The following is a 72,089-nucleotide window of genomic DNA, read 5'->3' as shown; positions in this document are numbered from 1 at the left end:
CTTTTATGTGCTATGGAAAGAAATTGGACAAAAGTGGTCAAGCAAACATTAATTAATTGTATAAATGTAATCTGGTTGTCAGGCTAATTCATACAGGCAGGGGATACAGTTTTCAGAATGGTGGACATGCATCAATTGCAAATTTCAGTGACATGCTTAACCCACCCCCAGTTCCATGCCATACACTATCAAAAGCCCAGGAGTCAAATATTAACATCTCAAGAACTATTTTTCTAGTTTGTATTGACAACCTTGTGGAAAGGAGTAGATGGTTTCAGTCCATTTCTCTTCACACTCCTCTTTGGCATGAGGAACTGAAACTAACTGACCTCTCCCCTCCACCTCCTGCTTTTTAACCCCTCACTCTGTACCATTCATAACAAAGTAGGAAGCCTAAACTATTTCACAGGGCAATTCCTCTGATCCTTGTATCGGTCATATTTGGAGTTTCAGTAGACAATAAAAGAAGCAGACATGAAAATAGTCCATATTTCCTTAATACATTTAAATCATTAAATATCCAAGATTTTTTCCTGGCTATATAATTCCCCAGCATGTAATACATATAAATATTCTGCTTATTTAACTCAGAAAATCCCAGGTTTCCTTGTGCCTATTTTGATCCTATGTTGCTTCAGAAGGACCCTTTCTGCCTCTTAGAATGATTTTGAAATGTATTACCCTAACATCCTATTTTATTTCTTCTCTGTGGTCTCTTTATGAGTGTGAAATAGTGATACTACTCTATGAGCACAAAGGCAAAGAATCACATTGAATTACCTGAGACTTGGCAGTGAAAAAAACAGAAGCATCACTTTCTCATCACATCTACCAACTTTTTGAATATGAATCAGGAGTGAAGAGGTGTTATTCTTTATTTAGGATTCTACTGAAAATAAAAAAGAAGGTTTATGGTTATATAATTACAGAGACTAGATGAGATATAGGGCAAATGCATGCATCAAGATTAAAACCAGTAAATTCCCCTTAAAATGGTTGAATTTAAAGAATATAAAAACAGTAATAAGGTAATAAGGGTGCTAGATATATTTTAACTTTTGGACTGGATTTTGAAATGCAGGTATTCTCAGTTTGTGAAAATTTACTAGGCTTGTGATATGTATTCATAATTTGTATTCTTTGAGAAAAGATACTTAAAAATAAAATTTTAAAACATCCAAATTGTTTTAGTAAGTAAAGCCTCTGACATGCCAACCTTGATATCCAGAAATATAGAAAAAATATAATTTTTCCTAATTTTTGAAATTCCATAATATCCCTCTAAATATATAGCCTGACTTCTAGCAAATTTTAAATGTTATTAATAATCACCAATGGTTAAGTTTTTTAATGTATTTTGTTTTAAACAAACATGCTTCATTGATTTAGTCATTTTATAAAATAATATTTTATTTCTTAAAAACAAAATTACTATTTTCTATAAAGTGAACATAAATTGTCACAGTATTCCTCTTCTATTTTGTATAATTTTGGTACTGCCAATGAAAAATATGACATAATATAGGTACGATCTATATAGTCTGTAACTTATACAACATACCTTCTCAATATTTCTTTTAAGTAAAAACTCTGAAGCAATTATACAGCCACTTTATAAGACCTTAGACACATGTAATTATAGATGAGAAGTGCATTTGCAACACTGAATTCAACCACAATCTCTTAAACTTGATCTTTGCATGTCCATAGCAGTAATAAAACCATCATTTGCCCAGCGAATGATCTTTGAAATTAATTTTCCTTTCCATTTTTAATTATAACACATTTTGCATTTGAAAGAATAAGTAGAAGTCTAAATTAGAAGAAAACTCAATTAACTGGGACATATAATTCATTCTAAACATATCACAAAAAATCTTTGCCTTTTCATAATTCTTTTCTCATTTCCAATGGGACTAAAATTAATTCTTCATATTTGAGGGCTTAATCCTATAATGATTTTGAAACCCCACAATAAGAGCATGTATAGCATGTATCATTATGAGATTAAACTTTTAAAATCATGGCTAGTTAATGATCTTTCCATATACCCATCAATAATTTCCATATACCCATCAATTTAATTATGAAAAATTGGGAAGCAACATATATACATTATACATATACATATATACATATATCCAGGACCAGAGCAACAGTACAATTGGTAGGGTACTTGCCTTGCACTCAGCCAACCTAAACCAATCCCTGGTACCCCATGTTGTCCCCCAAGATCCTCTAGGAGTGATCTCTGAGTGCAGAGCCAGGAATAAGCCCTGAGCACCACTAAATATGGCCCAAAACCAAAGAAAATAAATGTTTAAAAATGTATCCAAATTGCAGTTATATACCTACAAAGATATGTATATAATTTTAAATAAATCTGAGAAAAGTAAAATACGGATTATCAATTAGATTGTATTTTGAATTGTTACTCTTTTTGTATGTAGTAATGATACCTTGGTTGTATGGTAAGATATCATTATTCTTAGGGGGCATATGCTGAAGTACTTATGAGTAAAATATCCTGATGTATATAATTTTCTTAAAATAACATCTATGTACACAAGCACACAAATGTGTGCAAATATGAAAAAATGTTAATGATTGATGAATCCAGGTGAAAGGTACACAGACTTTCCCAGCACTATGTTTTTCTAATTTTCTATTGGTTTGGATTCTTTTTTTTTCAAAATAAAAAGTTGAGGAGAGCATGCCTAAATGCATAGTGAATCTTTTATTCTTTCCCTCCATATTTGTTGTTGATTTTAATATGTGTTTCTTTGATTCTACAACAAAACAATTCTGGAAGAATATTAGGTCAGCACACTTTTGTTTAAAAGTTTATTAAATGGCAACCTAATTTCAGTGACAACAGAAAATGTAGCATAGCCCTGTTTTAAAGCAGTGACAGTCAGCTCACATGGTCAATATGTCAAGCAGGGAACACTTCATTAAGAAGTGAATTACTTCGCTTGTAATCTGAGCTAAATGAACGTCAATGTCAGGTTGCATAAATCATAGATTAAAATGTATCACTATGGGCAATCAGATGGCAGCATCACACTTTGCCCTATGAAGCAACCCAATTTAGGACTTATTTTATACAAATATACCAAGTGACAAATAGAAAATCTTGTGTCACAGAGAAGCAATTTTCCAGCCACTGAGAAGACTTCAAGGGTTAAGTATAATGTTTACATGTAATATCTTGTCACAATTTAATCTCTAGTGAGATCAAAAACTAAAACTACTATATCCAAGCATTCATCAGCTAAAATAGCAAACTCTCTGGGCTCATACCCCATGTGATGATAAGAGAAATGAGTAAAAAATTTCCTGCATAGAGTAAATAGTTGAAAGTATATTACTTTGGCAAAATCTCTCTCAGATTACTTGCTTCAGAGAAAAGGAAAGTTCCTTTCCAAATTCTCTCTGGTAAAAGCCAATTTACACAGAAGCTACTTATTGCAATGACTTTCTTCTCTCTGTTCCCATTGTTGTAAATAAGGCAAACAGATTCATCAGCCACCTTAATCTAACCAAGTACCTACTGCCCATATCAATATCTTCAAAAGAAGTTTGATAAAAGAGACAAAGAAAGGTCCAGCATCAGAAAATAAATGGATTTCCACTCCATTGTTGCTACTTTCTGGCTATGTATGTTTAGCCAGTCAGTTTACATTTTCCAGCCTGGGTTTCTTCATTTATAGAAATGGTATGACGATGCTACTGTCTCTAACTTATTATAATAGTTAGCACGTATTTATAGAAACCAACTTGTAAGGAAACCTGATATAATTAAATACTAAAGATGGAGTATTATATAGTGTATCAAAGAAGTTATTTTAATTTTTTAAAAAATATAAGTGACTTCTGAGCAGACCATTCTAGTGTGGTCTCAATAGAAAATTAACATATGATGGATAATAAATGGTTCAGTATAGAGATAAGTGAGTCTAAAATATTCAAAAAGCACCTTATGTGCAATGCTGAGTGAGGTTGAAATCTGGCTTATTACTATGTTATTTCATCACTATGAATATCCCAAAATGACTTAATAATTTTCAGCTTGGAGAGATGACAGGTAATGGCCAAATACCTATTTGTTTTTGTATCATGTGCAAAATCCCAACTGGGAAAAGGAACAGTAACTGCATGTCCTATAAATCCAGAGTGGGAAAGGAACTCCTGCAGACAAGGTGGAGTTCAATCCGGCAAGAGAGGAGGTGAGAAGAAATCCAATCTTCCTTCCCCATTCAGAATGCTTCCTGATGGACTTAGAAATTCACTACATGAGGTTTTTTGTTCTTTTAAGTTTATAGACCTATTCTACTACTTTGTAATTTCATTTTTTTTATTCTATGTGTGCATGTATGTTATATGTGTTTGTATATAGTTCATGCATCACTTCATCACAAGAATACATCCTGGGAAATGCTTCCTTAGACAATTTTATCCTTGTGCAAATGTCAAAGGGTGCACTTACACAAGCTGAGATGATCAAGCTTGTATTATATACTTACACTCTAAAGAAAAGTCTATTGGAACCTCTGCTTTGTGTGTGGTTAGTTCATCATTCATTAAAACCTAAGAGGTAGATGAATATATGTACTAGGTGGAAGAAATATTAGTGTTATAATGTTATCTGTATTTTCCTTTCAAATTAATCTCATATGTATATTTGCACAGTTGTTGTACTTTATTTATTTATTTTTTAAAATTTTATTTATCTTTTATTGAATCACCATGTGGAAAGTTACAAAGTTCTCAGGTTTATGTATCAGTTATACAATGCTCAAACACCCATCCCTTCACCTGTGCCCATATTCCACCACCAAAGACCCCAGTATACCTCCCACCCCCCGCCCCCCACCCCCCATCTCTGCCTGCTTAGTTGATAAATTTCACTTCATTTTCACTTTACCTTGATTACATTCCATATTTCAACACAACCTTCACTCTTGTTGGAGTTTTCCCCCAAGAACGACAGCCCTACTGCCCATGCAGCATTTGATAATTAGTTTTCCATTGCTGAAACTGGAGAGATATGAAGTCCCGTTGTTTCAAGTACATAAATTTCCCCCCCCCTCCTTCCCGTGCCACCAAGTTCATGCCTGCTTAATGAATAGTCCTCATATTATGGCTGACACCACGCCGCCCTACAAGAAAAAAGGATATTTCCAGTCCTCTGCCGGCGTGGGGCTATGGCTTAGTTCAGTCTAGAGACATGGTTACAAGTAGTTTCTGGAACAGCACGAGCTCGACCCTGGAGGCAATTGAACTCCTTTGGACACGAGCAGCACCCCAAAAATGCCTCCAAACTGTGTGATCGGAGCTACTGGCCCCTGGGCCTCCAGCGGGGCACAGTCTTTTCTCTCTCAACTCTCTCTTATTGACTGCAGCGAGGTGATTGCCGGTTTTTAGGGTATGCAGATACCCGCGGAAGTCCGGGAAAGCCGAGGGGGCGGGATTTCCGGATCTGCCCTGCGCCGATTTAAGCACAGCGCCATGCGGGTACGTTCTTTTCCGCTGCCGTGCGAGCTCGACCCCAGAGGCAACTGAACTCCTTTGGACATTAGCAGTGCCCCAAAAATGCCTCCAAACTGTGTGATCAGAGCTACTGGCCCATGGGCCTCCAGCGGGGCACGGTTCTTCTCTCCAGGCTTCTCCATCATATGAGCACCACGAAAGGGAAGTAAAAGATTGCAGTGATGCAATTACCAAAAGAATTTTCCCTGGACTTCATATGGAAATCCCAAACCGCGCGGCTGCGACCTAATATCTCCTGATTGTCAGCAACGTGAAAAGGTTCCTTTTTAGCAGATCTTACTGTGGGGGGAAACTCCAAATAATAGTACCGAGTTTTTTGTTGAAATATTGAAGGTAATCAAAGTAGCAGCTATTTCTTTAGACTGTGAACTAAGCCAAAGCCCCACACTGGTTGAGGTGAGGAAATATTCTTCTTTCTCGGTTCTTTTCCCTTTTCTGGGAGAAACGTGGTGTGGTGTCCACCATATTATGAAGTCTGTTAAGCAGGCACGAACTTAGAGGCGCAGGAATGGGAGGGGAAAAAAAAACTATATACTTGGAACAGCGGGACGCTTGGGAAGTCTCGGGCCGACACCAGCACATGCTCCGCCGAGACTCGACCTGGATGGCCACACATTTGAGTGGCCGAGATGTTGCTGATCAACCAGAATCCGGAGCCTAACTGTAATTTCATTCTTTATCCAGGCCATTTTACTATGAAATTGCTTTTCCTAAGGAAAGTATCAGCAAAAGGACAACAACTTGAATATTCTAGACTATCAGGACCAAAGTTACTTAGCATTGTCAAATTCTTCCCCAATATCTCATTTCTTCTTTTTTGTAAATATGTGAGAGAACATTTTCATCTCTGGACAGAGGGGTAGGATTAGGTAAGAAAGAAAGAATACAGGGGTAGGCTCTATTGGTGAATGTGTTATAGCACCTTGTTCTGACACAAAATCTAAAGAGATAATGGTTATTATCATCCAACAAATAAAAAAAACAATCTGAAAGCATCATTTAGGAAAGTATTCTGACCACACAAATTTCTAATTGCAGCGTTAACCAAAACAAGCCTTAAGTTGGCTAGAAAGTTAGGACAGCAACCAATAAGATCACCACTGGAATCAGGGGTTAAAGTAAAGAAAGTTTTCTTTTTTAAAATACTGCAATGGAATTTTTTAGCTTGCCTTTTCCTTGGATCACAACCTGCATGAGAATTTTGTTAAATATTTTAGAAATGGAAGTTGGAGTAAATAAGATGTGAATATTGGAGGCTGAGATCTGCTAGATATGTTTTTTAAACAGCTCTTTAGATGGGTGAATACGGCAGCTTGATTAAGAGATATGTACCTTCATCATCTGTCATCCACATGTCTTTAAGCCCTGAGGGGTAGTTTGTGCCAGATCAGGAAAGAAGTATGCCCCCAGAGACCGAGGACAGCACTACCTGGTAATCAAAAAAGAGAAATGAACATGGCATTGAAGAGGCTTAAAGAGGCGGGCACAAAACTCATTTGTTTATCCCCTAATATAAATTTCCTCACAGATCTCGTTCATTTCTGCTATCCTTCTCCTTAGCTGGAAAAGAAATTGCATCATTTCTCTTCTTCTGTCTTTATATCTTCATTCTCAGAGTGCTACTTGCATCCTCAAGCATGCTGGGTGTCAGCATTGCCCTTAGCTCTGGTCTAGTTCAGCAGGGACCCTCTCTCAGAGTTGTTTGTGTAGATTTTCATGGGGAAAAGGACTCATCTCACCATATGTAAGCCACAGTTGCCTGGGGAATCAGAAAATAAGGATACAGATGACCTTAGAGAATTAGAGAGATAGTACAGGGGCTAAGGTGATTGATTTCCTTGCACCAGGCCAATCCCTATTCAATCTTGGGAACTATATTTGATCCTGGAACACCACTAGAGAGTAATCCCTGTACACTGAGACATAAGTAAGCCTTGAGCACAGTTGGGTGTGGTGGAAGGAAGGGAGGGAGGAAGGAAGGAAGGAAGGAAGGAAGGAAGGAAGGAAGGAAGGAAGGAAGGAAGGAAGGAAGGAAGGAAGGAAGGAGGAAAGAAAGAAAGAAAGAAAGAAAGAAAGAAAGAAAGAAAGAAAGAAAGAAAGAAAGAAAGAAAGAAAGAAAGAAAGAAAGAAAGAAAGAAAGAAAGAAAGAAAGAAAGAGAAAGAAAGAAAGAAAAAAAGAAAGAAAGAAAAAAAGAAAGAAAGAAAGAAAGAAAGAAAGAAAGAAAGAAAGAAAGAAAGAAAGAAAGAAAGAAAGAAAGAAAGAAAGAAAGAAAGAAAGAAAGAAAGAGAAAGGAAAAGGAAGACCACAGAATGTATTTTAGAGATGTACTCTCAACAGCAGAAGCCCCTCACACAAATTCACCTCCTGCTCTCCAGTTGAAACAGGGACAATACTCAAATTACTCAACAGATCTCACCCATACAGGGTTTATATTCACTGCACTCAGATGCATTCCTCTTTGAAAACTGGCTTAGAACTGTGCATTTCATCTATCACATTTTGAAAAGTGAATTTTTTTCTCCCTAAAACATATGATCTTGATCCAAAGCAATTGTCATGGCAATCTCAAAATATAACTTCCAATGAATATATTAATTATAGAAATTTAGAAGAAAAGGGGTTGGTTGCAGCAGCATTTATTTAAAATCCTATGCTCTGTATCATTAACTAGGTTGAAAGAATGCTATGCATTTTCTTCAAAGGGTAAAAATTCATTTAAATAACCATTCATTAATATTTAGAAATTTGCAATCAAATGGATGAGAGAGAGAGAGAGAGAGAGAGAGAGAGAGAGAGAGAGTAAAAAGTAAGTTGCTTGCTTTGAATGCAGTTGACTCTGATTAAATTCCTGTCACTGTGGAATAACTCCAGGAGAAATCCTTGAATGCAGAGCCAGGAGTAAGTCCTGAGCACCACCCGATGTAACCCAAACTCTACCCTCTAAAAATTAAAATCAAAGAATACCCAAAATTTCATTTCTTTGCCAACCATGTCAATGGTTGAAAATAAATGAATACTAAACCTTTATAAGTTTTGGATCTGGAGAGAAAGTACAACCAGTTAGGGTGCTTGCCTTGCACACAGCCAACCCAGGTTCAACCCCCAGCATATATATGGTCCCTGTGCATAACCAGAATTCTTGTGTGCAAGAACAGGAGCAACCACTGAGCATTTCCAGCTGCGGCCCCAAAACAAAAACAAAAAAATTTACAACTTTAAAGATTCAGAGAACAAAATACAATAATAATCTAACTGTGGTTAATTCTGATTTACTTAATGCAAAATAATTTCAAGTATTAAAAAATGTATAGGTAACAATATAGAATACCTTTAACACACTGCTACCCAGTTTTAAAACATTAAATTTTAAAAATATAGCTGTGGTAGCTATTTCCTACTGAAAAATGCATTTCACTTCTAGTTACCCACCAGACTTCACCCTGATTCTGAAGGGGTTGTCAATCTAAAACAAATCATTGTACCTTTTTATCTAAATTTTCCTAAGCAACACATATTTGAATAAAAACAAGTTTTATATAATGTATTGTACATGTTATTTGTTATTTTTATTCCATATTGTTTTAGATATGTCCACTCTGATACTTGTCCTAACTTATATATTTATTGTGTGTTTGAATTTTTCATAGTTTAATCTAACTTAATCCCTGCCCCACCTGATGGTCAGTCTCTTATCACTACCTCAGGGATACAAAGTGACAACTGCAACTGCCAGAAGCCAGGAAATCAGCAGACACTAATTCACCCTTCACAGTGCAACTTGTTACTATAGGAAAATAATTTATTACATTGTTAACGTTGCATACCTGGAGCTGGAGTAATAGTATAGTGGGTAGGGCATTTGCTTTGCACTCAGCCGAGCCTGGTTTGATCCCCAGATTCCCTTTTGGTCCCTGGAGCACTACCAGGAGTAATTCCTGAATGCAAAGCCAGGAATAACCCCTGTGCGTCACCAGATGTGACCCAACAGGCCAAAAAACAACAACAAAATGTATATAGACCTGGTTTGTGCCTTCCTAAAAACCTATGCAGTCTTGTCTTTTTGTTGTTGTTGTTCTAGTTTACTTGTCAAAATCACCTTCCTGAATCATCCAGGTTTGCCCCGTTCAGTAACTGATCAAATGAAATACCAGTTGCTAATCAAGGACTAGCACCAAATGAGCTCTTGCCCTGCCCTGTCCGCCTCAGCTGCATTGCTCTGCCTATCATGACACTCAAACCAACAAGTGACAGGAAAGGGAAGAATAGCGAGTGCCAACTGGACTTATTTGGGGGGAATCTCTTCAAATTGACTCATATAAAAAGCAATCCCTGCCAGGCACCTTCCGTTGAGAAAATGGGCTTTTGCTCTATTTTGCAGTTCTTAGAGGAGGCCAGGCCAAGGATCTGGCTGGCCAACAGGACATCTAAGAAACTGAGCTCTTATTCGAGCCAGATATCCACAAATGGGAGCCTGGAACAGATAGCCAAGTGTCTGGAGGGCAAAGCCAAGATACAGTTCATGTAGGCTTCCTGATGACACACAGGAGGAGGAAGGAGCGCATGACTCTACTAAAAGGCACATCACTGAAAGGAGAGAAATAAAAAAAACAGCTAGTCATGAGACTGCAGAAAAAAATTTCCCTTCTTCCATTCTGTATTCTTCCATTCTATTTCGGGAGCAACATTCCAACCCATTTTTGGCAAAAATCTATGGAGACATAGTAGGGTTTTTATTTTTCTATTTGTTTAGTTTGTTTATTTGTTTTGGGGATACACCAGCCAGTCCTTAGGGTTTATTCCTGGCTTTGCACTCAGGGATGACTCCTGGCAGGCTCAGGGGACTATATGAGGTGCAGGGGATGGAACGTGGGTCAGCCTCATTCAAAGCAAGCACTCTATAGCCTGTATTATTGCTCTGTCCCTCAATAATGTTTTTAAATAAATTATTTTTTAAAATTATTAACCTTCCTATCAGGAAAGATATGTAGGGGTTAAAGTGCATGTATTGTATACTCTTGACCCAGGTTTAAATCCCAGCACAAGGAATAGTCATGGGGGCTTCCATCACCATAGGAGTGACCTGGCTAACGTCCAGCACTGCAGGGACCAAGCAGTACCACATCCTGACCACTGCCAGGCTGGTCAGCAATCTCCAAGAGGGATCTCCAAGCCTCCTGAGCTCCAGGTGGGAATCTCTCCCTCTCTTCAATTGCTAATTACTTGAATTTAGAGATTATCTGGTCCAAATCTGTCATTTTGCAGATGAGGATGCCAGAGCCCTGCCCGAGAGGCTTAAACTGCTTTCTCTGTGAGAATGTGGTAACACTGTCTGTCAGAACAGAGCACACCCCAAATCCTGCTTCTCTCTCTGGAACAAGGTAACAAATAACTCCTTGTTCTTCCTTCATCTTAACTTTCTTCCCAGACATGTTTATAATTGTTCAAATTTAATGAGTTGTCAAGCTTAAGGAACAGGACAAAATAAACCAGCTCTTCCTATCTACCTTGACTCTTACTTCCAAGGTAAGTAATATAACATTGTTACTAATGTTCATTTTAAATCCAGTTTGGAATGACATCACTTGAAACCATTCCACATAAGAATATTTCAAGTTTCTGAATGTCGGCTTTGTACAGAAGCACTGTTGCTTAGTTCAAAGAGGACAATGAGGTTTTCTTAGAAAAACAAGGCACTCTGCATATCACTCTGTTATTAGGCCAAAGCAAATGCTGGAACCCAAGTGACCAGAGGTTTTTTGCTGTACTATAAATATGATGAAATCTTGAGCTATGGAAATAGAGATATATATTTAAGATTCCAGGCACCAATTAGTATAGTCTTCAAATTGCATTTTTGCTCTCCAAGAGCTTCCTTTATTAGTTTTCAAGTTCAATTTACAGAGATAGAACCAATTACCTACAGAGAGAACAACAGATCAGACAACTCCAGATCAAGGTCTATAAAGCATGACCAAGAAAAGGAAGAAAAATAATTAAATTAAGAAGTCATGTTTGGGAAATTTTGGCAAAGTTGGGAAGTGGTTATTCTAAGGCAACATCCTTTGTGATACTCAAGACCGATGTTCTAATAACCTCTGCTCCTCCGCAAGGATACTTGAATAACCAATCATTATCTTATACATCCAATAATAAATTACTTAAAAGAGATAGCCTCCTTTCAACATGCTATATATACCAGAGTCGAATCATTTGCACAAAATTCCTGCCTCTCCATTCTGCTCCATTCCACATTCCACTCCTTCCTCTTGAAGCAACTTCTTTCATTACCTGAAGTTACCAAGTTAACATCCTAATTCTCCTCCTAATATTTCTCTCTTTCTTTCTCTCTCTTTCTCTCTCTCTCTCTCTCTCAGACGCACACACATACACATGCAAATACAAATATTTGGACTTAAAAACTTAAGGTCTGCTATCCCAAATGACTCTTTATTAATGGGATTTCAGAAAGATCACTGTGTCACTGTATCACTGTCATCATTTTGCTCATCGATTTGCTCAAGAGGACACCAGTAATGTCTCCATTGTGATACTTGTTGTTACTGTTTTGGGTGTATCAAATACGCCACGGGTAGCTTGCCAGGCTCTACAATGCAGGCGAGATACTCTCGGTAGCTTGCCGGGATCTCTGAGAGGGAGATAACAGAAAAATAATCAGAAAGATAACAAAATAAAATGAAAATGTTGGATATTAGAGGCAGTGGCAAAAAAGAGTGAGGTATCTATGAGTTGGCCCTTGGGCTTAGCACTCAGCCTCTCAGGTCTAAAGAATATCTCACTTCTGATATTCATCTGAATTCACCATTTAAGACAAAATCGGGGCAAAGAGTGCATACTGGGAGTTTGGCTCAAGGACAAAAAAGCACATACTTTTCAAGGATGAGATTGAATCCTCCCCATGATGCCCACATTCATCAAGCATTGTCTGGACTGTTCAAGAACTTTCAATGCCACAATGACATATGTGATCTTCAGTGCACTGAATCAGATAGGTGTAGACACCACACCTAAAGTGTCTAATCCCTGGAGGGCACTACAGAGAGTGTGATCTTCGGTGACCACCCCTCACCCAACCTACCATCACAACTAAGTGCTCAAACTGTACAAACAAGCATGTAAAACCCCTGGTCACTGTAACAACAACAATAAAATAGATAAATATGTTTTAAAAATAAATATGCAGGAGCTTAATGTGTGAGTAATGAGAGTGAGAATGAAGCTAAGGAGGTTCTACCCGGTACAAGATGGAGGTGTAAATGGTGGGTGTTTGTGTGTCATCATTTTTAGTTAAAAGATCTTTAGATGGTCTAAAGACAAATTTTGTAAACTTCGATTTTCTAGATAATTATTGGAAGCTGAATATATAGCAAAAAATTTAACATCACTGGCTAAACACTGAATAGTTATGCCTCTCCCCCACTTCTCAAATTCAATTGTGGACACTCTAACACCAAAAGTGATGTAGTCTTTAGGGGTTTTTTTTGTTTGTTTTGTTTTAAATACTGTAGGAGCACTGCTATTAATTCAGCCACTGATAAACTGATTGAATTGGGCATGAACTCCACATTAATTCTTTTTTTTAAATTCTATTCTGAATGTTAACTATATTTTATTGTGTTTTATTATTATTTCCCCCCTCTTTTTTTTGATTCACCTTGAGATACAGCTACAAAGCTTTCATGTTTGAGCTTCGGTCATATAATCATCAAACACCCATCCCTTCACCCATTCATCCCAAACACCCATTGCAGGGTTTTCATCACCAAAATCCCTAGTATTCCCCACCCCACCCCACCCCATTCCAACCCTTCCCCTGCTTGCAGGGCACACAATTTCCCCCATACTCTCTCATAACTTTGATTACATTCAATATTTAAATACCAGTCTCACCACCACTCAAACCTGCCAAAAAGGCAATGCCAGACTATTTGTTTTGTATTGCTTGTTATGAATAGAATATAATGTCCAGGAAATTCTGTGTCATTCTCTTCCAGGAGCTTTAATTTAAGACTCTGGGTCTTGGCCATTGATGAGATTACATGGCACCAGGGGCAGTTTGTGGGCATGACTGACAAGCTACTGGAAAACTGGGGACCTAAGGGGTGGAGGCCCAGTCCTGATCCAAGGGGCCTTGGAGATCTCAGTCACAGGTTCCTGCATATCTGGATTTTCCTGCCAGTTCTCTTTCTAGTGAGGTTCATCCCGTTTTGGGTGAGGCTCGTGACCTCTTGGATGAGGTTTGTCCAAGCATGTGCAGAGTGGCTTTGGGCATGGTGGTGGTTGGGTTCTGGAGGTTTTCAGCTGCCAGGTTCTGCTTGGGGCATGGAAGGAAATGCAACCCGACCCCTTCCGAGGTGCCCCGGTGAAGACAGCCTGACATGGAGCCAGGGCATTCTGTGGCACTCTCTTCTGGGAGCTTTAGTTTATAGTCTCTGGGTCTTGGCCATTGATAAGATTACATGGTGCTCCGGGCAGTTTGTGGATGTGACTGCCAAGCTACTGGAAAACTGGGGTCCTGGGGGAAGAGGATGCGTCCTGATCCTGGTGAACCTGGGACTCTCAGTCATGGGTTCCCACCTACCTCTGTGCTACAGCTCTTAACTGCATCTTTTGATCTCTTTCGAGATTTATGGATCTCTGAAATAAGGCCAATAAATGAGCTTATATAGCTGAGCCAGAGGTGGTTTGTGGGTATGTCTCCCACATACCTAACTTTTGGCCATTTAATTCTTGGTAAACTTGGCCCCAGGGACACCCCAGAGAGGGGGCAGGTGAGAGCCCTCCCTGCCCCAAGGGACACAGACCCAAGGGATCCAGCCTCGGCAGCCGACCTCCACTATTCAACCACTGAAAGCTCCAGGTTGCTTTCCACGGCTTTCCATGGCAGCTTACCTCCACTACTCAACCACTGAAAGCTCCAGGTTGCTTTCCACGCACTCCGGCCGAGCCTCACGCATGAGCAAAGTCCCATAGAACCCAAGTAATGTGAAACTTTGTGATCTTGGACTCTGGGCTCAATTGGACCGGAAGCAGAGATCTTCTGCCTACTTCCCCCAATCTCCATTGACCCAGGGGTCACACCCATAAACTACCTCCTGCTGGAGTCAGATAATCTCCTCATTGGCCACCCTCCAGAACTCAAGGCTGCTTTTCCCAGAGGAAGCGTAAAATGAAGCCCCCATAGCCATGCCACCAGACTGCATCAGGGCCACCACAAAGGGGGGTGGGTGAGAGTTCTCGTCCCAAAGGACCGAGCCCCGGCAGCCTACCTCCACTACCCAATCGCCATCACTCTCCAGGCCGCCTTCCACATGCTCAGGCCTAGACTCACGTATGAATGAACATATTTCTGGACACATCACCATAAAGAGAAATATATATATATATATATATACATATATAGGTATATATGTGTGTGTGTCTTGGAGAGCCCAGCAAGCTACCGAGAGTATCCCACCCACACAGAAGAGCCTGGTGACCTCCCCATGGCGTATTAGATATGCCAAATACAGTAACAATAACAGTCTCATTCCCCTGACCCTGAAAGAGCCTCCAATCTTTGGGAAAGATGAGTAAGGAGAGGCTGCTAAAATCTCAGGGCTGGGACAAATGGAGACATTACTGGCACCCGCTCAAGTAAATCGATGAACAACGATAGTGATACAGTGATACAGTGAAACTGGCCCTAAATTGTTGGGATCTGGCCAAAGGCACAGCAGCAATTTGGGGGTATCTGGAAGTCTGAAGGCACCATCAGGCTGCTGATGCACTCTCCCCACAGGTATAGGTTGATCTACTGGCAGCACTATACCCCCGTTTTTAGGTTTTGAATGAATAAGGATGCACAGTAAACACCAGCGCATCTTTAATACTACCCTACACACACACACACACACACACACACACACACACACACACACACACTTTCTTTTCTCTGATTTAGAATTCACTAGAACTATTCAAGCCCACCCCAGTAGTTTGGCTGCTTCAGTGGGGTTTATTTTTCCTGCAGAGCTCCAAGCATGGTGATGACTATCTCACAGTGAGATCCCTGGCAAGCTGTTGCCTGAGTGCTGAGCCAAATTGAGTGGCCTGAGCAGAAAGTTCATACATTTAGGAACTGAACTGGTTTATCTCCCACAGCAACCTCCCCACTGCCCCACAACCAACTACTGAACTCATCAAAACTGAGTGCTGCCAATGCCACTGTCTCCTCCTGGGTTTGTCAACACCTCCGCAGTCAGAGTCACGTGCTTTTCAAGCTAGTATGCTCATGATTAGTTCAAACTGCTAAAATCCTCAGATTTCTCACCACAGGCAATAGTCATGCAACATATGGGGTTTTAAAAGTTGCAACTGAAAACAAGGAAGCAAATAGTCATGATTCCATCATTTTCATTTCTCAGGAGCTACAGACTTCTAAATAGAGCAATAATATTCAATATATTTTATTTCTAACTACTTAAAGAAGGTGTGCTAAAATATATAGTCAAGCAACTTCTTTACTTACATAGAAATTTAGGTGTTTAAAGGAGTTCTGAAAAAGCTAATGCAAAAGGCCTGCTACAATAACATAATTAAGAATGTCTATGTTTTTATTCCATTCAGGGGTAACTCCTGGCTCTTCACTCAGGGATCACTCCTTGAAGTATTCAGGGAATATATGGGTTGCTAGGTATTGAACCCAGATCAGCTGCATGCAAGACAAGTACATTTTCCTCTATACTATCTCTCCAGCCCCCTTATATATGTATGTTTTAGTGATGTACCTTATTATATTGAAAATATCTTTGTCTTAGTTTCTTGAAAGTTCGATCACATAAAGGTGTTGAATTTTGTCAAATACTACTTCTGTTGTTATGATCCTGTATGCTTTACTTTCTATAACATTGATATATTTGTTACCTTGTTCGGTTTTGATTTGGTTTGGTTTTTTGCCATACCTAGTGTGCACAGGACTTACTCTTGAATCTATTCTCAGTGATTAAAGTCTCAGGCTTTTGGGGCAACATATGGTGCCAGGGATTGAACCTGGGTCTGCTGCATGCAAGTGCCCTTACTGATCATACTATCATTCTGGCCCCTTGTTACATTGACTTTTTTATTTATTTATTTTTATTTTTTATTTATTTATTTATTTATTTATTTATTTATTTATTTATTTATTTGCTTTTTGGGTCACACCTGGTGATGCACAGGGGTTGCTCCTGGCTCTGGACTCAGGAATCACTACTGGCGGTGCTCAGGGGACCATATGGGATGCTGGGAATCGAACCCGGGTCGGCCGTGTGCAAGGCAAACGCCCTACCCGCTGTGCTATTGCTCCAGCCCCACATTGACTTTTTTAAAGGAGATATTTTTAATTTTTAGGAAGAATTCATAACTGTATTTACAGAAAATAATTTGGAAGTTGTGTGTCATCTTCTACCCCTTATATATTCTTACATTGATCAGCATAAGCTAGATTATGTTGTGGTAACAAATAATAACAAAATATCAGTAGTTTTAGCACAACTACTTTTATTCATCACTGACTATAGGTCAAACAAAGTTATATACTGCTCCGTCTAAATGTAACATATGCCTCTTAGTGTCAGATTTTATAGTCCATAGTCATACAATCTCACTTTACAGTTAGTTATACAATATCACTAGACTATAAGAGAAATGGGAAACAAAAGTTGCATTGTTCCCAAGATAAGAGCATTTTAAAAAAGTGGAAATAACATAAAATCTTCTACACCAGAACCTTTGTTAGCTGTTATGAATTTAACTATACCGATAGAAAATAAAAACATACTAAAGACCTAACAGTACATCAGATCATGACTTGTTTGGATAAGGTTAATGTGGAAGTAATTAATTAGGATAATGGAGTATGGTGGTCCCTTGTTCAATTTAACTAGTGTCCTTTATAAGAAGACACAGAACATGCCAAGTAAGACAGAGAACACCCTATGACTAGAGAAGCAAAAATTAGAATGATGTTACAAGCTACAAGCCAAGAAATTCCAAGAATTGATAGTAGCCATCAAAAAACAAGAAGGAAAGGAAGAATTCAGCCAGAGTTGAGGAGATAACAAATCCCAGCATGTGCTCAGCCTGCCAAAGGACTCTGATTGGATTCCATCCAATAATGGAAGTACTTGGGCTTTGAGGACACGCAGACCTCCTGAGCACCTACAAGCTCCTTTAAAGGTGAAAAATGGATCCATACAGGTACCTAAGAGAAGAGCTGTTGCTAGACCAATATCCCAGTGATTTTGGCAGATATGGGATGTCAGGAAAAGCCCCCACACCCCATATCATAAAAAAATAAAAACACTTTCTGAATTAGGTCTCTACAGCTGACAGAGCATCAGACTTCAAAATCCTGACCTAAAGTCTGCAAAATCTTTCCTAGCAGAGAGCAAAACTGGAATAAGTTCAAAGGCTAAGACCCCACACTGCTTCATTGCAGATTCAGGTAAGTTTATCTTCACCTGTGGCAGCGAATATTTGTGGTTGGGTCTGAAAGAAGAATCTAAACTAACAGTCATTGTTCCCAGAGATAGAATATGTCTGATCAGAAGAGAAGAGAAGGACTAAGCTGGTCCTCCCTTTCCTGGGCATCGACTGGAAGAACACCCCAAATGACTGGCTCCTCTCCCCAACATTCCTGCCGTCCTGAGAAAGAACTTCAGATCAAAAGACATAGAACTTCCAACTGAAAATTATTTGAAAAAACTCAAAAAAGATTAAATCTGCCAGGGGCTGGAGCGATACCATAGTGGGTAGGGCGTTTGCCTTGCACGCGGCCAACCCAGGTTTGATTCCCAGCATCCCATATGGTCCCCTGAGCACCGTCAGGAGTAATTCCTGAGTGCAAAGCCAGGAGTAACCCCTGTGCATCGTCAGGTGTGACCCCCCCCCAAAAAAAAGATTAAATCTGCCAATAGACTAAATGAGCAAAAAAACATATCCCTCAGAAATCAATCTATTTTGCTTGTTTGTTTTCTTGTTTCTGGGCTGCAACCAGGTAGTGCTTAGGACTTGCCTCTGTGATAACTTTTACTGACACTGAAATGGAATCTACCAATGAATTTTAAATAACTGTATTCTTTTCATTTCACCCCATAAAGCTACTCGATGTTTACTCAATAAGAGAACTCAGCATAAAAAAATTTAATCAGTCTGTGAGCATCTAAGAAAAAAAATTACTATCAATTAAACTAGGATTCTGCCTTAATGACAATCCTGTGTGGTACAAATTATTCACAACATTCTGAAAATGCTGTGCAATATCTATTCTGTCCCACAAGATTTGACAAATTCTTGTGACTTAAAGTAAATTTCTTAGCAGATTCCAGGCATTCATTTTGTATATTTCTCAGTAATAATGCTAATATTGTCATATCCAGTTGTGTGTTTATTTTCATCTTATGTTCCATAAAAATCATTTAAAATGTATAAAAGTGAAAATAATTAATTCTATTTATCATTTATTTTATTTTTCTAATGTTAAATTTGTTCCCCACTAGTTTGTATTATCCTTTTCTCTGTATGTAGTAGTTATTTATTACAACAACAAATTATACTATAATTCTGGAAGAAAAAAAACCAAAATAGAAATTAAACCCAACATATAAAGTCAATGTTGCTCATAATTCAGCCAAAATGTTGACAATGAGAATGATTCTGATCAAGTTTGTGTCTATCAGCCAATGACATCCATGTCACAACTATAAGTACAATGATAGTGATTAGAAGACACTACTAGTGTGAGACATAATTAAATGCAAAGAGTGAGTCTCTTAGAACCAATAAACTTTAGCAATGAAATAACAATAACAGCAAAATCAAATCAGCCTTGACCAAGATTAAGCTTTTGTCATATAATGATAGCTATAAAAACAAGATCTGGAAATTTCTGGTAGTTACCTAAGATTTTTTTCAAGAAGCCAATGAATTTAAAACCATTTCAAAAATAATGCTAAAATGGTTTTCTTGTTAATTCTGATTGTCTCAACAGAATACAGTAGAGTTTTCAACAGAATACAGTAGAGCTTTCAACATAATACATAGTTTTCCAGAGATAATATGAAAATGCACAAATTGAAAGCAGAATTCTGAAGGCATGAAAATTTGTCATCCCTCCAGTCAAACATTTTGCCAGTTTTTTCGGTATGGTTTTGTTTTAGAAAAATATTGTTTTGTCATTTTTAAAAATTGTGGATATGAGAAATAGACTTGCTAATTTTTATTTGGATTAATTAAAAGTAAATATCTTTATTTTAACTCCAAATATTATGAATAGCAATGAATGCAACTACAAAAGTGCACAATGATTTTTTTATTTAATTAATTTATTTATTTTTAATTAGTGAATCACCATGAGGGCACATTTACAGATTTATACACTTTTGTGTTTATGCTTCCCTCATACAAAGTTCGGGAACCCATCCCTTCACCAGTGCCCATTCTCCACCCCCAGTAAACCCAGCATCCCTCCCACCCTCCCCAATCCCATCTCCCCCCACCCCACCCTGCCACTGTGGCAGGGCATTCCCTTCTGTTCTCTCTCTCTAATTAGCTGTTGTGGTTTGCAATAAAGGTGTTGAGTGGCCACTGTGCTCAGTCTCTAGCCCTCATTCAGCCCGCAACTCCCTTCCCCCACATGGCCTTCGACTACATTATAGTTGGTGATCCCTTCTCTGAGTTGCCCTTTCCCCAGAATGTGAGGCCAGCCTCCAAGCCATGGAGTCAACCTCTACTACTTATTTCTACAATTCTTGGGTGTTAGTCTCCCACTCTGTTATTCTATATACCCTAGATGAGTGCAATCTTTCTATGTCTGTCTCTCTCTTTCTGACTCATTTCACTCAGCATGAAACTTTTCATGCCCATCCACTTAAATAAAAAATTCATGACCTCCTTTTTTCTAACAGCTGCATCGTATTCCATTGTATAGATGTACGAAAGTTTCCTCAACCAGTCATCCATTCTAGGGCATTCGGGTTTTTCCAGATTCTGGCTATTGTAAACAGTGCTGCGATGAACATACATGTGCAGATGTTGTTTCGATTGTACTTTTTTGCCTCTCTGGGATATATTCCCAGCAGTGGTATTGCTGGGTCAAATGGGAGCTCAACCTCTAATTTTTTGAGAATCCTCCATATTGTTTTCCAGAAGGGCTGAACCAGTCGGCATTCCCACCAGCAGTGTAGAAGGGTCCCTTTCTCCCCATATCCTCTCCAACAGCGGTTGCTTTTGTTCTTTTGAATGTGTGCTAGTCTCTGTGGTGTGAGGTGGTATCTCGTGGTTGTTTTGATCTGCATCTCTCTGATGATTAGTGATGTAGAGCACTTTTTCATGTGCCTTTTGGCCATTCGTATTTCTTCCTTGGTAAAGTTTCTGTTCATTTCTTCGCCCCATTTTTTGATGGGGTTGGATGTTTTCTTCTTGTAGAGTTCAACCAGTGCTTTATATACCATTGATATCAACCCCTTATCTGGCTTTCCTATATACAAACAATGAGGCAGAGGAAAGGGACACGAAAAAAGCAATCCCATTCACAATCGTGCCCCAGAAAATCAAGTACCTCGGAATCAGCTTAACCAAGGATGTAAAAGACCTCTACAAAGAAAACTATAAAACGCTACTCCATGAAATAAAAAAAAGACATGAGAAAATGGAAACATATACCTTGCTCATGGATAGGGAGAATCAATATTGTCAAAATGACAATACTCCCCAAAGCATTATACAGATTCAACGCGATCCCTATAAGTATACCCATGACATTCTTCAAAGAAATGGATCAAGCAATCCTAAAATTCATATGGAACAACAAACGCCCACGGATAGCTAAAACAATCCTTGGGAAAAAGACGATGGGAGGCATCACCCTCCCCAACCTCAAACTTTACTACAAAGCAGTAACAATTAAAACAGCATGGTACTGGAACAAAGGCAGAGCCGTAGACCAATGGAACAGGGTGGAATATTCCTACACACAACCCCAAATGTATGATCATCTAATCTTTGATAAGGGAGCAAGAGATGTGAAGTGGAACAAGGAAAGTCTCTTCAACAAATGGTGCTGGAACAACTGGACAACCACATGCAAAAAAATGGGCTTAGACCTTGACCTGACACCATGCACAAAAGTCAGATGAAAATGGATCAAAGACCTCAACATTCGACCACAAACCATAAGGTACATTGAAGACAAGGTCGGCAAAACCCTCCACAATATTGAAGATAAAGGTATCTTCAATGGTGACACAGAACTAAGCAATCTAGTAAAAACAGAGATCAACAAATGGGACTACATTAAACCAAAAAGCTTCTGCACCGCAAAAAATACAGTGACCAGAATCCAAAGACTATCCACAGAATGGGAAAGGATATTTGCACAATGATTTTTAAGTCATATAGTGATACTGAGATTTCAAAGCTTAAGAATCACAGCGATACCACAGCGGTTGGGCTTTCTCCTTTCACGAGGCCAACCCGTGTTCGATTCCTCTGCCCCTCTCGGAGAGCCTGGCAAGCTACTGAGAGTATGGAGCCTGCACGGCAGAGCCTGGCAACCTACCCGTGGGTATTGGATATGCCAAAAACAGTAACAATAAGTCTCTCAATGAGAGATGTTACTGGTGCCCTCTCGAACAAATTCTAGTAAAATATTATTTCAGTTGCCTTTGACTTAAAGGTAGCCATTTTTGTCCGCTGAACAGAACTTGAAGTTGAGATTAGATCAACATTGTAGGAAAATTCAAACTGAGGAATTTTATAGTGCCCAACTTGACCACAAATAATTTTAAAACAAAAATATTAAATCATAAAATAATATTCTTTATTTCAATAAGATATCTTTATAAAATAGCTTCCTTTGAGTAGGTACATGTGGTATTCTTTTCCTATCTCTCCTGTTTTTTTTTTTCTCTCCAAAAACAAGAATTTTTTTGGCCAATGGCTGGAAAGATAGTACAGTAGGTAGGGTGTTTTCTTTGCATGCAGTCTCCCTGGGTTCAGTCCCTGCTACCACATATCTATTCAATCCCTGCTAGCCTGAGTCCACCAGGAATGATCCTTGAGTGCAGAGCCAGGAGCACCATTGGGTGTAACCTGAAGACAAATTGAATCTTCCTGGCCAGCCTACTGCTACTGCCATGTTTTAACTTAAACTCCTTAATTTTTCCAGATGATCTTTTCCTCAATCAACTTATGGAACTTTTCTGTGAGCCACTCCATTTTATGATGTCTCGAAAATGCAGTGTTATTACTCATACCCTGAAGGCCAGGGATACTGAGCCACCTAGGCAATGCTTGGGACCTTTGGTTCCACACCTAGAAGGCTCTCAGAGGTATCAGGGATACACTGTTTATATCATAAATTTAAAATATGATTTATTGATTGGGATTCCGTGATCTACAATACTGTTAATGATGGGGCACCTTTAAAAATATGTTTTACCTTCTGTGTTTCAGACCAAGAACTAAAATAAAAAATCCCAGCTACGCATTTTGTGTGCTACGGATGCATTCTTTCTTGTATGCTTTGTTCTGAACACCCTTGCTCAAAAGTTCAATATAAAGAGGCAGAATAAAGAAATAACAAATTGACCAAAGGTGACAGACCTTGTGAACTGGTCTGAGAGGGCTGTGGGGAAAATAGGGAGAGTGAATGGGATGATGATGGGAAAGGGAAGTGAACATGCTTGTAGAAGGTATTGAAACCATAGTCATGAGACCCTACAGTAAGAGTATTGTATATCATAGCACTCAAAATAAAGTAAAAATAAAAGTAAAATAAAATAAGATAAAATATTTTAAATAAAATATTCAAAACTAATTCCCTTACAGGGGCCAGAAGATAGTACAGGAGGTAAGACAACCCTGGTTCTATCCTTGACACAACATACATTCCCACAAGTATGGTCAGGGTTCCCTCTAAGCCTTGTCAGAAGTAGCCTTTAAGCAGTACTGTTTGTGGCCCAAAAAGTTAATAATAATAATAATAATAATTTCCTTATAATTGACAAAATCATAATTGGTGAGTTGTTAGTCCCCAGAGTTTTTAATGTCTCAGTGCGTTTTCCCCTTCCCTGAAGTGTTCTTGCACCCAAGCAGTATAGATGCCCAATTAATGCCAACTCGAGTTTTCATTCGTTGATAGCAGCTTTCAGTAGAATCCAATATATTATTTGTGTTTTTTAACGTAACTTTAAAATATGGCGTCAAAAAGCCATTTAGAGGCAATTAAGCTAGCAGATGGAATTGCAGCAGCCAAATAATTATCTTTAGCAAAGGGTCCATCTTTGTGCATCTTCAAATATTAAAACTAGTGACTAAAATTTACTAAGCACTTTCTGCATATCATAAACTGTTCTGAATGCTCAGCAAGTAGTAATTCATTTACTATTCACAGCTTACTTAGCAGATAGGTACTATTATAATTCCCATTGTAATGATGTGCAAAGTTAGGTGCAAAATTGTCAAACCACATTCACCCAGGCATACATATAATGAGGAGAACCTCATTCAATTCTAGGCAGTGTAACCTCAGATTCATAGGCAATATGTGCTAAACTATGCTTGAATTCTGTCCTTGCCAACCTGAAAGTCTGATGTATCTTTTGTTTCTTAGTGGGAAAACAGTGGACTCCAGTGAGTTTTTAAATTTTCTCAGTAAGATCATGTATGTACCTATTACCCTATATATGTACCTAATAACAAAAAAACATTTTTGTTACTGCACTATGCTTTTATTTTTTAAATTAAATTTTTAGGCCAGAAGGCCTAAAAGTAATTAGGGAGTTTTCCTTGCATTAAGTCCACCTGGGGGTCATCCCTGGCATAACATATAGGCCCTGTATCCACACCAGAAGTGATCCCTGTGTGCCGAGTCAAAAGTAAGTCCTGAGCACAGCTGGGTGTGACTCCCCCAAATAATAATAATAATAATAATAATAATAATAATAATGATGATAATAATAATAATAATAACTGCTGTCTGTCGTCTACAAGTTGTTCACTCATGTCATCCTGAATAGAATAGGCAGAACACTAGAAGAAGGACAACCATGCTAGCAAGACAGGTTCCAAAGGGGATTCAGCACGATAGACCATATCCACACAGGGACCAAACTCACTGAAGTTTCTCGAGAGTTCAAGATGCCACTCTGTCTAACGTTCATCAACTTAAAGAAGGCCTTCAATTATGTTGAGACTGAGGCGGTCATTGAAGCCCTGGCCAAACAGGGCATTCAAACTCAGTATATCAAAATCCTCCTCAAGCTGTATTGTGGATTCACCACCAGGATCTCACCATTCTACAAGGAAGTGATCATTGATGTAAAGAGAGGTATGCGGCAGGGTGATACCATTTCACCGAAACTCTTCAGTGCCACCCTCAAGAACATCATGTGATGACTGGAATGGGAAGGAATGGGAGTGAAGATAGATGGTCGGCAATTACACCACCTGCAGTTTGCTGATGACATCATTCTCATAACACCAAACATTAGCCAAGCAGCACAAATGCTAACCAACTTCAACCACAAGTGTGGAAAGGTTGGATTGTAGCTGAATCTCAACAAGACGATGTTCATGAAAAACGAACTGGCCCCTGAAGCTCCATTTGCTCTCAATGGAACAAACATCTCCGAATGCAGCAGCTATGTGTACCTGGGTCGAGAAATCAACATGAGGAACGACTTGGTGCCAGAACTGCACAGGAGGAAGAGAGCAGCATGGAATGCATTCAAGAGCATCAAAGAAGTGGTTAAGAGAACGAAGAACCTCCGACTCTGGGCACATCTTTTCGGTTCCACCGTTCTTCCTGCACTAACATATGCCTCAGAGACCTGGGCCCTACACAAACAGGATGAGAATGCTATTCAGTATCCCAAAGAGAATATCGAAAGAGCTATGCTGGGAATATCATGTCTCACTCAAGTGAGAGAAGGAATCCAGAGTTCTGACCTCCATCAATGGTCAAAAATCAGGGACGCTGTCTCTTTTGCTAAGGCATCAAAAATCAGATGGGCCAGTCATGTAATGCGATTCAGAGATGACCACTGGACTAGAGCTGTTACAGACTGGATTCCCCCAGGACCTCAGAAGACCTCGTGGCCGCCCACCAACTAGATGGTCAGATTTCTTCATAAAATCCCTGAATGAACGATTTGAGGCTCTTCCTGTTCCTGGAGCAAGCAGATATCATTGGGCTGCACTAGCATGTGACAGGGACAAATGGAGACGTTACTGGCGCCCACTCGAGCAAATCAAAGATCAACGGGACTACAAGTGATACAAGTGAATAATAATAACAATAATAGTAATAATAATGTGTTTAGGCCCCAGCTCTTTTCCACCTTTATGTCCCAACTCTGTTAGTTACCCACCCAAAGTCATGTTCCCGTTTGTTTCTCAGTTGGCTGGAATTTCTTTCGAAGATGGAAGTTTAGGTTTTAAAAAAAACCTTGAATATGCCATAATAAATGTATCCATCTCTTCCTGTCATCCATATTCTCTCCTTTAACCATATTCCCTACTTAGCTCTCTACCTCAACCATGCCTATCCTGAAGAAGAAACAGCCTAAAATTAACCAACCCCATAAATAATATGGTTAGGCTTCTGAATATATAATGACTATAAAGAATAACCCATGAAGATTTTAACAGTCCTTCAAAATAGCTAATAAAAACCCATCTACCAACATTCTATTGTAGATGGATTAAGAAAGAAGGAGCTTGTCACAAACAGAATTAGCAATAAGTAACTTTCCCTTTCTTTATATAAACAACTGCCTTTGTTATATACAACAACCCTTGAGGTATTCAGGTTACATGCTTATTTTAAAATCTTTTGTTTACTTTCTGATCTTCATAGGTCAGTGACATCCCATTTAGCCCCACTGACCTTGTTTATACAATTTTGGTATAAATTTAAAAGTGTTTTGGAGATAACATTAACAGTCTTGATCTCAGTTGGCCACATAAGCAAACAATAGTCTTTTCTTAGTACTCTATATAATTATTCAGGGGTTTTGCTTCAAATTTCAGCATTAAGATAGAGAAAAAATGAAGAGACATACTTGATTCTTGTTCAGTTTTTTTGGGGGGGGGCACACCTGACAGCACTCAGGGCTTATTTCTGGCTCTACACTTGGGATCACTTCTTGTAGATGCACATGGGAATCTGTGTGGTGCCAGTGATCAAACTCAGGCCAACCATATGCAAGCAAGTGCCCTACTTGCTGTATGCTCTTTCTGGCTCTCAGATACACTTGATTTTAATTCTAAATAGGGTGATATCCAACTCTACATAAACTTCAGTGAAATATCTTATTGTGTCTTTTATAGAATGGAGTTATGATTCTGATAAAACACTCCAGAGAGATGTTTAGACTTTAATTGTTGAAAGAGGCAAATGAGTTGTAGAAACGGGAGAAAACTATTACTATATCTTGAATTTAAAATGGGTTTTGTTTTGTCACAGACCAAAAGATAGGGTTAGCCCTGGTAATGTATGTTAGGGAAAACAGTCTGAGACCTAAACCAGCCTGAAGGCATGGAGGGCTTTGACACAAAAGACATCTCAGGAACCCCAAACGGCACTGAGGTGCAGGATTCCAGGTCCAGCACAGAGGGATCCCTAAGAGGAGAAGCACCAGAAATTCATTGGCAGAGCAGTACTTGGAACTGAAGAATGGACCACCATAAGTTCACTGCTCTCCCCAGGAAAAGCCCTATTAACTCCCACTTGTGTAAAGCATTTGGGACAAAGATGATTGTGGAAAATATCTATACTTAACCTTTTCTGAAGCATTACTCCAGGCTCTCCGTTCTAGAGAAGCTTGTATTCCTTCAGGCGAACTTAACTTTATCTATCTTTCTCCAACCCCCAATCCCTTATACCTCTCTAATGAAACTTACTTTACTTCACTGTTTGCCTCCTCCTGAAATTCTTTTCTGTGAGAAAAAAAAAGGTGATTGACCAGAAATGTTTGAATAAGATCTATGGCTGACTTTACTGCAAAGAGCAATTTCTCACTCTCAGCCTGAATCCACAGCAACATGAGAAATCAGGGAGCAGGCATCATTTCCCATGCCATGCAAAACAAGTGGATGTCAGATACATCTTGATGGCTGCCCGTGGGCTGTGGGAGTTGAGTATCTGTGCTTATACAGGGACTTATCATAGGCTTTTCATCAGTCCTGAATTATCCAAACACTTCCCATGTGATAGAGGTGGATAAAGAAGGATGCATAGGGGCTGGAGCGATAGCACAGCAGGTAGGGCATTTGCTTTGCCCACAGCCAACCCAGGTTCAATTCCCAGCATCCCATATGGTCCCCCAAGCACCACCAGGAGTAATTCTGGCCCAAAAAGAAAAAAAAAGGATGCATAGATTTTAGTTTTCTTTTTTTTGGGTCACACCTGGCAACCCAAAGGGGTTACTCCTGGCTCTCCATTCAGGACTTACTCCTGACGGTGCTCAGGGGACTATATTGGATGCCAGGGATGGAACCCAGATCAACCACATGGAAGGCAAATGCCCTCCCTATGTGCTATCACTCCAGCCCCAAAGAGGGACACATAAATTTGTTTCTAGAAGCTCTTTCCTAACTCATCTACACTTCACATAGGCCATCTGGGGAACCTTACTAGCTTTGGGCTCTGGGATCACTCTTAGTAGTGCTCAGGGGACCATTTATAAAGCCAGGGATTAAACCAAGATCTGCTATGGGTAAAACAAGCATCTATTATGCTGCCCTATATTACCAGCCAAATAGTCATTCATTGATATTAGTAGATACTCACATATATTAGGTCCAGTACTCACTTATTAAAATGCCCATACAGAAAGAAATAAACAGTAGATTGCAGGTATGCATGAATGTGTGCAGTGTGTGTGTGTGTGTGTGTGCATGCTTAAATAATATTGCTTATCAAGTGTTTTCTGAGAGGAAAATAACTATTGTAATTAAATTTTCTTGCTTCACTAAAAAAATTAAATTAACCTTGGGATAGGACTGTAGAGATAGTACAGGAGGTAAGGTGCTTCTATCTGAATGAAGTCTACACAGGTTCAGATCCTGGCACTGGACATGGTCCTCTGGTGAGCATCACCAGGGTTGGCCCCAAAACAAAAAGCAAAAATAGAAAAGTGATCTTGGGATGCAATAGGTATTTCAATGATGCTTCTACTGCTTGAAATATTTGAAAAATCCTTTAAAACTACATTATTAAATAAAACCAAAAATCATCACTTTTATTCTTAATGACAGTTCAATTTTGAGGAAAGAAATTATCCCAAATGTGAACATCCATCTCTTCATTATAGGCTAACTCAAATTGTTTTGAGATTGTCTTCAAAAATAATTCAGCCACCAAGAGGACATAAAAAGTTTTTAAGGGGGCATTCCTAGATCAAAGTTGGCCCCAGAGAATAGAGAGAAGAAGAAGAGAAATAATAAAGGAGAAAGAAAGAAGATTCAGTTGAGAAGCAATAGAGATCAGGCAATTAGGATACAAAAATTATATTAAGAAATGATAGAGCCAAATATCCAAACCACAGAGTCAGCAACACTGAAATCAAGAGACTCAAACTTTAACAACCAAACTTAGAAAGGTGCCTGTCACCTCAAAAGAAACAGTGACCAAAACACAGAGAGAGCCCATAGAATGGGAAAGAATTTCTCAAGAAAACCTGAGAAACTAAGAACCCCATCAGATAAGGGGTTAATATCTAGGATATACAAGACATTAGTAGAATTGTACAAGAAAAAACCTCCAAACCCATCAAAACATGGGCAAAAGAAAAGAATGGAAGCTTCCTCAAAAAAAGAAATACAAATGGCCAAAAGGAACATGAATAAATGCTCTACATCACTAATCATCAGGGAGATTAAAATCAAAACAACAATGAGATAACATCTTACACTACAGAGACGCTGGCACACATCAAAAAGAACAAGAACAACCAGTGCTGGCTCAGATGTAAGGAGAAAGGTACTCTCTTTCATTGTTGGTGGAAATGCCAACTGGTCCACTCTTTCTGAAAAACGGTATGGGCGTTCCTTATAAAACTAGAAATTGAGCTTCCATATGATGCAGCAATACCACTTCTGGGAATATGTCTCAAGGGTTCAAAAGAGCACAGTAGAAATGACATCTGCACCTGTATGTTCATTGCAGCACTGTTCACAATAGCCAGAATCTGGAAACAACCCGAGTTCCCAAGAACAGAAGACTTGCTCAAGAAACTCTGGTACATCTACACAATGGAATGCAGCTATTAGGAAAGATGAAGTCATGAAATTTGCTTGTAAGTGGATGGTCATGGAGAGTATCATGCTAAGTGAAATGAGTCAGAAAGAGAAGGACAGACATAAAATGATTGCATTCATTTCTGGAATAGAAAATATCATAATATGAGACTAACACCCAAGGACAGTAGAGACAAGGCCAGGAAGATTGCTCCATGGTTGGAAGCCTGCTTATATTTTTTATTTTTTTATTAGTGAATCACCGTAAAGTAAAGTTACAGACTTACAAATGTTCGTGCTTGCATTTCAGTTGTACAGTGGTCGAGTGCCCATCCCTCCACCAGTGTTCATTTTCCACCACCAATGGTCCCAGCATCCTTCTCACTACCACCACCCCACCTCTCCCCACCCCACCCCACCTCTGTGGCAGGGCATTTCCTTTCTCTCTCTCTCTCTCTCTCTCTCTCCCTCTCTCTCTCTCTCTCTCTCTCTCTCTCTCTCTCTCTCTCTCTCTCTCTCTCTCTCTCTCTCTCTCCTTTTGGGTGTTGTGGTTTGCAGTAGAGGTATTAAGTGACCATCATGTTCAGTCTATAGTCTACTTTCAGCCCGCATATCTGATCCCAAACAGGCCCTCCTAGCATCCTTTACTTCGTTGTCCCTTCTCTGAGTTGCCTTTTCCCCCAGCATGCAAGGCCAGCATCTAAGCTGTGGAGTGTTCCTCCTCATACTTATCTCTACTGCTTTTTCAGCAGGAGCAGAACGCAGCTGGGATAGAGAAGGGATCACTAAGTCAATGGTGGTTAGAGGGATTTCTCAGGATGAAAGATATACTGAAAGTAGATAAAGGACCAAGAATTATAGCCACTCAGTATCTGTATTGCAAACAATAATGCCCCAAAATAGAAATAAAGAAGGAAAGTGTCTGCCATAGAGGTAAATGTGGGGTGGGATGGGGGGAGAGGGATACTAGGGACATTGGTGGTGGAAAATGTGCACTGGTGGAGGGATGAGTGTTCTATCATTATATGACTGAAACTCAAACATGAAAGCTTTGTAAGTGAAGATCATGGTGATTCAATTAAAAATAAATTAAATTAATTTCATCATCATCATCATCATCATCATCATCATCATCATCATCATCATCATCTCGTTGATCATTGATTTTCTCGAGCAGTCTCAGTAACATCTCCATTCATCCTAGCCCTGAGATTTTAGAAGCCTCTCTTTACTTGTCCGTCCCAACGATGCCGCACTGGAGGCTCTTTCAGGGTCAGGGGAATGAGACCCATTGTTGTAACTAATTTTGTCATATTAATACGCCACGGGGAGCTTGCCAGGCTCTCCTAGGCAGGCAGGAAACTCTCGGTAGCTTGCCAGGTTTTCCGAGAGGAAGAACTAGGCTATCAGATCTCACTCAGCCGCAAAAGCAGCCACATACTTCTGGGAACTTGTTTTTGTTTGTTTGTTTGTTTTGCTTTGTTTTGTTTTTATTGAATCACCATGACAAAAGCTACAAAGCTTTCAGGTTTAAGTCTCAGTCATATAATTATCAAACCCCCATCCCTTCACCAGTGCACTGGTTCCCCCACCAAGAATCCCAATATACTCCCCCACCCCCCACACCGTACCTGAGTGGCCAATGATCTTCACTTTATTCTCTCTATACTTTGGATACGTTCAATATTTCAACAGAGAACTGACTATTATTATTTGGAATTTTCCCCCAACAATCAAACGTGCTGAAAAGGAATCATTTGATAGTTTGTTTTCCATTGCTGAGAATGAAGATTATAGGAGCTCATGCGGCCACGACAGTTGCCGCACAGTTTTGGATTTCTGTTGTTTTAGCTCAGTTTACAGTCTAGATGCATTTCTATAAGTCCCTGGGTGCCAAAATCGGTTAGTGGACCTCCCTAATCATAGTCTTTAAGGAGCAGAGGGGCTGTGTCATGCGTGGCTGCTCCAGATCTCATCTGGGCGGAGGGCGTGCCGGTAACACCCCCATCCCATGATCTCTTGCGCGCCACATAACTACAAGCTAGAACCTCTGGGTTGTGAGTCCTAGAAAATAGCAAACACCATGTGGGCACTGCTGCTGCTGCCGCTGCTATCTTCCCCTTAGAAAGAAAGCATTGGAAGAAAAAATCCTTCCCCCCTCCCTGGGCGGCATGAGGCCGTAGCTCAGCTCACAGTTTAGATGCATTTCTGCAAGTTTCTGGGTGCCAAAATGGGTTAGTAAACCTCCCGGATCATAGTCTTTAAGGAGCAGAGGGGCCGTGTCGTGTGTGGCTGCTCCACATCTCATCTGGGCTGAAATTTTGGTTTTATAGTCTCTAGATGTTGGCCATTGATGGGATTACACAGAGCCGGGGGTAGTTTCTGGGTGTAACCGCCAAACTACTGGAAAATGGGGGATCTGGGTGGAAGAGGCCCAGTTATTTACTATAAAAGAAAGAGAGTTGCCTGTCAAGAGGGCAGTCCTGAGCAGGACTCAGTGGAGAGGAAATGTGGAAGGGAACTTGGGAACTTTGCTGGAGAGAAGTTAACAGTGGTGGTAGGTTTAGTGCAGCATTATTGTAGGTCTAAAACTCAACTATAGACCCACAAATAAATCTCAGAAGAGAGCAACATGCTGCAGAGTAGTCTCACCCCACACCAGGATGGTTTCATCTTGAGACCATGAGGGGAGCAGGTGTGTCTCTCTGTCTGCTAAAACAGAACCCTGGCAGCCATAACTCTCCAGAACCCAATTGCCGTTATGCTCACAGTCAATCTTCACAGGCTCAGGACAGTCCCCCATGCATGAGAATGAATCCACTAGAAAACCCAGGTACACAGGTTTTGTGACTGAAACCTTCTGTGAACTATGGGCAGGTCCTGTCCCTCTGTCCCTCTCTCTCCCCTGTACGCTATTACTAGTCGTAGCTGTGGCCACATGCATGTGGGTGAGATCCCTGCACTCTGTACCTGTCACAGGGCCTCTTGACTGAACCTGCAGGCTGCAGACTGAAAGAACCAAGTCTGGGCAGAGAGAGGGGGGCTGGGGAGGCTGGAGCCTCCTTTTATGCTGCTATATCCCACCCCCAGTCATTCTGTCCTCTATTCGATTGGCTACCTGTTCCTGGGCTATATTTTTTTTTCACTTGTCACTTGTCATCCCATTGATCTTCTATTTGCTTGAGCAGGCACCATAATGTCTCCATTTGTCCCTGTCACGTGCTGGTGTAGCCCAATGGTATCTGCTTGCTCCAGGAACATGAAGAGCCTCAAATCATTCTTTCAGGGTTTTGACAAAGAAGTCTGATTACCTCATAGTTGGGCAGTCACACGGTCTTTTGATGTCCCGTCGAATCCAATTGGTAACAGCTCTAGTCCAGCGGTCATCTCTAAATCACAGTAATCATATCTGGCCAATCTGATTTTTGATGCCTTGGCAAATGAGACAGCGCCCCTGAATCCTGATCGTCGACAGAGGTTGGAACTCCGGATTCCTTCTCTCACTTGAGTGAAACGTGATATCCCAAGCATAGCTCTTTCTATTCCTCTTTGAGATACCCGAATAACGTTCTCATCCTGTTTTCGTATGGCCCAGGTCTCTGAGGCATATGTCAGTGCAGGAAGAACGGTGGAGTCGAAAAGATGTGCCCAGAGCCGCAGATTCTTTGTTCTCTTAGACACTTCGTTGACGCTTTTGAAGGCGGCCCACACTGTTCTCTTCCTCCTGTGCAGTCCTGGCGCCAAGTCGTTCCTCATGTTGAGTTCTTGACCCAGGTAAACATAGCTGCTGCATTCGGAGATATCCATTCCATTGAGAGCAAATGGAATGTCAGGGACTAGTTTGTTCTTCACGAACATTGTTTTGGTGAGATTCAGCTGCAGTCCAACCTTTCCACACTCGCTGTCGAAATCAGCCAGCATTTGTGCTGCTAGGCTAATGTTTGGTGTTATTATAATGATGTCATCAGCGAAGCAGAGGTGGTGTAGTTGCTGACCATCTATCTTCACTTCCATTCCTTCCCATTCCAGTCGTCACATGACATTATCGAGGGTGGCACTGAAGAGTTTCAGTGAAATAGTATCACCCTACCAAGCTCCTCTCTTTACGTCAATGATCACTTCCTTGTAGAACGGTGAGATCCTGGTGGTGAATCCATAATACAGCTCACGGAAGATCAAACTGAGTTTGAACGCCCTGTTTGGCTAGGGCTTCGATGACCGCTTCAGTCTCAACAGAATCAAAGGCCTTCTTCAAGTCAATGAACGTTAGAGAGAGCAGCATCTTGAACTCTCAAGAAACTTCAATGAGCTTGGACACTGTGTGGATATGGTTGATTGTGCTGAATCTTTTTCAGAACCCAGCTTGCTCACATGGTTGTCCTTCATCTAGTGTTCTGCCTATTCTTTTCAGGATGACTCGAGTGAACCACTTGTAAACAATGGACAACAGGCAGATAAAAAGGTAATAGTTGCTGATGTTGTGGATTATCTCCCTTCTTGTACAACAGATCAGTCCTGCTGGTTTTCCACTGGGACAGAACCTTGCATACAGACAGGTAGCATGTGAAGAGCCGAGTCAGTGTACTGATGAGTACTGGTGGCAGATTCTTCAGGTGTTCTGGTCTGACCTTGTCTGGACCAGGTGCTGTACACCTCTTTACTGACAAAATGGCATGTCAGATTTCGGAAGGGAGGACATTGGGAATGAAATATCCATCCTGCAGAATTTGATGCGTGGCAGGTAGATGTGGTTGTCGAAGAAATCCGAGTAGAAGTTGTGAATAATCCTATATATTGCCCTTCTGGAAGATGTAATAGATATATCAAGAGGTCGGAGGGCAGTCATCTTGGTCTTTTAGTTGGCGAAGGACAGGCAAGCATTGCGAATACTTTTCCCGGCTTCTGCTGCACTGGCTAACACTGCTGCTCTTCTCTCTTTGAGGTCTTCCTTTATTGTTTCTCTACACAGCTTTGCGAGCTCGGATGTTAGCTTGTGGTTGCCTGAGGCTCGTGCCAAACCACGCTGGTGAATGAGCTCGATAGTTTCCTAAGACAGGCGTCTGTTAGTGGCTTTCCCACTCTCGGCATTCTTCACGGAGTCATGGCGGTGCTGAGAACTTCTCAATTTCTTCTTCATCATAGTTGGATGTTGGCTGCTAGACGACGAAGATAGAAACTGCTGGCAGGGAGCCACATCTATTCAAGCATAATTGTCCGATTCGGGTTGTTTGTCATTAAAATGAATCAATGCAAAAAAATAAAAATAAAAATAACATCATCATCATAATAATAAAATGAATCAATGCTGATGGCCAAGTTCATGTTGACAAGGACACTGATGCCACCAATGCCTCCTTTGTCACATGTTCTGAGGACATGTGTCGAAAATATCGTGATGTGATCATGCCTTCTCGTTTCTGTCAGACCAATGATGTCATACTTGATCTGCACTTGCACCATCAGGTCCTCGATGGATTCTCCTGATGCTAGCATTTGTGCGTTGAAAGTACAGTCAAGGACTGTAGGACAGTTGAAGGACTATTTTAGTTCTTCATATTTACTTATTAATTTATTTTAATTTAATTTTTATAAAGTAGTTCACAATATTTGATTACACTTAATATTCAAACATTATAAGACACTTCCTACCCATTCTCCATAATTACCACACTATATTGATAGAGTTCAGACAGTAGGCAATAAATCATAGAGTAATATATAAATATATGTGTATATATAAACATATATACACATTTACATATTTGTATATATACATACATACCTCTTGGAGAGCCCAGCAAGCTACCAAGAATATCCCGCCCACATGGGCAGAGCCTAGTAAGCTATCTGTGGCATATTCAATATGCCAAAAACAATAACGATAGATCTCATTCCCCTGACCCCGAAAGTGCCTCCAATCATTGGGAAAGATGAGTAAGGAGAGGTTGCTAAAATCTCAGGCCTGGGAGGAATAGAGACATTACTGGTGCCCACTCGAGTAAATCGACGAACAATGGGATGATAGTGATACAGTGATATGCAGAATCATGAGTGGGTCCCCTCCTTTCATCTCCTTGTACTTCTGGATCCCTGGGCACCATATAAGCTCATTAATGGCCATGATCCAGAGACTCACAAATACATCTCAGAAGAGAACAACAGGCTGTGAAGATGCCTCCAGACCCCAAAATCAACATCCAGTTAAAAATCTAACTCCAGCTCTAGAACGCTACTTAAAATTTTAGAATTCCTGGAGTTTCATACCATACTTTATGCCATTCACAAAACATTCTCATACTTTATGGCACTGCTATACCAAGATTAGCACAACCACATTTGATGGGTGTAAGGTAGAAGACAACCAATCTTGATTAATATATAAATATATATATATGTATGTATAAAAGCACACAAGGTTCAACCTGTAACATGTTAGTGATCTCTTATACAGAGGATTAATAGCTCCCGATGAGATACAATAATTTTCACACATTTTCCTCTAAGGAAACATTTTTGGAGCATTTTTAGTTGATTATTCATAACAAGCAATACAAAATAAATTATTTAGCATTTGCCTTTGGGGCAGGCTTCGGTGGTGGTGGGAAAATTCAAAATAATGGTAGTGGTATTGGTGTTTAAATATTGAATGTAATAAATTATTGTGGGCTGGAGCGATAGCACAGCGGTTGGGCGTTCGCCTTTCACACGGCGGACCCGAGTTCGATTCCTCTGCCCCTCTCAGAGAGCCCGGCAAACTACCAAGAGTATCAAGCCCAAGAGGCAGAGCCTGGCAAGCTACCCCATGCATATTGGAAATTGGATATGCCAAAAACAGTAACAATAAGTCTCTTAATAATAGATGTTACTGGTGCCTGCTCGAACAAATCAATGAGCAACGGGATGACAGTGACAGTGCAGTAAATTATTATGAACAAAAAATGAAATGAAAAATAAATAATAAAACAACTATGAATAACTTTATAAATCATAATATTATTATTTAAATTATTATTTAAAAAATAATATTTTTTAAAAAATCAGCTACCAAAAGAAATAAAGTGTCTATCTAGGGTGAAAAAGCAAACAAAATACAAGAATAGTAAAATAAAAAGCTTTATCACAGGCAAAATGTTTTTTATAGTATGAAATCCAAATTCCTTAAACCATAATAGACTTGAAATTTTGCAGGAATAAATATTAATAATCATTGGGTGTCCATAAGCATCTTATTTTTTTTGTAAAAATAAAGTACATTACCTATCCACACAAAGTATATATGCATTTTTACATTGGTATATCAATGCATAATTTTTAAACCTGCCTCCTAAAATTTTTGTTTAGTTTTAAAATATGATTTACTACTTCCCAAGAAGAAATGAAACACTGGTTGATGTTGTTACCATTAAATAATTCACAAAAATAGAAGCAACAGTTCTAGTCAATCATCATAATTTACTAATGCATGAAGAAATGATATTGAGGACAAATTTTACATTTGCTATCTTTATGATATGGAAATTCTGTGCAGTAAATGTGTCATTTAGAACTCAGGAATGATCCATTTTGTGATTACACAGAGACAGACATACTCTACCAAATACATGATGCCCTTATACTTTCCTTCCTCTAAACCTAGATCCTACTGGAATTAAGAGCTACATTCAGGACTAACCAGATAGTTCAATGAACTACAGCACATGATTAACCTGCAGGAAACTCGGGTTCAATAATCAGCACCAGGTGATCCCCTGGAGCATTGCCAGAAGCGAATTCTGAGCAAGGCTGGATGTGACACAAAAATATATAAAAGAAAGAAATTATATTCAAATATATTTGTTTAAGAAGAAAATTAAGGACACAAATATTGATGAAGCTTTGAGATATTGGCCTTCACTTTGAAATTGATATAACTTGTCCTAACAAAAAAAAAGAAAATCTTTTTATACCATGATGTTTCTCTTCAAAGAATTTTCAAAAGGTTTTTCGATGTTGTTTGTTTCTGGGTAACACCTGGTAGTCTTAGGGGCTACTCCTAGCTTAGTGCTTGGTCCCCTGGCAGTCCTCGGAGGAACATGTGATGCTAGGGACCAGTCCCAGGGCTTTCACATATTAATTACAGATTTAGTCCATTGAGCTATCTTTCTGGCCCTTTCCCAATTTAACTTCAACTCTGTGAGTCAAAATCTTGAAGTAGCAATGATAAGAATACTTGTTTAATATTTTCTAGCATAGCACCTAATTACAGTTGTTAAACAAAAGCTAGGTTACAGAGGAATGAATTGTTTATGTGGCATTTGTAGGCCAAATAATGCAGACCAACTGTTTCTGTTGTTTTAATAAAGCTTGATTATAGCACAGTGAATTCCCATCTGTTTGTGAAGAGTCTGTGGCCACTGCAGTGGCAGAGTTGGAGATATTTTGACTAGTAAAATATAAATTAGTTATCATGTGACTGGACCAAATACTTAATTTTGAGAGTATTAATTTTGTTGTCGTATGAAACAGTCTTGAATAATTATTTGCAACAATTGAATTTATAAATATTTTCCTATAATATTGACTACAAAACTAAGTTAGAACCAAGATGCAAGATAAACATTAATGACATCATGTTTCCCAATATAAAAATCCTTGGGACTAGTGATTTATTTTCTCAGCCTCACACCACACCTGCTTGGTCCAGATCCACACATCTGTATCACGGACACTGTATGCAATTTACATTTTCTGCCATTTTTATAAGAACAAAGCTTTAATGTAAAGACTTAGTCGCATATAATATTTATAATGATACATCAAAATCATCAAGTGAATTACAAGTAAGACATGATGAACTGGTGTTTAGAATGGGAAGGATATTTCTCACCAGGTGCTAATAATTTGAAGGTAGATTTGACTGCAGACTTACATAAGTTGATACAGCTCTTCCTTAATCAAAGGATAGTTAAAAAGAATATGAAATGAGCTGACACATTTTGACATGATTACCGAATGCAGATCAGATACATGTGTGCTGCACATTGGGAATGCATTGGCATTTTCATTCCCTTAAGTTATGGATTTTAAATCAGTTCCTGAGATGAACATTTCAAAAATATGAGCTTAAGGTTCTGAAACACTTAACCAAACCTGGAACTTGAACATGTGCATGAAAGTTTTTCCCATTCCTGCAGACTCCCATTTTACTTTGCCTTACAAAGTAAACTTAAAAAAAATTTTAAATATAACTTTTGGTTGGTAAGCTAGGGAAGACTAAAGATAAAAGCAAAGGAAGAAACCTCAAAGGGAAGCAGATTTGATACATAAAACTTTTAGATATCTGTATATCAAAAAGTCATAAAAACAAGAAGACAAAAGAAAATATATCTAATATGATGGGCTGTATTCTTAATATATAGCAAGTCCTTAAATTTATGAGAAGCAATAAACAATAGTTACTAAACTGACCATTCAACAAACTTTAATTGAACTCTAGCCCCATTACAATTTGAGTTTCAATAGATGATGGTCCCACTGTTCCAGACTAGCATGTGTCAGAACTCAAGACAGTGCTAAAACCAGGACCATCCTAGGCATCCTGGGACTTAGACAGACCTGGACTAATGTCTCTTTCCACCGCTGTGTGTTCTTCAATGTGTCACTTCACCTTCATGAACATCAATTTCCAAGTCTTTAAATGGTGCTAACACAGTACTTAACTCGAATTGCAGAGAATAATTAACAAGAAAGAATGTACAAAGAATAGCTGGCACAAGGAACATGCTTGTTAAGTGGTAACTGTTATGTTCATTGCCATTATTGTTACCATAGTTTATCAGTTGTGAAGACTTACTACTACTTTTCAATATATATGTTTCTTTATTCCTATCTATGAACCCCACTTTAGGGAAGAGGGTCAACAAATGCTGCCAATTTCATTGATAGAAGTTGTCATTTGCCCTACTTCTGGACATTGACTGGGTGGATAAAAGGTTTGGGTTGACACTTCCAAGAAGCTCCTTAATAAGTGTACCTGTGTCAAAAGAAGGTAGAGGGTCAGACACAATTGATATGCATATCTTGTCTTCTACTTTACACACAAACTTGAGGCTGAGAGCCATGCAGCCAACTGCAAGCCCAGCGCTGCCAAGAGTCTGCAAATGAGGGCTGAGTGAGAAGATTCTCTGCTGGAATCGGGGAACTATCACACCTACTTGGCTTTTCAACTTTTGGATTTCACTCTGTATGTGAAAAAAATTCTTCTGGTTTAAATTGCTATTTTCGGGTTACACAGTCAAACAATTTTCATCCACTGGCTGTATTCTACTAGTAAGCACATAGTAGAATACAATCAACTGATTCAAATGGCAGTTTAGGAAAGAATAAAAAACAAATATTGGCTGTTGTGGCAAAATATATTTCATAATTTTTAGTATAAAATATAAACACGACACTATGTTAGCTGTCATTTTGACAATAAGGGACAGAAAATAATCTTTAAAATGTCATATTTATCAATTAATAAATGTGACCTTTTTATATATGGTGCATAATTTCTATGGACATTTTTCAAAGAAACGAAATGCAACAGATGCAACTGAAACTCCCCTTAATCTTTTTGATCCATTTGCTTCACACTCTCTCCAAGTTTAATCAACATCCCAAAGATGTTGTGAATGCTCCCTGTCAAGCTTTTTATAATTTTTATATAGTAGCATACAAAACAATGTATAATAAATTACATCACCATATCACTGTCATCCCATTATTATTCACCGATTTACTCTAGCGGGTGCCAATAACGTTTTCATTCATCCCAGCCCTGAGACTTTAGCAGCCTCTCCTTACTCATCTTTCCTAAAGATTGGAGGCTCTTTCAGGGTCAGGGGAATGAAACTGTTATTGTTACTGTTTTTGGCATAGCGAATACACCACAGGGAGCTTGCCAGGCTCTTCCGTGTAGGTAGAATATTCTCGGTAGCTTGCCGGGCTCTCTGAGAGGCATATATATATATATATGTATATATATACATATTATGATGACGATGTAATAAATTGCATATTTTTGTATTTTTATAATCACATACATGCTTTAATCTTGCTTGTACCATTTTATAAGCCATTTTAACTCAACCATATAATTTTGATGTAGATATATATGAATTTTTTTCTTCATTTGTTAATTTTCTGCTTTTAATTATACAGTATATTCAATTGTATGAATATATCATTCACTTATCAATTTTTGCTTTGTGAGACATGTATGTTTTTAAAAATTTTGCTATAAGTATATTCCTTTCATTTTTTAAATAGCTTTATTGTCATTAGTTACAAACATTCAATATTCCAACACCAATGCCACCATTATTGCACCTTTCCACCACCATTATTTCCAATTTTCCCAAACCCCCTTAAGTCTGCCTCCATAGCAGATCCTCAATAATTTGTTTTACATTGTCTGTTATAAGAATTTGCTAAAAGGATGATTAAAAAATTTTTCCTTAGAAGAAAGTGAAGACTGTTTATCTCACCATGGAGCCCTTTATCCCTTGTATAAGAGATTATCAGTATGTTGTGCAGTCAACTATTCTGTGTTTGCATTTTGTTAACCAAGATTGGTTGCCTTCTAGATTCCATTCCATTCAATCTGTTATGCTCCTCCTGTTTTATCAGTGTTACAGAGTTTGAAGTGTCATGTAGCCAAAATTGTGGCTGCACACTCCGGGGTGTCCAAATTTCTAGCGATGTTATGATACAGCTAGAGTTAAATTCTTAGCAGAGTGGCAGCTCTGGGGCATGTGTGTGACTTCTGGGTTTTCAAAATTACAGGGAGATGGGGGGAAGTAGCCCATCTCTGACCCCATGAAAACTGGAGATTTCAGTCACAAAATTTGCATATCTGAGTTTTTCAACAATTTCTGAATGACACTAGCACAAGTGGTGAGATCTAGTAGGGGAACATGGTGGTGATTATGAAGCTTATTAGCACATTCTTAAATTCACAATGAAAGTCCCTCATTATTGGTTAATTTACATATCACTAATTAAAACGTTTTTATTAGCTATTTTATTTTACTCTGAAATTCCTGTTCCTTGGTGGAAATTTTACCTTTTCCCTTATATACTTGTAGGAGTTACTCATATCTTGATTAAAATTTTTTCTAATGGCCCATGGTCTTTAATGACATTGCCTTAAATTTTGATATTAAATTCATTCATCTTTACCTTACATCTTTCTTCTAAAGTGAGATACAATTCAGATAACATAAAATGTGTCCTACTAAAGTATACAATTCTGTAGTTTTTAGTATATTCAAAACATTTTTAAAGTTCCAGAACATCAAAAAATACCAGAACATTTTAATCACCTAAAAAAAAATGTATCAAGTGGTGTCAAACATAGTGTGATGTCCATTAAGCAAACAGACCTGGTGGCGTGGGAATGGGAAATAAGGGGAAAAATTAGGTACATGGACCAGCGGGACGCTGGTGGTATCTCGAGCTGGAGCCGATATCAGCACAAGACCTTTGGTTCCAGAAACTGCTTGCAGACACTCTACTAGACTATCAACTAAGCCAGAGCCCCACGCCGGCTGATGACGGGAAATAATCATCCTCTTCGGTTTTTTTCCCTTTGACAGACAGCGTGGCGATTACTGAACAGGCGTGAACTCGGTGGCGCGGGGCAAGGGGGAAAAAGAAAAGTTATGTAACAAACAGCAGGACTTAATATCTCTATATTCTTAGCAATGGAGAACTATCAAATGCCTCATTGGCAATAGGACTGTCTTTTTCTTTTTGGGGGGAAACCCCAGCAACGGTAGTGAGTTGTGTGTCGAAACATGGAATGTAATCGAGATAAGCGTAAATGAAGTGAAACTTATCACGTACAAGGGTGGGGACTAGGGAGGTGGGAGGGGGCGGCAGATATACTGGGGGGGTTGGTGATGGAAGATGGGCACTGGTGAAGGGAAGGGTGTTTGAATATTGTATAACTGACATAATCCTGAGAACTTTGTAACCCTCCACTTGGTGATTCAATAAAAAAAAAAAATGTTTCAAGGCCAGAGCAATAGTACAGCAGGTAGGGGTGCCTTGGCCTGAGCATTATTGGGTGTGACCCCAAAACAAAATAATAAAAGTAATTTATCATTAATCATTCCTCATTTTATTTTGCCCAAACTGAGCCCTTGGCACTACTTCTGTCTCCATGTATTTACCTCTTGGAAATTTCACATAATAAGGATTGTATGATAAATTACTGAGCTTCTTTTCTTACGAATAATTATTTCAAGGTTCATGTGTGCTGTAGTATAGATTAGTACTTCATTTCTTTTTAATACTGAATAATATTTAATATATACACATATATATACCACATCTTGTTTATGTATTCATCAGCTAATGGAAATTTAACTTGTTTCCATTATGAGACTATTATGTGCAGTCCTGCTATAAACATTAATGTGAATATTTTGGGGTGAACATATGTTATGAGGCATGTGTTTTGGCATGCCTATGGCATTTCTATGTTCTAAATAATTTTATAAGCCTTTTCAAAGGATATCATTATTTTCCATACTTAGCCATACAAGAGAACTCCAGCTATTCCATTTATCCTACTAGTTTAACTTTCCCTCTTTATAATTGTAGCCATACTAATGAATCTGAAATGTATGGTGCCCTTTTTTTCTGGTTTGTTTTAATTTAATTTCTTTTCATAACATTGGTACATGTGATTTTGAAAGTTTATATGCTGTAAAAGTACAACATTATACACCCACCACGGAAAGAAGCAGCACCCTTCTAAAATAGTTCCTAGTGTTCTGTCAGCCATTACCTACTCCCACTTGGTAATCTTAACTCAGTGGTTATAGTCTTAAGAATTTCTTTCACTGGACATTGTCTGCTGCCTTGATTTCTATATCTATAGGCCATTATTGAGTGGTATTATCCAATATTTTCCAATTATTATATTTCTTCTTCTGACTAAATTCACCGCATGCCCCCCATAGTTCCTATGTAATAGCAAAAGGCAAAACTCATCTTTTCCAAAGTTATGAAACATTTCATTGTGTATATACACTGCATCTTTTTTACCCATTCATTGATAATTGGACATTGGGGTTAATACCACATCTTATTGTGATTTTATTGTTAAACATCTCTTTATGTTCCTACTGACAATTTGTGTTTCTTCTTTGGATATAAAGATCATCTTATGCTTAGCCTTTTCCCATTTTTAAAAATTATGAATTCATCTTTTTATTCTTTTTTTTATTAGTGAATCACTTTGAAGTACAGTTATAAACTTATGAGCTTTTGTGTTTGCATTCAGTCATACAGTGATCGTTTACCCATCCCTCCACCAATGCCCATTCACCTCCATCAATGATCCCAGTATCCCTCTCACCACCCCCACCCCATCCCCCACCACCACACCCTGCCTCTGCAGCAGGGCATTCCCTTTTGTTCTCCCTCCTTTTGGGCGTTGTTGTTTGCAATAGAGACATTGGGTGGACTTCATATTCAGTCCATACTCTACTTTCAGCTTACATCTTTCAACCCGAATAGATTAAATAGTTTCTCCCAACATCCTCTACTTGATGTTCCCTTCTCTATCTCAGCTGCCTTTTCCCCCAGAATGTTAGGCCAGTTTCCAAACTGTGGGGCAGACTTCCTGGTCCTTATCTCTACTATTCTTGGGTGTTAGTCTCCCACTCTGTTATTCTATATTCCACAGATGAGTGTTAAGCCAAATGAGTCAGAAAGAGAGAGACAGACATAGAAAGATCGCACTCATCTTTTTATTCTTTTGTTGTGAGAGTTCATTATGTTTCTCATACTCATACCTTATTAGAAATATAGTACAAATATTTCCTCATTCTGTTATATTTTTATTTTTTTGATATTGTCCTTTGAAACACAATGTTTTTAATTTTGATGTCCAATTTGCTTCTTTTGTTACCCATACTATTGATGTCAGATCTTAGAAACCATTACCTAATTCAAGGTGATAAGGAATTACACTTTTTTTTGTTTCTTCTTTTGTTTTTTCGGGGTGTTGGGGGAACACCTAAAGATACTCAGACATTACTCATGGTTTAACGGTCAAGAACCACTCATGGTATTGCTCCAGTGACTATATGCAGTACAGGAATTATACTTATGACTGCATTCAAGAAAAACATCTTAAAGTCTGTTTATTATCTCTCTAGCTCTTATTTGAATTTTTAAGCAATTAATGGATTATTCTACATCATTCATAAGTTCTTTTGGTAATATTTCTGTTATTAATGGGATTTAGCCTTGTATCATGAGCATTGATAGACAACAAAAACACATTTTATGCTGCAGATATCATAATATGCCCATGGCATTTTAGAGAAGCATAAATACATGTTCTTGAAGTTTTATGCAATCAAATAATTGTACTGACTATGTTAGAGAAAAATACGTTGTAGAAGTACTATTATATTGCGTTTTGGGGAGAATAATCCCAAGTAGTACTCACAAGGCCCAGAGGCCACTCCCCATAAAACTCAGCCAACTGGGTTGGAAGTTCAGTGCTAGGACCTATAGATGTTGTTGCTTGAGTCCTACAAGGACCACTAGCACCATTTCTGGAATGCTCAGGAGGCCCTGTGGGGCAGGAAATTCAACCCAGGTTGAGTGAATAAAAAACATGCCCTGTAACCTCTGTACTGTCTCCCAGGCCCTGAACTTTTATTCATTTACAAATTCTTGCTGTTGTTTTACAAGGGTATTACTTGGCATTAGCCTTTAGTAACATCAAACTCATTGGCTTTTTCAAAGTATACCCTGTATATTGGTGGTGGGGAATGTGCACTGGTGGAGGGATGGGTGTTTGATTATTGTGAGATTGTAACCCAAACATGAAAGCTTGTAACTATCTCATGGTGATTCAATAAAATTTTAAAAATTAAAAAAAAGTAAAATCTAATGCTTCCTTGAAGTAAATTCAAAATAGCAGAACTAAGAACCAAAGTATGATGGATGATAAGACACATGAAGTCTCTCAGATAATTTGAGTATAAATTTAATAATGCTGATTGGGAAATAAATTCTATTTTTTCTAAAAATGTTAATCAACAGAGACCATTTGCCTACCTAGTTTTAAAAATAAGCTATATAAGAATATGCTAAAATGTTGTTAACTTTATACAAACTGGCCATGTTTTCATAGAAATGCATAGATTAGTAGGTAGTAGATAATGATATAAATTAGTAGCAGCAAGGTAATGGACGATGAGCAACATTTTCTCCAAGCTACAAAATTCTTTTAATGTTCTACAGTACAAGTAGATATGAATCTAATTTGAGGCAATAATTTTAAAGAGTCTTATCTGTATCTCTCCAATGAGTTGTTATATCTCCAGAACATTTGTGACTCTTTGTAGGCAATCTCATGTTTTTATTCTTATAAGTTGAAAACAAAAGAAAGTAAGTGTTTTTGACACTAAAATATTCCACTTTACTTACTAGCACAAAAGAACTATTAGAAACATTTGACTGCTATCCAATATCTTGCCTGTGTTTTATATTTTCTGATCAGTTTAAATGGGAAGAACAGGGGAAGTGTGAGATAGTCATCCTTTCAACCACAAACATAAGAATATAGAATTAAAGACTAGAGGCAACAACCCCAAATGTATGACCATCTAATCTTTGATAAGGGAGCAAGAAATGTGAAGTGAAGCAAGGAAAGTCTTTTTAACAAATGATGCTGGCATAACTGGACAACCACATGCAAAGGAATGGGCTTAGAGCTTGACCTGACACCATCCACAAAAGTCAGATCAGAATGGATTGAAGACCTGAAGATCAGACCACAATCCATAAGATACACTGAAGACAAAGTCAGCAAAACCCTCCACGATATTGAAGCTAAAGGTATCTTCAAAGATGACACACAATTGATCAACCAAATGGAAACAGAGATAAACAAATGGGATCATATTAAACTAAAAAAACTTCTGCACCGCAAAAGATACAGTGACCAGAATACAAAGACAATCTACAGAATGGGAAAGGATATTCATCCAATACCCATCTAATAAGGGGTTGATGTCAAGGGTATATAAAGCACTGATTGAATTCTACAAGAAGAAAACATCCAACCCCATCAGATAAAGGGGTGAAGAAATGAACAGAAACTTTCCCAAGGAAAAGATATGAGTGGCCAAAAGGCACACGAAAAAATGGTCCTCATCACTAATCATCAGGGAGATGCAGATCAAAACAACTTTGAGATACCACCTCACACCACAGAGACTGGTACACATCCAAAAGAACAAAAGCAACCACTGTTGGCGAGGATGGGGGGAGAAAAGGACCCTTCTACACTACTGGTAGGAATGCTGGTTCAGCTCTTTTGGAAAACAATATGGACACTTCTCAAAAAATTAGAAATTGAGCTCCCATTTGACCCAGCAATACCACTTCTGGGAATATATCCCAGAGAAGTAAAAAAGCATGGTCGAAATGACATCTGCACTTATATATTCATCACAGCACTGTTTACAATAGCCAGAATCTGGAAAAAAACCAAGTGCCCGAGAACAGATGACTGGTTAAAGAAATTTGGTACATCTATATAGTGGAATACTATGCAGCTGTTAGAAAATATGAAGTCATGAACTTTGCACATAAGTAGATCAACATGGAAAGTATGCTAATTGAAATGAGTCAGAAAAAGAGAGACAGACATAGAAATATTGCACTCATCTGTGGAATATAAAATAGCAGAGTAGGAGACTAACACCCAAAAGTAGTAGAAATAAGTACCAGGAGGATGGATCCATGGCTTGGAAGCTGGCCTCACATGCTGGGGGAAAAGGTAGCTCAGATAGAGAAGAGAACACCAAGTAAAATGTGGTTGGAGAACCCACTCTGGAAGGGAGATGTGTGCTGAAAGTGGACTATAGATTGAACATGATGGCCACTCCATACTCCAATTGCAAACCACAACACCCAAAAGGAGAGAAAGAATAAAAGGGAATGTCCTGCCACAGAGGCAGGGTGGGGTTTGGGGGAAGGAATGTGGGGAGGGATACTGGGTTCATTGGTGGTGGATAATGAGCACTGGTGAAGGGATGGGTTCTCGAACATTGTATGAGGGAATCACAAGCACGAAAATGTGTAAACCTGTAACTGTACCCTCACAGTGATTCACCAATTAAAAAAATAAATTAATTAAAAAATAAAATAGAGTGGAGACTGCACAGGTGCAATTTAGTGGATACAGTGGTTCATATTATTATGGGTGAAAGATGACTTTAACTCTAGTTTGAGAAACAGAAAATATGGCCTTCTAGAAAGATATAGAAGTGAGAGCATAAATGAGGAGATGAGAAGTCTGAAACTGGAAGCTCTTAATAAACCAATCAATCAGTAAATGTTTATAAAGTTCCTAAAATTTCTGTAGTACTTTATTAAATGGGAATATATCATAAAAATAGAGAAAAATAAGTACTCAAAGAGACAAAAATCACATTAAGTGTTACATACTAACATAAAGACAAAATTTGTCTTTGGAACATCAGAGCTAGGGGAGCTCTCTGACTTGATCTCTGCTCCCTCCATGAAGGAAACCAAGTGTCCTGTTTAAGATCACACAAAGAAACAGACCTCAGACTAGAACCCGAGTCTTGAACTCCCATACTGCCACATGCAATTCAATTTCAGCTTAGGATCCCAAAGCAAAAGAGAAATAATTAAAACCCTGGTAATAAAGAAGAGAAAGGAGCCTGAGAACAGAAAGAGAGTCCATGAATGGAGGACACAGTAGCAAAGCATCATTAGTGAGGCTGGAATTCTAGGAGGTCCAGCCAAGCAGAAGTGTGCGTTTCATTTCCACATGCCAAATAATTATTTGAGTTATAAAATGACTGTTTACCGAGGGCGCTTGACTTGGCTGCATGTGTATATGAACTCTTTACTTTTTTCATAACACCTGCACTTTTTTTTTCATCCGTAAGCACTGAAATACAATTTGAGAAACACTACGGCCCACTCGACCTTTTTCAAATCTCCCAGACAAACTCCAAACTCACCAGCTTTCCCCATCTCAGGAGTGTGAAATCTTATTTTCCAGTTCTCTGCTCAAATTTAACAAGCCACCTCCTGCTTAACCTTCTTCTGTGAAACCTGAAAGCACCAGACAATTGTATGCCACCCCTTGCTCCTCTGAGCTCCCCAACGCTCCCCATCAGGAGTCCACAGAGCACAGTTTCAAATCTCTTATAAAAGCCCTCCCCAACGGGGAGTATAATGTAAAGATAGAAGTGTATCTTAGCACCTTACATACAAAAGAACAACCCCACATCACTGACATAAATAAATAAATAAATAAATAAATAAATAAATAAATAAATAAAATCATCTTTCTAACTCTCTCTAAGCCTTTGACTTTAAGAGAGAAGTATTTAGACAGCATTTAATTATCTCCAAACTAACAAAGACTGATTAAATGAATCTATGTTGAGACTGGAGTTTTGTTGACGGTACCGTTGTTTTTATTGCTTTCTGGTAAAGATATACTTAGTGAAAACACTACGTCTCTCAATTAGGCAGCTGGGTGACTTATAAATATATATTTATGTTTGAAGCCTAAGTGGCCATTGGCTTCCCTACTGTTTTACTTAGCTAACAAAACAACTCTATCAAAGTAAGTATTATTCCAAAACCCAACTTCCTGTGCAGAATGCTCCCATGTGCTCCATCAGTCTGGCTCTCTGATGAACTACATCGTTTCTTATAAACTGTCCATGGCCCATAAATTTCTAAGCATAAAGGCTATTACTGTGCTGTGCAAATCTGCTGAGAATTTGGGCCTTTCGAACTCCATTTTACCTGGTTTAAAATGAGACTGGGAAACTGAAAACTTCTTTTCTTTATCTATCTCAGTCCCACCCCCTATTTTAATCAATTAGAATGATTTAGTTTGCAAAAGACTGGAAAAAGAGTTTATTTTGACTAATATTAAGCAGCTTCTGCAAAAAATTTGTATTTTCTTTCTGCAAGTACAATCATGAAAAAGAAAAAAAAGAGATTGGGACAATTTTCTAATTAATCTTAGACGTACAGATTGGAAAACCCAGAAGGTTAAAAAGAATCATTTTTTATTCTACTAGATGAATAATTGTAGGCAATAGTGGATGAGGAAACACAAAAGAATGATTTTGAATCTCAGTAAAGTCTAAATCTAGCTCATATAAATACAAATTATATTATTTGATTTGTACGATATTCATAAAATTTAAGGATGTTATAAGATTTCTAGTATAAAAACAAATTGACATTATTGGATAACATCATAACAACTACCAGTATTGTTTTGTTCTTACTGTAGTCTACAATGGGTTCATAGACATAATCTCATTTGTTCTTTGCGAGTAAGTACAAAGATTGCAAAGGACAAACAGGACACTGACCTTTAACTTGCCCATGAGATTTCTTTGCAACTTATCACCAACATCATTACTTTCATTAATAATTAAAATAATAGTTATAGTCATAGGAAGCTATGAACAGAATATAACTAAACATTTACTTCAAAGGGAATTAAAACAAAACTGTTTCCCAAAGCTAAACTATTTTAGATTTAATCAGCATTAAATCGAATGGCTTCCAGAATAAATTAATCCATCTCGGGATTTTTAAAGCAAACAGAGAAAACTCCCCCACGTAAAGGAAGAAACAAGGAAGTAGTGGTAGGAGGAAGAAATAATGCTCTTTATTTCAGACATGACATTTACAAGGGATTTTTCCTTGTGCTAAACAAGCCGTCTCACCTTGCCATCCTCCAACCTAGAATCTGTCTTTTCACCTTCACACTTTCATTCACATCTCATTAAGTAAACAGTGAGATGCTTGTGCTACTGTTAGTCTCTTTGACACAGAATTGCAGTTTTGTTGAAGAATCTTTTCTGGCAATATAAGAAAATTGTGGTTGTTTATGTGATATATTTAGTGCAAAGGAGGCTAGTAAATTCTAGACAGAGAATAGAGATTTGCTTCCTTTATCACTTTAAAACCTTAAGAACTTTTTTCAGACTGTTAAAATCCTACTGTAAAAATAGTCAAGTAAATGAACTGTGTGTGATCTAGAGTATGAGCTGAAATATCTTAGCAGTTCAGTGTTTGGATCAAAAGAGTTTTTTCTAATAAATTCCTACTTCAAAATTGATTCTAATCATTTCAATAGTATTGGCTTCCATCCTTTCATCTATAAAAACTATTATTATTGTAGTACAATATGTCACCCAAAACAATTATAAATCAGCTTGCCATGATTTATTTCTGGGTGAATTTTCTTCGTTTATATTTAAAATTTTCACTAAAATTTTTTGGAGGAATATATTAAAAATTGATCATATAAATTTTTGCAAATTACAATCATAACAGGATATTGAATCAATTAAAAATATTCAAAGTAAAAAACAGGTGATGAAAATAAGATCTAAAAACTATCACAGGAAGTTATTTTTACTGTTTACTCTGGCATTTAATTTAAAACACTTAATAGATTATAAAGATGAACTTATACTCTCACACAAGTTTTCTTCTGAAAGGATTAGAAAATCTCACTGTATTTCACTGAGGAAAAATAACGTAGTGTCAGATACTTACTCAGTACAATGGTTCAACGATATGTTGACATCTGTCTAGACTGATGTTTAAAAGTTAAGTTCCACAGACTCTCAAAAAGGTTTTATAGGGGTTGGAGAGATAGCACAATAGGTAAGAAAACTGCCTTACATGCCTTCAATGCAGGTTTGATCCTTGATATCCCATGTGGTCCCTTGTGCCCCACCAGGAATAAACTCTGAGTGCATAGCCAGGAGTAAATCCCCAAACAAAACAAAACAAATTATAGAAAAAGATTTTGTATCAAATTTTTATACCGAAAACTACTTTATTATCATTTCACTGTCAATAATTAATTGAAACATAGGCAGGAGAACCAGCTCATATAAGCATTATCAGAAGAACTACAAGCAGCTTTTTAAAATTTCTTTCTTACACCATCACCAATCACCTTGTTTATTTATGTCATTTGCATATACACATAAAACATAGTTTCTTATTTTGATTTTTTCTTAATTTGAATCAGTATGACAAGTAATTTGATCTTGTAATCGTTGACCTTCAAAACAATAGCCATATATTGTTAGAATGTACTCAAAAGTAACCCTGAGTTATATTTTTCATATGCCATAATGCTGCTGCTAAATATGAATGTGATATATTTCTTTTTAATTAAAAGTAGTTGCATTGTGGTGTGATTTTTAATAACTTCAGTGTCTTCAGATTTCTACATTTTAGATTCATGTTCAAACTTGTACACCACCACATGCTGATTGCAAAATTCATTAGCGCATAAATCATGTTTTAGTGATAGTCCTTTAAACAAAGTTGGTTTGATTGCAAAGTACTCGCTGGTCGGCTTATTTATTATGAAGGTTTGTCAGGCAGCACAGTTAAGTTAATCAGTAACCAATAAAAGATTTAAGCCTATAGATATGTCAGTCGATTTATTACTAGCAAAGTTTGGGGCTTCTTAAAAATGCTTATGAAAACATATTGTAATGGTTAGTTCAGAAACCTTATTTCCATGTTACATGAAAAGTTTAAAAGGAGTGCCTCTAGTTCATTGAAAGTAAAGAATTTAAATTATTTTCTTGAGTTTTGTTATCTGACCTATGTCCATGGAATACACTTAACTTGATTTGCTTTGAAATCAATAGTTTGCAATTTCTGTTTTTCTATATGGCTTAGCATGTTACTAAATCAAGTAGCAGCAGCTTTTTCTTTCAGTTCACGTCTATTGTAGGTATATAATATTAGTAATGTTCAACAGGAATAAGTGAACTCACTCTTGGAAGGTTTTTATCTGAAGATTTTATTGGGCAATTTTTTGTGAAAGAAAATCTTGACACGAAATATAATTAGGATAAAATTCAAATGGATCACAAAACTCCTTTTTCTCCACCAGATCACTGTAGAAAATAAGCAAAAAGAAAGAAGCAATATAACATTACCAGTGGAATGTATGTGCAAGCTGTGAAACTTAAAAGTTCTGTGTTAAAAATACAGATGTGCGAGCACGCAGAAGAGGGTGATGTGATGTAGTATGTTGCTTGAGGTCTCTGGGGCAGCACACTCTCTCTCTCGATGCTCCAGTTTGGTGCTCTTGAGCCACTGTGTATGTTCTGGATCAATATGGCTCCTCCTTGTGCTCTTTTTCTGTGTGTGCCACTGTGCTCTCTTCTGTCTGTCTCTCTATTTCTGACTCAGTCTCTATAGTCTCTCCTCTGGTCTCCTCCATCCTCTCTGTCTCTGTTGTCTCTCCTTTGGTCTCTTCTGATATCTTTTCTTCTGATCTTTCTCTCCAGAGCCCTTCTGCTTCAGTCTCTGGAGCCCCACTCACTCTCACTTCTGACTCTGACTCCGAATCTCATTCTCACTCACTTTGTGCTCTTTCTTTCCTCTGCCTTTGGCTCTGATGATTTTTTTTCACTCTGTGCTCTGCTTCTGTGTCTTCTCTCGTCTGTGTCTTCTCTCTTGGTTCTGTGTCTTCTCTCTTGCTTCTGTGTCTTCTTCTTCTGTGTCTTCTCCCTTCAGTGTCTTCTCTTACAGTCTAAGTTTATATAGCAATCACATAGGGTGTTGACACAAAGGTGGGTTGATTATTAACAAATCAACAAAGAGGGGTAAGACCACTTTTCCGGGAGATTAACAAAATCTCATCTAAAGAGATTACTCCAGATTACTAGGAGAACCACTCAAGGGTGGGATCCCATCCAGGGTGTGTCACTTTCTTCTTTCCTCAGCTAGTAATCCACTTAAATAGTTATAGTAAATTTACTTCTAGTATTTCTAGCAATATCATTCTGTATGAGCACATTAAGAGATATATCAAACTTAAAGTTTGGTTCTTCCTGAGGATATTCAGTATATATTCCAGACCACAGTCCTCAACCCAGGTTAGTCTTTCTAATCCCAGCAGTGTCCTAGTCTTGTCATTACTTTTGGATCATGACAGCATTTATCTATGACCATGTTCTCAACTTATAGTTGAGTATAGTGGTGCTTTGGCCTGGCCCATTTTGATGCCAGAGTAGCTCACAGCTTGCCCTGGATCCATTCTGTCCCTCATCGAGATCCTGCTTTTGGGGTGCTAGGAACTAAGGGCAACTAAGTCAAGAAAGCAGATGCCCAGGAGTAAATATTATTGGAGTCAATCAACTCCCAAGTTACAAAGCATAATATTAACTGTCTTCCTGTGTCCATACAGAAAGCACATTGCTTTAAGGTAAACTAAGTTCTCTGTGGCAAGGCTAAATGGACAAACCCAATGTTATCCTGCAGTTCTGGGTCTCAGTTTCCTCATCTTTAAAATGATGCATCTTTAAAATCTTTAAAATGGAAAGGAATGCCGCGATGGAAATGAAATAGACCATAGCTAAATTCCCTAAAACACTAAACTTGTATGACCTAGTGAGTCTGTTAAAAATCTTCATTAAATTCACAGAACACGGGGCTGGAGAGATAGCACAGCGGGTAGGGCGTTTGCCTTGCACGCGGCCGACCCGGGTTCAAATCACAGCATCCCATATGGTCCCCTGAGCACAGCCAGGGGTAATTCCTGAGTGCAGAGCCAGGAGTAACCCTTGTGCGTTGCCAGGTGTGACCCAAAAAGCAAAAAAAAAAAAAAAAAATTCACAGAACACATTTGTAACTTCAAAGCTAATGTAATGATGTAAAATGTTCCATACTTAGTATATATAGCCCAGCTGTAATGCACTCACCTTGCATTTGTGAGCCCCTTACATGATGGTGCCTTGACTTTGATCCCCAAAACTACGTATTCACCCATGCTATTGGAAAAAACTCTCCAGACATTGTACCAGGAGTCACCACTGAGTATTGCTGGGAATAATCCAAAAGAGAAAAGAAAATTCTAAATAATTACTCATAGCTATTAGCTGTTTCTTCTGGATCATGTTCTTAGTAAAAAAAATAAGGGAAGGAAGCGTTAGGCTTTTATCCATTCAATCCAGGTTAATCCATTCTATGATGGGGCCAGGCAATGAAGAGAACAAAACAAACATTCTCGATTTGTGGTTGAATTATTCTGATGATTGCTCAAATTTCCTCTCTTTTTTTTGCCAGCTAGGATCTCTACTTCTCTCTTGGATTTCTTTTTAGTGGATGTTGGTCTGTTAACACCTTTAGTCAACAAAGAGATTTGCCAGTAACTAGTAGAGGAGTAAAGGTGCTTGCCCAGTAATGCAGTCAACCTCCAGCACTGCCAGGGATCACTCTGAGCACAGAGCCAGGAAGAGCCCTTAAGCACACCAGATGTGGTTCAAACCCTCCATCCCCCAAATAATTTATAAATCTAGTAACCAAGAGATCACAATATTTTGTGATATTTTGCTGTAATTAAATATATCACAGTGAAATATTCATTTCTACTGATATGAAAACTCAAAACCCTTTTATCCTCATGCAACTTCCATTCCTCCCAAAGGTTAGTATCTCAGGACACATTAAATTTTGTTGTTTTTATGTTTGACGCTAAAATAACCAAAAATTTGGGGACTCCCACCTGGAGTCAATTTTGTTTGATGCAATAATTTTATCACAAATATACCCATTACAAATATGTTTGTATCATGATCTTAAATGTTGTTCAGTTTCTGATGCACTTGTTAAGAATAGCTTTAGATGAGCAAGATTCTAATTTTTTCTAAACATCAAACATGAAACTCCATCCTCCATGGCTTTTTAAGGATTCTGAAAATTTTTAAGTTCTCTGTGAATTGTAAACAATTTTTCTCAGGGCCAGAGAGATAGTACAGGGGGTAATGTGTTTGCCTTGCATGTGACCATCCCTGGTTCAAATCCTGGCGCCACATATCTTTCCCCCATCACTGCCAAGAGTAATGTTATCACAGGGCCAGGAGCAAGCCCTCAGTACCACTGACTATACCCCCCAAAGCAATAACAGCCACAATTTCTCTCTCATAAGAACTTCATGTAAGACAATGAGATGGAATAATGGCATATGGTAATCAATGATGAGTGCTGGTGATGGCTGCCCTATTAAAAGAAAGTATAGTGGGAAGGAAGTTGTTTCACAGGTAGCCTTCTCTATGTTAGGCATTATACTAAATTTATACAAAGCTGTTCTCCTTATACTAAAGCTGCAAGTTTTTCATTCTTATTTGCAGATCAGCAAACTGATGCTTGAAATGATAAAAAAGTACTTGCCCAAGATTCCAAGTGGCATTATTTGATCCTCGGTCTTTGTATTTAAAGGTTAAAGTCTTTGTACTCATTCACTAGAAAGAAGTTGGCATACCCATGGTCCAATCTCATAATAGGTCAAAGAAGCAGGGCAAAATTTAGAACACAGGCTACAATGATTACTTTCAGGACTGACCTCAGAAGAATGATTTCAGTCTTTGATGTGGATAAGTCTTCTCTTATATATGAGGTTTATCATCCAATATATTTTTAACATCAAAATGGCTCAATCATAGTGGAATTTTAGAAAACCTACTCTTAAGTGTCCCCTTAAAATATTTAATTTAAATGTTATTTTTATTATGTCCTAAATGAAAATGTCTCATATAAGTGCCATATAACTGCCATTCAAATATTATCCTTGGATCTGAAACAGTTAAGTAGAATGAACATTACTTTTTACTGTTACCTCTCATGTAAGAAACATGTGTATTTATAGATCTTCTGGTAATTCTCTACATTAATTTCTTGACCTCACACTGACGGGAGAAGGTCAACAATTCCTATAATGTCCCTGAGTGGTGCATTTTCATCTCTAACTTGGCTGAAAGTACATAAAAGCTCAGGCAGTCAGAGAAAAAACCCAACTAGCTATACATCTGAGATGACCCCAAAATGCAAGCTAATCCCTTCAAGGTCAATTGTAATTTATGTTCAATTAACTGGCTCAAGAAACCTGTTTTAGAAAGAAGCCAGAAATTAGGAAACCTGTTGTTTGAATATTTTTAGTAGGAAATGCTTTCTACATAAGCCACCCTCACATCAGTGACTAAATTAATAAGTCATCAACTGGGCCAAGGAGATAGCTCAAGTGGCACTTGTTCGTGCAATATCCTGAGTTATACCCAGGGCGAGGTCTGCACAGCCCTCTGAGCACTGGCAGGTAAAGCCCTGTAGTTCCTAAACACACCAACCTGAACTTTGCAGGGAGTGGGTGGTGCTTTAAAAAATGTCCTAAATTGTCCTTTCCTTTAACTCATCATTATTTACATATTTTAATTACTCCTCGATGACTTACTCCAGTGATGTACAGAGTACCTGAAGGATTTGAATGTGAACTTGTTTGTTCCTGTAGCACTGGATGCTACGTAAGGGAAAAGGGCTGCCAAACTCAGTCTCCACTTTCATGTGAAAGGTCCCAAATTAACCCTCCCAAAAGAGAAATCAAATAGACATTGAAAGAAAAGGAAGGATTCCTGATGATTGCTGAGAAATTTGAGCATCAAAATAAATTTTATAATAATGACGTAAAACTAATTCAATAAAATAAGAATCCTGATAAAATAAATGAATAAAATAAAAAATGTCTTCCTTAACAATAGAATGTCAACTAATAAACCCTTAAAAGTGATGGAGTGAAAAGGTCAATGAATATGAAAGTCAGCAAATTGAGGTTGGTGAGGAATAGGAACAAAATTATTATTACTTAATAATCTGCAAACCACTTGGCAGATAACATCTTGATCAAGTGAACCAGGTTAATGTCATTGATACTGGAATAAACAGACATGGTGTACCTGATGACACAGTGCATGGACTTGATATTAGGAAGATTTTGATATACATTAATAATCACAGTGTTGATGGTATGAAAATTTTAATTTAAAGAAAATTAGTAGGAAAAAGTAACACTCTCTAAAGTAAGATTAAAAACATAATCAGGAGCTGGGGGTGTGGCTGAGCAATAGAATGCATGCTTTGAATACATGAGACCTTGGGTTATTCTATCACTGGCATATCACACGCCACACACACACACACACACACACACACACACACACACACCCCTCAAAAATCAACATCAAACTTCAATAGATACACCCTGAAGTATGGAAGATACAGAGTCTTTCTGAGAATCAGATCAGACCTTTTCAGATTTATGATGATTTTCATCTATGAAGGAGATCCCCAAACACTGCTGCATGAAGAATAAAGAAAGAAATATTAAGGGGGGCTATTGAATAAACCATTAGGTATCAATAGCAATAATTCTCATAGGGTTTTAGTATGTTAATGTTTTTTTAAAAAATCATCACTGAGACATTTGTTTTTAAATTTTATTTTCATAAACACCATCGAGTGAGCTTGGAAGAAAACATCATCCCTATTTTATAGGTAGATAAACTGATGTTCACTATTATTGACTTTAAAGTCATACAAGAAGTAACTGAGAAAGATAACATTCATTCATATGATTTCAATTTCTTATGTAATTCTCAAGAACAATGACTAGTAAATTCACAAAGACAAACATACCAGCATCCTGGCGCATACAATTGGCTCAGTGCATTGCCTGCCATTGTTTCTAAAGCATACTTAAAAATCAGGGTAAACATAATTACAAATATATTACCTTAACCATAATATAACTATTTTAATTTAAAAATAAAAAAGCAATAAATATAAACCTTAATACCATCACCAAAAATAAAATTTGGGTTAGATTATTAAATGTCAATAGCTACAGATGGCTTCACAAAACAATTTCAGATTGGTTTTTGGTCTTCTGTAACATTTTGGCAGAATCTGAAATCAACATATTATTCACAGAAAACAAAACTTGATGCCAGGGAGATTCTCCTGTCAACATCATGTGCCTAGGAGAATTTTAGAAAATCATTTTTAATTAAAAGTGCCAAACATTAGAATCAACCTGAGATATTCTAAATACTAAGGAGAATTAGTCCAGTAGGATGGCTGACCTAAATTTCACAGTAATAAAGGAAGTAAAATCATTGACTTAACCTTTGTGCTCACATGCAAGCTTAATTCATACTAAACTTAGTGAAAATGCTGTCTCTAGACACCATAGACAGACTTCACTTTAAAATGCAGCATTACTGCTGAAAAATAGTGTATTTTTAAAATGACTGTGAGATCAAGCAGTCATGTGGTTTACAGAGTTCAGATAAACCCAACAGTAGAGAACAGTCAAGCCATTTCCCATGGTAAGTACTTTAAAATTGATAGAAAATTATTTAATAAATAAAACAAGTAGAGAAAAATGCAGATTTACTTTGCCAATATCTCCTGTATGAGCATTTACATTTTAAAAACAAAACAATTGGTGGATCTACTATTTCTCAGATTGGTTTAAACTCTGAATCTCCCTGCCTTATTTTGCTTAGATTTATTATATAACAATACCTCAGACTTGGGGATGGGAGGGGCTTAAGGAACAGAAATTTACTTTCTCATAGTTTCAGGGGCTTAAAGTTAAATATCAATCTATTGGTCAGTTGTATCTCTTGAGGCCTTTTCCCTTGACTTGCAGGTGACTTTTCCTGTGTTCTCTTAATATCTCCTGTGTCTGTATACCCTTGGTGTCTCTTTTTCTGCTGAAATTTCCTTTTCAGATAAGGATGCCAATCAGATTGGCTTAAGTCCAACTTACATGGTCTCATTTAGCCTTAGTTACTATTTATTAAATCCCTCGAAATATATAGTCACATTCCAGGGTACAAAGAAATTTTCAACATATAAATGGGGGGGAAGGTACAATTTAATTCTCCTACATCTGAAGTTGCAAATGATTCTTTCATGACTTTCACTTTTTTTGTTGTGCAGGGGGAGGTGGTGGTTGGAACATACCCAGTGATGCTCAGGGGCTATATCTAGTTCTGTAATAAAGAGTGACACTTTGCAGTGCTTGGGGGACCATAAGTGATATGAAGAACTGAAACTAGGATCTGGTCACATATAAGGTAAGCATCTTAACTTGAATTAACTCTATGGCCCCTCACAAAGAGTTTTGAGCTAAACTCTATCAAACTTCAGATGACATTTGAGTTTGATTTTTACAAACCTTAGGTTGCTTAGATTACCTTTGTACCCTATTTATATTTATATTCCATACTATAAGTTTAATTTAGTTTATAGTTTAGGGGGGCTGGAATGATAGCACAGTGGGTAGGGCATTTGCCTTGCATGCAGCTGATCCGGGTTCAATTCCTCTGTGGCATATTCAATATACCAAAAACAGTAACAAGTCTCACAATGGAGATGTTACTGGTGCCCACTTGAGCAAATCAATGAGCAATGGGATGACAGTGATCCAGTGATACTATAAGTTCAGAGGTACTGATTTATTCTAATTATAGGGCAAAAGCTAGAGAAAAATATCTTCACTATTATGATTTTAATTTCTTTTGCCCCTTGCCATAAAAAAGAAATATTTCAGATATTTACCTGAATCTACTAATTGGCTGTCACTGCACCCATTTACCCTGATACCAGTTTAAAACTCTCTTCTTACCTCTACCAGGTATGAGATTATGCATTAGTAGATAGCAAAGGTGAAATATTTCCTATGGTCTTCCTTACAAAGAAAATATGAATACTAGACATCAAGAACTGATGGTGGCTTAAGGTCTTTGCAACCTGATTCTTACTTAAAGACACTGCTTGATAGCCATACCTCTTAAGTAACTACTCAGAGAAAATACATATTATAGAATACATTCTTGTATTTCAGGGGTGCCTCAAAATGTTAAGGAATGTGATCATTCTGCATGTGTCAATTATGTAATCATGAATAAAAAATGTTTTACACCATTGACAAGCAGAATCTATGTTACAATTTACTCTATTTCTGGTAACTTTACCACTAAATTTCACTCATCCTGCTTTCAGAAGGATATTTCTGATATTACATATTTTTATGCAAAAAATGACCTCAGAAAACACACATGGATAAGTTAGCACACCATCTCCTATATTTAATAATTCAAAATATTTATGCATTGGAAAGAAAATCACACAGCCCTGTGCAAATTATACTTTGTACATGAGATGTGATTTTATTAAGTTGTTGATGCTGACCAGCAACCTTTGATTTCTCATTAGCTAGCTCTCCCATTTTCCACAGTGATGTTTATTTCACACTCTTGGCATATAATTTCCTTATTCTTTATGTATACAGTAAGCAAACTTTCATAACTGAGGGAATTCCAATTTGTGGGACTCAAAGTACAAAATTACTCTGAGTAATGATGACCAAATTACTACTGCACCATCATCAAATGATGTTACTACCCATATCTCAAAAGGTAATCAAGTTCAGGGGCCAGAAATACAGTACAGTGGGTAAGGTGCTAGCCTTGCATGTGACCAACTCTGGTTCAATTCCTGCATCCCATATAGTCTCCCAAGCTTGCTATAAATGATCCCTAAGCACAGATTCAGGAGTGATCAAGCCCTAAACACAATCAGTTTCGTCCCTCCCCACATACAAACACTTACACCCAAAAAAAGGTAATCAAATTGTTCTCCACTGTCTCCAACCATGATCTAGGTCTGTACCCATCACTAGACTTCAATTTTGGAGGCCAGGGTATCCCACTACTAATTCACAGTACAGTTCATCATCTTTACTGTAATTCTTTTCATTATTTAATGTCTGTATTTTTCCCTGCAATTTAAACTTTTTCTCCTGCTATACAAATGTTTCCATCTTTCCTGCAATATCAAATTCTCTATCATGTTTCCCTTAATCAACAGTCTCACCCTTTGTCTTTCTATCCCCAAGACTTCCTCTATCCAATTGCTTCTCCCAAAGTCTCTCCATTGACTGTTCTACTAAAATGAAAATTTATATGATCATCTTCTCAATCAGCTTGTCATACTTTTTTTCAACACCCCCTTCTTTTAAAGTTACTATCTCAGCAAATGGAACCAAAATCTACCTAATTTTCCATACTAGAAACCAAATGGTTGCTTTCATCTCTCTTTATACCTCACGCCCCACATTCATACTAGCCTCCTCTCTTCAACATCTGCTCTTATTCATCACTCTCACCCATAATCCCTACTGTTAACACATAGCATCCTCACTGGTTTTTAAGCTCCCTCATTCTAGTCTTTCCTCCCTTACACTATCATTCATGAGGTTACCATCTGTGAGGTCTGGATTGAGCTATTCTTATGATATGCAAGTAGAGAAAATCTTTGATTTAGCCCTCTGCACACCAAGTGGCCACAAGCGTGTCTCCCTGGAATTAACAGTTTCCAACTTGATCTTGAAAATGACCAGAATCATAACCCCATCAGATTTCTGATGTCTTCAATAATAGTATAAACACACATGAATATTGCCTGGGTATCTCGTAGAAATACTATTTGCTGGTGGGCAGCACTATACCTATGTAGATATCTACAACTGTCTCATATTATTGTAATGTTACCTCCTATGATAAACATTTCTCTGGCCTCTAGAGGTTAATGGTTGCTAACAAGTTGAGCTATTCCAGAAGTAACTAGTTATTTCATGCCATTAGCTGATATGAACTTCCATTCACATCCTACAGTGTGACTCTCTTTGCTCCGGCTAGATTGGCAAGTTCGCTATTTTTTAAGTCACTTTCTCTCCTAAGTTAGTAAACTTTGCCTGGGACACCACTGCCCTTAAACATTCTGAGATAAGTACATTCAAAAACTAACAATAAAGCTTTTCATCTGGAAAGACAAACTAGCTGGAGGATGACATGTGCCTAGAAGCTGTGCTGCTGCTGAAAATCTTTAGATTGCTTGCTCAGAGCAAAGCTGTTATTTACTTTGCTCCATATCATGCAAGGACTGATACTGTGTCTTCCAGGCTATGTTTGAGTTGGTTTTTATTGGTTTTAATTAAAAGGAGATACTAGTGAAGGATTAGAAAGTGAAAGAAAAGATTCCAGAATATTTCTCCAACTCTCATGTCTTTCATAGTTACAGCTTCCACTCGACATGCCTGTCCTGGTTATTTCAACCAAGTGACCTCATTCCCTGGAGTTAGCTTCCTCTGTCTTCCAGGGCACAGGTGGTAACAGCATCTAGCAAGTGCTCAGCTCTGGGTTGCCTCACTTCTATCTTTCTGCCTTTGCCTTGGAATTGTGATCTTTCTTAGTAGCTCAACCTCTGGACTGAGTTTTACAGTGCAGAGATAATCTCCTATTAACCACATCAAACCCCCCACCCCAGCCCCTCAATGTCTTGCTCACTGCTAACTATATAGTAGATGCTCAAGATTTTTAACACAGAATTATGCACAGGCACAGGCATCTTTCAGACTTAAGGATTGAGTAAAATATGCCAAAAATGCAAAGATTTAAGGCAAGGTCTTGACCAGAGAATTAAAATGAAAAACTAGTTAAATATGTGGATTTTTTTCAACTGGAGAAGAATGAGGAAGGAAGCACTCTCGAGGTAGGTTTTCCACTTTTCTTTGGAGTATAGCATAGTTTTCAGTCTACTGGATTACAATTCAGCCATTGGTGGAAAGTCGTCTTTTATTTCAGTGAGGCAATTTAATCAATAAAGGTTTTAATTACTCTCAGCAAATGCTTTAGAACACTAAGACACTGTCATTTTTACTCCTGGCGGCCAGGCAAGGAAAATTAAAGGAAAGCATCTTAGAATTCTAAAAAGCATTTAGGACTTTTTGAACTAAAGAAATGTTCTTTCACAAATCAAGACTTCTGAGGGGTGGGGGGAAATCCTTTGAGACAGAAACTTTCTTACTGTATTCAAGATGTGGTAAGGCAATTCCTTACCACAATCTACAATAAAAGATGATTTACAAAGCATACATATATTAATGAAACTTAGATATTAAAAGATCCATTTAAGATCAATTACATGGTGTTCTAATGATAAGAGTTGAGGATTGTTTATCAGAGTTCCCTGAAGTTTGGTCACTGATTCAGTATCATCAACTGCTGCCAAAAAGTCTCTCTCTTAAAGAAATCTTTTTTGTGCAAAGGTGTAGCACAACCATTTATCTCTGTCTGGATTGTATTTCTATGGGTATCTTAAATTCAATGTAACACAAAGCCCTTAGCCATTAAACTTCAACAAAAAGTCATTCCAATGTCCCTTAATATGGCAATATTTTTACTACAAGGAGATAAGAAAACAGATTACTAACAATCTCTTAAGATTATGGAGAGATGTGCGAAAAAGAATTCATTGCTTCTTAATCATAACAGTACATTCCATATTATAAAATTTGCCTAGAGTTGACTTCCTGCTCTGGCGTGAATCATGGTGGTGACTACCTTGGCAAGGTATGGTCCATGTGTTGTGTGAAATACTGCAGGTGCCAGTTGCAACAAAGTCACCATTGTCTTTCTGTAATGAAGTCAGTTTAAAAGGCTAAGTGTCCTAAAGTGAATCCAAGTGTGCCTGGTATCCAGAAGGTCAATTATCACACAGTGTTAGACAATTGGGATTGCATTACTACTAATCAGGGTGCTTTCATTTTGTTTTTAATAATGCAATGCTAGTCTATTAGAAAAATAAAATATATTGCAGCACACATTGAATCAGACATTGTGGCCCAGTGACACTGTCTAAATTGCGACAGTGTATACAGATTCAGCAGAACAACACTGACTCTGAATTACACAGAAGATTTTCTATACAATTTTCAAGCAGCAAATTCTTGTCTTTTGCTTTGAATATGTTTCTGCCCTCACTATTTCTTGCTCTACGGAAATTTCATCCTTTGTAATGATTGTTATAATTGATTCCTACTTTCTTGTAGAGGGGGATATGAACATTAAACTGATTCACTGCAATTTCTTGCAAATAACTTGCAGAAAATTTAGTTAACTTTCAAATAAGTCTTTTAAGTCATTTACTTAGATTTCACTTTTATGTCTTATTATACTTTAAACTTGTTTCCTTCTAACAAAATAAAACATAGTTTTATCATTCTTAATGTAATAGTGAAACAGACATTGAAAATAAAAGAGTTGATGCCATTCTGATGTAGATATATATTAAATATTAATGTAGAAATATATTTAAATATTATATATGAAGGAAATGACTGTTAATAATATGACCATCTAAAGAATACTTTTTTCTGAAATTTACCAATTCAGAAATTTATCACTTCCTTTATATTATCACTTTTTCCTTTAATGAATATTGTTTCATGTAGGGCAAAACTAAGTATTTTAAAATTACAAACTTGAGTTGAAACACAACAATAATGTCTGTTTTAATGTAATATATTTGAAATTATTTTAATTATTCTCTTTATTTTAACCTAAAGAAAATACATTTCTCTGTTGCAAAATCAGAGAAACCAGCACTTTAGCATGTCACAGCATAAATTCTTACTGCTCAAACATAAAAGTTGGTTTAAAAACTTAAATAATTTAAGATTTAAGCATTCATTTATATTTTGACCAATCCAGTTGAATGATAAAATTTAAAAACTTAAAAAATGTAAATGGATAGTTACAGATGTTTTAATCTTTTAAAGCCATTACATGTTCTTTTTCCTTTCAGTATTAATTATAATAATGATCTCCGCCTATCACATACACTGAAAGAAAGCTATATTTGTTATATTCCCAGTGCTTTTAAAATGAATTTCATTAACAATAAAAGCTAACTTAAATTTTTCAAATCTTTCTAGTTTTAAAAATTGCCTCTGGCTATTGTAAATAGAAAGTTCTATCATAAATAAAAGTGTTACTTTACACCCCCCCACCATAATAGCTTAATTACTTATAAACTCTGGAAACAATTAGTTTATCATCCTTTGAAGTGCATAAGGCAACTTGCCAGACTGAGAGTAAAACACTTGTCACTTTTTCATGTAATGAGCTTAGTTTCTTTTTTGTTATTTTAGATTATTTGGAAAAGGAAACTCAGAGGAATACAATTTAATGTTCCGAAGATTAAAAGTTGAATCATTCACTTCATAAATGGCGTCTGCAATAACACTTAATAAAGTACCGAAAGAAATATTGAAGGCTCTGTAGATTATAATTTATGTGCTTATGGAAATCATAGAAACAGATATTCTGGTTTAAAGATAAAGTTGTGCTTGAACGACACCAATATTGTAAAAGATTGACGAGAACTGTCCTCATCGTTCTCAGCCTCATAAAGTCATCCTTCACGCAAACCACCAAATTACAGGAACTGCCTCTTCTCTTCCATCTCGCAGCTCGGGCGGGCTTTCACCTCCTTGCCTGCGACCCCCACACCCCGCATTCTGCCTCCAGCCGCCTCTGGGTCTCTACCCATTCCCTGACCCACCCCCCTCCCTCAGCCCCCGGCACACAACTTTCTCCTTCCCCCACCGCTCCTCCCCTTCCCGCGGGCGCCCCTCACTCCTTCCACGCGGTTCACTGTCAGGCTGTCAGGTGGGGCTGTGCTGATTTTCTCCTGGCCCAACCTAGATCAAAGGAAATTGTGAATCTAAGTGGAAATTGCGCGACTGAAACACTATCTGCTTGAATTTGAGCCCTCCGAAGAGGAGGAGAAGACTGTCATTCCAAGGAAGGCTGACTTCTTGGCCGCTGGCAGTGCCCGAGCGGGCGCAGAGCGCAGGTGTGGGGACCAGCGCTAGAGGCCTCTAAGCTAAAGGCCAGCCGGTGGCTGTTAGGGCAACCCGTGCGTCAGAGGAAGCCCACACCTGAGGCCACCCGCTCCCTTCTGACCTCGGCGGTTAGTGAACAAGGTCATCTGTGATCCCATCACCTGACTTAGAGGGTTGTTTGCCTGGCCAGGAGGAAGGCAAGTGAGGGCCAAGAAAGGCGGGCTGGGTCCCAAGAGCCAAGAGGCTCCCCTGAGGATGTGTCCAGCTGGTGTGGACTATGGCTAGATCCGGGACAGCCAATTTTTTTTTGCGCTGTTTTGCACATTTCAAAATGATATTAACAGACTTCTATACCTTCCTCCTACTGCAAGTCCTAGTGACAACTCGCCCTTCCCTTTGTAGGCAGCAATCGCTTTCACAGTCGCCTGCAAGTCAACTTACTTTGGGGATGCATTTTGCATTTTTCATCGCCCCTCATCCCTCCCCAGACCTATATGTCAAGGAATAGGGAGTTGAGACATGACACTTTAATGTTTTTATCAGGGGACGTTCTCTGCTCCCACAGAAAGGGAGGGCGATGGGGAGGAGCAGAGGGCAACCGAGAGGGAGAGGGAAGAAGCACTCGCAGCTCCTGTGGAAATTCATATTCCGTGTATGTTGCTCTCTCACCTGAAATAAATCCTGCAGGCCTACCCACACGTACCCCGTAGCACTTATTTATTTGCATGTCATGCTTATAATATGGTAGAAAGCAAGACAGATCTTCAAGGAGGGAGGCGATGAGGCTCACCTTTCAGACTCACTCTCTTAAATAAAAAAGAATTGTCCGGCTGGGCGCCTAAGAATTTATCTTGAGTTTGTGGTCATTATCTCTATTATATAGCCCTGACAATAAATAAATCGGGTTGTTACTATCCAACAATAAAACTGTAGTGTATGGGACACCTTACTATTACTTTCCTAATAATCTGCCATTTCTTTCACTTTATATCTTCTCCGTCTTGTCTTCCCACTTGTCTACAAGGATCTATCTTCACCCCTAAAGGTACCAGACCGCTCGGTTCATTTTTATATTTTGTGAACACAATAAGTTTTCCTGTCTAGACTTTCTGTTTTTCCTCCTATTTCTAGGCTGCCTAATCTGCCTCAAGACAAAGGGTCGGCCCGGATCAAATATCACACACCCATCCCCCGACCCCACTGCTATTTTCACCACCTTGCGCGCCCACAAGAATGAAGATCGCCCCCCTCGCGGCCACCACTCCCCGGGGGCCTCTAGGAGAAAGGGCACCGCACCCACACTCAGGATGACAGAGTGGGAGAAAATGGTCTGGGTGCGCCCTTGGGTGTGCACGGAGTCCCAGGGCCGGGTCGAGCTGGAGAGGTGGCTTGGGCTAATTCTACCTCGCATGACCCGGACCCAGTTCTGGATTGTGCGTTCCGGAGTCTGGATCTCGGAGCCTAAGTCGCACCCCTGGGACTTCTCCCATCTCGCTCTCCGCCCAGGCAGAGCGTCGACCCGCCTGAGAAGTCGGGTCCGAGCTCCAGTGCTGCTCCGCCGCGGCGGGCGGGCGTTCACACCCCATCAAGTGTGCTAGGACCCCCCTGCCCGGGGGGCAGAGGGGCAGACAGGAAGGTGGGACGGGGGTGACTCTCCGCTCTGGTTCCCAGGGATGTCTGCGCGCACGCCCACCCAGCCTCTGGGCTCACACCTGGGGTTGGCCCGCCCCGCACGCCTTAGGTACGCGGCTCCCGGCCGCGAGCCCCCAACCACGCGGAGGCGCAATCTGTTCGGGGCCAGAAGCTCCCAGAGCCTCAGGGGTCCCCTGCAACGCTGGCAGGAGGAGCCCAGCCCGGGTCTGGCCCGCGCCTGCCGAAACCTACCCGCAAAGCTTCCAGCAAACGACCTTCTCATCCGCGAAGCGGGATAAATGGGGCAAAGGAGAGTGGGGAGGATTTGGGGGAGAAAGGGGTACAGGGAGAGCGGGGAAACGAAAACAAACAGACCTGCTTCGCATCCCTTTTTGTCTACACTGCGAGTCTCAAGATACCAACTTAGCCCACACCAAATCCCCACCAGGCTTGTTTTTGTTTGTGTGACTTCGATCAGATAGAACTCGGGACCAATTCTCTGAGTGCGTGAGGGAGAACAGAAGCCCGGGCCAGGCTGCTGATGGTGAACTTCTCACCTTTCTTTAACTCACTACTAACATGTCCTTTCAAAAATCCACGCTGCTCTCTCTCTCTCTCTCTCTCTCTCTCTCTCTCTCTCTCTCTCTCTCTCTCTCTCTCTCTCTCTCTCTCTCTCTCTCTCTCTCTCTCTCTCTGCCTGTGTGTGTGTGTGTGTGTGTGTGTGTGTCTGTTTCGCTGTTAATTGCGTTTTGCTGGGATGATCTTTAACGACTCGAAAACAAGCGGCTGGGAAAATATTCACGTTTGGGACAGAAAACATTTTTTATTTATATCTCTGACATTTAAAAGAGTAGAATTAATTTGTCCTGTCTACATTTACATTGAGAGAAAGTTTCAGAAATCTACCCAGGGGGAAGTGAGGGGGTGGGGGAGAGAAGAAGAAAGAAGAAAAAAGAAAGCAAAGAAAGGGAAAAGAAAAGCTAGGCTTGTTTTTTTTCTTATTTCAGATCTGTAATCAATCATTGAAATAGGAGGCAGCAAAATTGTAAAGATTCGATAGATTAAAATGCAAATGAAAGATAGAAAAAGAAACATTAACTTGGCGATCAAAGATTTAATAACCGTAAATCAAGTTTTTTTTCTTTTGCAGCTGCAGTTTGTGTGTGTTTATGTTTTAATCATGTTCGTTCCATAAATAAATAATTTCTGAAACGAGACTAATTTTTCATTATTTTAACCGTGGGCTATAACACTAAATATTAAAAATAGAAAACGAACACGATGCCAGATCCACAACCAAATAAGAGAAAGACTTGCATTGATTGGTTAAAATCAAGAGGTTTCATTTGTGTGCTTTGAAAATCTGAGAATTATGCTAAAAAATTCTGTCTTAACTGACAAACCCAAAGTTTTATTTTCTCTTTAATATTTTATGTTAACGACAAGATACCATTTATTAAATATATGCGTGACTGCATATCCATTTCAGTTTGAGCATTTTCAGAGAACGAAAGTGCCAGAATATTTAAGTGATACACAACATATATTATTTCAAAGCCACTTGATAAGACTTCCTGGAAAATAACATTTTTAGAAGAATCTGCCTTCTAGTGAAAAAATTGTGAGTTTAACATAATTAAAACTTTCTTTAGCTCTATCATTAAGATTCTTTCCCCAAATAAGACTAGCTTAGCCCTTTGTTTTATCATTCAATTAAGGTTTATGTCAAGCTGTCAAATTATTGGACAAACTATTTTATTTAAGTACCCATTTTCTCATATGGTGAGGACTTTCCATTTAGATCTTTCTGTTTAAAATATTAAGTTATATTGATCACCTTGAAATTATCTCTAAAACTTGTAAAATGAGTACTTGTACTTAGTTCTTTTTTCTTTTATGATAGTCTTATTAATTTGTGAGGGTTTCATCTTCTGAAGATTGGAAACTTTTCTTTTTGGTAACACAGATTTGCAATGTTTAAAAAAAGTTCTTGGCTTAATTTGTCTTTGAAGGATCTATTTCATCCTGATTTATTGAGATGATGAATTAGAATTGTCTCCATTTTTCCTCTTTCCACAAATTAAAATTAAAATGATAATCAAACCTTGAATACATGTTTCCTTTCTAAAACCTTTTAGTTAAATGTGAGCTAAGTTGGTGTCCACTCCTTCTATCCCAGCCACACAATCACATTTTCACTGTGACAGTTAAATAATGCATTTAGTTTAAAATTACACTTGAACCTTTTCTCCTTTGTATTTATTTTTTCATTTACTGCAGTGCAACAAGATGACTTGATTTTCATGGGATTACATGAACTCCATTCAATGTTACTGGGACATTTCTGCTCCACTAAATACTTACCTTAATAGACAAATGAACTTCTTTTTATTTGTTGGAGTTTGTAGACGGTTTTATATACAGAGTGTTCAACTGATTTAGTTATTGTTGTTGTGAGAATCGAACTGGCACAAAAGTCATTTATATAAACCGAAGAGATATGACTCTGTAAAAGGGAGACGCATGGGCAGAATCACAGGAAATTATTTTGGTTTATGTCTCTTATTAATTAAACCGGATGCGGCTTTATTCTAATCTTTTACTACCGACCATTTTTAATGCTTCCAAATATTCCCCCACCCCCATCTTTTTATTCACTAGATAACTTGGGTTCTCTTGTTGATGGGGGTTGCTTTTTCTACATTATATCACCAAGCAGTAGAATGTAAAATCGCATGCGTCTTCAGATCTTCGCACCCCTTTCCAAAAGAAAAAAAGAAAGAAAGAAAAAGAAAAACAGATATGCTTTCCACATTCAGTTTTAGCATCTTGTTTCGTTGAAATGCAAGACAGGTACTTGATTTAGCATTTAAGCAAAAGGTTACACAAACCGCGTTTTTAAAAAGTGTTGGGATGTCCGACAGGGTCAGCCCCAGATCAGATCATTTTTTGAATGCAGACCTAAAGATAATGAGTACTTGTTGTATTAAAGGGGACAAACAGTACTTTGGCTTCCTCTGACCCCAGAATGCACGGCTCGGTTTCATTGATCATCCTCCTTTATGAGATAATGCAATTACAAACATCAATAAGGGGCTGCAAGGGGAATCATTATGCGGTGACAGTGATAAATGACGGTGCAGAAATAGCATGCTTTTTCCCCCCTAACAATCCAGGAGCCCAGGGGCTCCGGGGGCTGAACACAGTCGCCAAGGAAACAGATGACATCCCAAACGGCACCAAAGGAAAAAAAAAATGAACAGTCTTTCTTTGCCTTTCACTCTTTTCCGTCTTCCAAAGAGTTAGTTTTGGCTCCAGCAGCAGCTGCCACACAGCCATTTCGCTATTTCAGACATTAAAGACGGGAGCGGGCCGTGGGGGTCTCCTCCCCTTCCATCCCCACCCCCACCAGATACCACACAAAGCTCACTGTTCACAGTTTAGGGCTACCTGAAAATGTACGGCTCCAAAAGCAGATTGGGGAGGGACGGGGGGCAGGAGGGACGTGAGTTTGCACAGCCGTCGCGTTGTGTTTTCCCTGCTTTCACGACTATGTGGTGGAAACTGAGTTTCCAGAAAAAAAAATAATAATAATCCTGGCGCCTCGTGGGTCTGCCAGTAAGGGACGGGGGCGCGTGGCTCGCCTCCATCTCCCCGCAGTGCCAGAAGCTGCTTCCTGCCAAGGGGTGGGGGCGGGTGCAGCAAGCGCCTGCGAGGAGGGCTCGCCGCTCTGCTAGGCTTCTTCGACAGGGAATTATCAATGGGCGCGGGAATCTCCCCGACATCGGGTTCTTTAAAGCCCCCAGGGTGCCCTCAGCAAGGCTTCTCCAGGCCCTGGCCGAGTCGCTCCCACCCCCACATCTCCTGGGTGCGATAGACGGGCGCGAAAACGGCGCGGGCAACTCGGACTGCAGTTGGGGGACCCGCGGCAGCGATGAAGGGGGAGGAGGAGACTCGGGGAGGCGGGAGAAACTGGGGACACTC

The sequence above is a fragment of the Sorex araneus genome, chromosome X (assembly GCF_027595985.1).
Source record: "Sorex araneus isolate mSorAra2 chromosome X, mSorAra2.pri, whole genome shotgun sequence".
Taxonomy (NCBI): Eukaryota; Metazoa; Chordata; class Mammalia; order Eulipotyphla; family Soricidae; genus Sorex; species Sorex araneus.
The sequence above is the reverse complement of the archived record's forward strand: the minus strand, read 5'-3'. Positions refer to the sequence as shown.